Below are 72,089 nucleotides of genomic sequence, written 5' to 3'. Positions count from 1 at the left end.
AATTGTGGGTGTGTGGCAGGGAAGGGCAGTGAAGCAGACATTGGCCTAAAGAACCATATCTTTAGTCGCTGTGGCTTAGGTAATAAGGAAATGCAGACGGACAAGCATATTTGCCTGATACCCGGAGCAGCCAAAGAACGTTTGGTGCAAGTAGTAAAAGGACAACACATTGTCTAGACTCAAAACCCCAATTTCAGCCCGTAATTTAATCTGTTGTCTGCCCTGGTGCAAAGTAAATTGTTTCTTTGCTGTGTGTTATCTCTAATTTCTTAACCTGTAGGCTCCAAACAACAGCCTAGAAGTGGTTAAGGGAATGAAGTTCAGCAGGAACCCCCAGCTTTGCTGCCTTTGGAGCTGTGAGGATATTGGAGCTAATGACTCAGAGCAGTTTTGAACTCTCTGAGGGGTTCCTGTCTCCACGGCTTGCCCTCCATTTGGCACAGATAATCAAACATTGACTGAAGTAACCATTATGATAATATGGTGGCAAAGTTCCGCATCTCTCCTAGTGACTGCCCTTATAGTGGGATGGAGACAGAACATTCAATTCGTGATCATTCTGATGTGGATTTTAATGTTCTATAGATGATTCAATTGGGCATATTCCAAAATTGAAAAGTCATAAACAGAATTTAAGATTTTTTCTCTTCTTTTATGTTTCTCCCTTCCTTTCTCCCTTCCTCTCTCCCTCCCTTTCTCCCTCCCTCCCTCCCTCTCTCCCCCTCCCCCTCCCCCCTCCCCCTCCCCCTCCCCCTCTCCTTTTTCCCCTCCCTCTCCCTCGCTCATCTCTTTCAAGAAAGTACCATAAGGATCTTTCATAATATTGAACTTTAGACCCGGAAGAAATCTTACCAGTTATTTTCTCAAATCTTCCATTTATGGTATAGTCAAAGATCTGGAATATAATGGCCTAGATTTTAGTCTAAATTCCACCACCTACTCGGTGTGTGTCTTTTGGAACCCTGGTTTTCTCATCTGTAGATGAGGCCTGCCTGCCAGGGACAGGACCCAGCCCTCCCGACTCCCAGCACTGTGCTCCTTGTCTTTGCCCCAGGATCCAACTGGCGCCTTCCCATTTGCCTCCATAGTCCTCCTCCAGGGGTCTTCCCTCAGGCCCCAACCTCTCCCCTTGGACTGCCTGCGTCCGCCCCATAGCCATGCCTGTGATGCCTGAGGATAGTAACTCATGCGCCAGAAAATGCACTGGAATTTAGCTCTTCGGAGTTCATACGAATAAGTGTCTTGAGCCCCTAAGAGTCTGACATTAAGCCAGCAGCAGAACACATACCTTTTCCCATATCCTGCTCCCATCTCAGTCCCCACCCTCCAAGGGGTCAACCCTTCTCCTTTCAATCTTAGCAACCATGTTGGTTCCTAGGGAAGACCTCTTGGACTCCCTCGATGATGGGGTTCCCCTGCTCTGTGATCTTACAGAATATTATCCCTTCAGAGTACCTGTCACAATTTGCTCTCAGAAATATGTGGTCCTCTTTGGCTCTGTGATTGACACCCCACACACACACACCATTATACTGTCTAATTCAGGAAGTCGGGACACATATCTGGCTCATCACTGTAGCCTTAGGGCCTTGCTTAGAGTCTGGTACAGGGTATGTCCTCAAAAAATGTGCTGAATAAGTGAATGAATGGATTCAATTTTTTGATGGATGCTCCAACAATGCCTGTCATGTATTGAGAGCATAGTATATGCCAAATGCTATAGATTGATTTTTTGGGTCCCCCCAAAGTCCGTATATTGAAACCTAACCCCCAAAGTGATGGTATTAGGAGATGGGGTCCTTGGGAGGTGGTTAAGTGAAAAAGGCAGAGCCCTCATGAATGGGATTAATGCTCTCAGAAAGATACCCCAAAGAGCTACCTCACCCCCTCCACTGTGCAAGGATACAGCAAAAAGACAGCTTTCTACGAATCAGAAAGCAGGCTCTCACCAGGTACTGAATCTGTTGGTGTCTTGATCTTGGACATCCAAGCCTCCTGAACGGTGAGAAATAAGCGTTTGCTGTTTATAAGCCACTGGTCTACCATGCTTTGTTATATTACTGGCAGCCCAAACGGACTAAGACACCTGGTTCTGAACTAACCATTTTACATAACTTAGTTTACTTACTTTTCAAAACAATTTTCTGAGGAAGGTATCACTAACTGTTTTATAGACAAGGACATTGAAGTCAGTGCAAAGCACCAAGAAGGGACATCCAACTCAGCTTCCGGAGTCAGGAAAGTCTTTCCAAAGGTGACAATGATGGCACCCCACTTCATTTTTTCCAAACCCTGCTAAAACCAAGTTTAAGGGTCTGACCTTATCTGTTAACCTAGCATCTCAACAGAGGGAGAGAGAGAGAGAGAGAGGAAGAGAGAGAAAGGGAGAGAGAGATCTCACATATACGGTCACACAATTGATATTTGTCAAGGCTCTATTAGCTATGAGAGACATCAGTAAATATGACACATAACTCTCTGGAATAGATCTGGGCTAAGCTGCTTGACCATGGGAAGTATGGGGACGTTTTTCTATTGCTCTCCCCTCCCCTGCCCCCAAGTAGAGCCCCTTGGAACTGTCCCCTTCTGGCTCTTAAGCTACTGATACCAATGTGTCAAGCACAGGTTGAACTGTGTCACTGCCCCACAGACATGGATCTCCTCATTATCTCCTTTCATACAATAGCATTGTGATAACCTGTTCTTTAATTGAATTGCACACAAAGCCACACTATACCATGATATCAAAAGTCACTTTTATTTTCATTCTGGACACTGGCTCTGTGGGATTATGCAAGTGAATGCTGCTGTCATCCCCACTCAGACTTAGTCAGCTGAGTTGGAAGAGATTTTATGTTTGTTTTTTCAAAGAAAAGAGATTAGTGAATACATGTCTGTTTGAAAGCAGATTCCTTTTCGAGCAGAACACCAGCTCTCATCATCCCATGTGCCCTGACCTACCGGTGAGAATATTAGATAATAAAAGGTTTATTTAAAGGAGAATCAGAGATAAAACTCTACAATTCCCTCATCTCACAAATGCACATTTTTCTTTCCCTTTTATGCCTCTTGTGTTACATCTTTTTGGAAGCTGTTTTCTCATTCCAACCACCCCTACTGGGCAAGCATGTCTGGAAGAGCTGCAGGTGTCCCTTGGCTGCTGCTTACAAAGCCTACTTGTTAATCAGCCCCATCACGTGTCTTTTGACCCCCTTCCTACCCTGCTCTCTCCACATCTCTCCCAGCCAACCACCACTGCTACTTCTAAAAGGGAAAAAACTGAACAGCCAGTCAAAAGAGCTATTATCCTAAAGACTCCTTAACAAGGCCTGAGGCTTTCCAGTAAATTAGTTCAAGCTTTGCTCCCCTCCCCCTTTCTAGACATGGTGCCCCCTTCTCCCATTCATTGGTCACAACAAAGCTTGTTGACTCTGCTACATTCTGTGGCCACTGGACACTCTACCAAGTGACCCTCTGGGAGCCTCTCAGCCACCATCACTCTATGTCAAGACCAGTTAGGAATGTAAATCCATAGCAGATAACCCCTGTTCCAATAAACGAGGCAATGGTAACATTGTGTGCAATGCTATCTGGGAGTTTATACCAGAGATCTGGAACACAAATGAATCGCTTTTTCCCCCTCCAGTCTTCTCTATTTGATTATTGACTGGTCTGACTGTGCAAGTCTGCCTCACCCCACTTTATTGAGATTCAAAATGAGAATATTAATTCTATGATATTATGACTTGGGGAGAAATCATTTGCTAATTAAGTCAGTGTTTGTAGAAGGCTCTGGTGTTGGCATGGATAAGTTATAGATAATCTATGCCAATTACCTACTGTGGACCTGAAATTGAAAGAAGGCTGCCGCAAGCTGCAGGTCTTACACGGGAAGGTTTATTTGCTGCTCCCAGGTCACGCTATTCCACCCTATTCAGATGTCTGGCAACATCTGTCATGGGACTAAGTTCAAGCTCTGAAACCTGAAAGGAGGAAGTAGGTTAAAGTCTTTTTGTTGTTGTTTGTTTCACCATGTGGTGTACCTTGGGAAGAATTAGGACATTCCTCAGAGTTACTTGTGCTGTGTCAAAACGGGATTTTACTCCTGCCAAGGGCCAATGCTGGTTATTGGTAAAATACTTTTAAGTGTCTAAAAAATTGTCTTAAGATCCTTTTATGGTACATTTCCTTTGAGAACCTTAAGAAAAAAAAGAAGGGAAGAAGGAAAGGCCACCTCACTTCAAAGGTGAATAAGCAAAGGAAACACTTTGTTTTTCAACAGGTTTATAAAACTTTACAACAGATGGCAAATGACAAGTTCTTTTTAGATAAATACAAAGCTTTTATTCCCCCTACCACTGAACAATCCTGGGGGAAACTAAATTTAGAACACTGGCTTACCTTTGTGAGGAAAATCCACTAAGATATGGTCCATGTAATGACATTCACACGGCTGGGTGTTGGCAAATGATAACTAAGTCTCAGAGGTAACATTACACAGAAAGCTTCCAGGAGAAGTCAACAAAAACAACGCAGAGGTCAGGACATTTGAAAGCCTACTGACCTAGTAAAAGAGAAGCCACAGCTGCCTTGGAGAAGACAGGAGGAAGTGATGAGACTATTGGGCCACAACAAAGCATGTGATGTTTTCTCGTCCATGATTTATCAGGCAGCAATAGACTTGGGGTCTCTGTGATTTTATAGAATTATGGATCTATTGAGAAATCTATCTATAGAGAAATATAGATCAATTTCCTACAAGAGTTTAAAAACAGATGGCCTTTTGATTGACTAAGGCTCATTGACCTAAAGTTAACATGAGATTTCTCAGACCTATTCCGTCTCTCAGAAAGAGGCACTTCACCTACAGAAACATTGGTGATTTCTCTCTCTCTCTCTCTCTCTCTCTCTCTCTCTCTCTCTCGCTCTCTCTCGCTCTCTCTCTCTCTCTCGCTCTCTCTCTCGCTCTTTCAATTGTGATACAATATATATAACATAAAATTTTATCATTTTAACTTATTTTAAGTGTATGGCTCCATGCCATTAAGCATATTCTCATTGTTGTGCAACCACCATCACCATTCATCTCCAGAAATATTTCTTCCCAAACTGAATTTCTACCCATTAAACAGTAATTCCCCACTCCCTCCTTCCCCAGGCTCTGGCAACCATCATTCTACTTTCTGTGTCTATGAAGTTGACTACTTCCGGTACCTTGCATAAGTGGAATCACACAGCAATTGTCTTTTTATGACTGTCTTATTTCACTTGACATAATGTCCTGCAGGTTCCTTCATGTTGTAGCATGTGCCAGCATTTCCTTGCATTTTAAGGCTGAATAATATTCTATTCTTTCTTTACTGAGGTATAATTTGCATACCAAAAGTTCAACTATTTTAAGTGTACAATTCAATAACTTTTAGTAAATTTGTCAAGTTGTTCCGTCATCACAGTCCAGTTTCAGAACAGTTTCATCATCTCAATAAGATTTTTGATGCCCGTTTACAGGCATCCTGGTTCCCGTACCCCTTTCCCACCTCAGGCCCAGGCAACCACTCGTCTACTTTGTATTTCTAATAGAGTTGTCTTTTCTGGATAGTTCACATAAATGGAATCAATACATTAAGTAGTCTTTTATGTCTGGCTTCTTTCATTTAGCATAACATTTTTGAGTTTCGTCCACGTTGCCACGTGTGTCAGTGTATCAGTATTTCATTCTTTTTTGTTACTCATAAAATGTTCTATTATATGGATATATCACAGATTGTTTATTCATTCACCAGTTGATGGACATGTGGGTTGTTGACACTCTTTACCTATTAAGAGTAATGCTCTATGAACATTTGTGTGCAAGTTTTGTGTGGACATATTTTCATTTCTCTTAAATGGATGACTAGGGGTCAAATTGCTGGACCATATAACACTTATGGTAACTATTTAAGAAACTAACACATTGTTTTCCGAAGTGGCTGTATACCATTAGGAGATGTTCTTTAGGGTAACTAAACAGATCTTTCCAGTGGGTGTGTATTTTCTTTGTGATCCATCCTAATGTAAAATATTCTGTTTCTTTCCAACTCTGACCCCAGCTCAGTCACAAAGCCAAGCAGTGGGAGTCGTGAATTAATTCCTCAAATAGTTGTCATTTTCACATTTTTAACTCACAGCTGAGTTCACTTTAAAACCAAACAACCTTGAAAGCTCAAACAGTGTTATGAATGTCTTATGAGACCTTGGGCAAGTCACATTGGTGAGTTAGGGCCTCAGTGTCCCCACTTGTCAGTGAAAGACTAGACCTAGATGATCTTTAATGTTCGTTAATGACATCTCTGGAAATGTATGTGGATGATCCCTTGATGGGCTTTGAGATACATCTTAGTTGACCCTGCCTGCGTGTGGAGGCAAAGAGTTTCTCAACTGTGCAAGCGCCAGGACTTTCCACTAACCAACCGTAGACCCTAAAACTGGAGAAAGAGGAAGCTATAGATGAAAGAATGAGCATCCTTTTCCTAGGGCAGGTTGAATAAAGGGGCACTCTGACCTTCCTATTACAGTGAACTCTCTGGCGTTACATCCATAGTGGGCATTTAATTAACATGTCTCCTGTATGTCATGTTCTTGGTGAGTTGAGTTTTGAAAAATTTTTATCATCTGTCTAGAAGCAATGTACCATTTATTGAAACATTTTCATTTTAGTAACTCTATCAGTTTCCTAGGGCTGCCATAACAAAGTACCAAAAACTGGGTGGCTTAAAACAACAGAAATGTACTGTCTCAGTTCTGGAGGCTAGAAGACCGAAATCAAGGTGTTGGCAAGGGCTAGGCTCTCTCTGACAGTTCTAAGGAAGAATCCTTCCTCGTCTCTTCTTGTTTCTGGTGTATTCTGGCAATTTCGGCACTCCTTGGCTAGTAGATGCATCACTTCAGTCACATGGCCTCTTCTATTGTGTCTTCATTCTGTCTTCCCTTTGTGTATGTGCCTGTCTTTGGGTCAAAAATGTCCCCTTTTTATAAGGACACCAGTCAATTGGGTTAAGGACCACCATAATGACCTTAATTTTAATTTGGTTACTTCTGTAAAGGCCCTACTTCCAAATAAGGTCACATTCTGTGGTACTGGGGTCTAGGATTTTAATATATCTTTTTTGGGAGGTGGGGGGAGCACAATTCAACCCATAACAGTAACATTTTGAAAAAAATGAGGTTTGCAATCAGCTATCTGTTACTGAATACACATCTAACTGTAATAATATTATAAAGGGGAAAAAAAGTGTTTTCCTTCTTCAACACCTGATATCTGAGCTCTGTGGCACTTGGGCCCAAAGAAGGATCATAACAATCTTGAACCCTTTGCCCTTAGTCCCACGCAGTTTGAGATTCTAATATCCTGCAGTTGTTGAAATAATAACTTTCAGTTTAGGGGGAAAATCTGTTCAGTGCCTGGAATGTGATACTGTAAATTATTTAGAATGTTTTATCCTGTGGAGAACTGCCTAGGACTAAAGTCAGGGAGAATGGGATGTTAAAAAAGGTTAAAAAAGAAAATTAAAAAAAAAAAAAAAAAAAAAAAAAAGGGTGGGACACAAAGATGTGATGCCATAATCATAGGATGAGGATTAACCAATAAGATTGCTTGAATTTCCACACCTCGGAGAATGAAAAGATAACTCTGGGTTGGCAACTGAAAGAGCTAATTATCACTTGGGAGGAAAGAAAGAGGGGAATGGGGCTGTGTATGCTTGCTACACCAAACTTTCATGGCTTGTTGAGAAGAACGTCTTCTAGCAGGACAGAAGGGACCCAGAAGGGCTTCTCAGAGCAAATTTCAGAAGACTTTTTTCCTTCCCTTATTACTCTCCCACCCCCCTCCATGGTGGTTTTGGAACCCCAGATGCCACCACGGCAGGCCCAGCACATACCCATGGCTTCCAAGTGTTCCATTCCTTCTCAGCTGCAGTTACCCCGCCCCTTGTTAATGCTCTTTTTTCCTACTTGCATCCCTATCAAGCCCAACTTTCCCATCCCATTTGTCTTCTCATCTGATTTACTTCTTCCATGGAGTCCTTTGGAACCCCTGCTGTTATAAACAAAGTAACTAAGAGTTTAAGCTTATCTCAAACACCCCCACCTCATGCAATTAACTGAAGCCTGGACTTGCCTTGACAATGCCTCCTCCCTGGCTATCCTCTCCAAGAGACTTCTCTTCACGCTGCTATGGACTTAAAATGCCTAGAAGAGAGTTCCATACTCCTTTCCTCCATGGCTTCCTCTAGATTCCTGTGTCCCCAATCCTTCACCTTTTCATATTATCCTTGCTCCTTCTTTACCATATTCCTCCAACGTCTTTCATTTTTTCTGTGGCTCCAAACACCACATCTGACAGGATAACTTCATTTACCAGAAGGCTACCACATACTTCAGACTCAGGAGACCACAAACGAAATCCTATTTGTAGTAATAAAATCATCATTAATGTTACCAGTGTCTGATGCTAAAGTTCTGCTGGTCCCCTTTGACCAACGTCCTTTCTCTCCTTCAGTACCGGCACCTACCTCAGAGTTTCTGTGAGGTTTCAATGAAAGAGGGCATGTAAATCACTTAGCTCTGTAATGTAAGCTATTATTAGTGAATATCATATTGCTCATAGTGAATCAGTAAGTAGCCAGTCCCCATATCTCTGTCTTTCAGAATCATCCATTCAACATGTGTATTTTTCCATTCCCCCTGCCGTCTCTCTTATTAAGGCCCGTTGCCTCCCATCTAGACCAGACATAGAAACTCTAAGCCAGACTCCTTGTCTCTGGTCTCTCTTCCCACTTCCTAATCCATCTGAGATGTAAGATCTAGATAGAACTAATGAAAAAACAACTGGTATAACATCCGTCATTCTGCTGCTCAGAAATGTCAGTGTTCTCCTGTTGGCTCGCTTGGAAACCAAGCCTTTTAAATGTCCAGTGTCACACTGAATTCCCAGCCTTGTCTCCAATAACCATGGTCCAGCCAGACTGGATAGCAAATCTCTGAAAAAGTCTCCTGCCTCTCCCACATCCATTCCTTGGTGGATGCCATTCTCTCTGTCAGGAAAGTCCCAATTTTCCACAAATTAAAATCCTTGCATGGCTTCCTAAGCCCCCTTGCTTCATGAAACCATTTTTTTGTGTGTGTTTCTGTCTTCTAACTCCCGCTCATTGAGCTTCTGGGTGGTCTCTTATTCATCTTTCTTTTTTCTCCCTATAGTAACTCATCTAGTGCTACATAAGTAGAAGACACTTAATAAATGCTTGTTGACTAAAATTGAACAACTTTCTTACTTTAAGGTGAGAGACCCCTCTCTATTTTTTGAGATCCATTCTCCATCTGGGGACATATCACGTATGGGCTAACTTTGGTCCAATTTTCATGCTATCCAACCCCTCAAATACCCCCGCTAGCATTTTCTCAGTACAGGCATGAGCCACGTAACAGTGGAAATACGTTCTGAGAAATGCACTATTAGGCAATTTCATCCTTGTGCAAACACCATAGAGTGCACTTACACAAACCTAAACCTAAACGGCAGAGCCCACTACACACCTAGGCCATATGGTATAGCCTATTGCTCCTGGGCTACAAACCTATACAGCATGTTACTGTACAAAACAACATGAGATTAAATCAAGCCCAAGAGAAAATAATGCAACCAGACACAGTAGGGTAAACACAAGATGTATGAGGGATAACACAGCCTAGTGTTTTACAGCAAACTTTTTTTATCAGTAGAAAAAGTGCACTAGAAATAATGATACAAACTATAATATTATAAATACATAAAGCATTAACAGTTATTTACCATCACTGTCAAGTATCATGTGCATAATTGTATGTACTATACTGTTCTACAACTGGCAACACCATAAGTTTGTTTACACCAGCATCACCACAAACACATGAGTAATGCGTTGCCCTACATTATAACAGCTCCAATATAGGAATTTTTTAGTTCCTTTTTTTTTTTTTTTTTTTTTCAGACGGTGGGGGAATCATACGAGCCTGAGAGTGGCTAATTTATTATAACCTCTTTTTCTAGTACATGCACAGAAAGCCTGACAGCTAATTGCTCTCTCTCTCTCTCTCTCCTTCACACACACACACACACACACACACACACACACATACACACACAGCTCCATTTCCAATGATGACAGGCTTCGCAGAAGAATATGGGATCACGATCATATAGGCAGTCCATCGTTGGCCGAAATGTGATTGTTATGCGGCACATGACTGAACAATGTTGTGCACTTCCTTATTCTGCCTTTTTGCCTTTATAATTCTAAACTACTTTACCTTATCCACCTCCAAGCACCACCTGTCCCAGCCTTTGTCCTTATTTCCTGATATGTAACTGCTCTCTTGTACCATATGGTGCTCATGGACTAAAACTGTGAGGGGAATCGTTCCTCTTCAAGATCTGATCTGTATCAGGGAACCCAAGCCCTGCAGTTGAAAGTGTCATGAAAATGGACTGATAAGCAGCTAGAAGCAGAATGCTGTGTGTACACAAATTGCACTGCATTGCAGGGTGCAGTTTGGAAGTTCCAGCAAGAATTGTTTATTAAAATGCATGAGCTTACTGTAGCTTTACTGTGGAGATAACATATTTAACGGTTACTGATGGGGCACTGCATAAGAAAATGGGCATTTTATGTGGATCTAAGTGAGTCTTTTGAAGTATTTTTTTATTCTTTTCATTAGGCAAGATGAAGCCATCCTTAAGGACATGTCTCTGGCATAAAAAGATGCACATTACGTGTCAGCAACTACAGTGTAATAATGCATTTATTTTGTGTGAGCACAGCAAAACACTTCAGAACACAGTTTATTTTGCAGAAAGACTGACTTAACTCTTCAATTGCCACAGAACCACCAATCTTGTCACACTAGCAAGACTTTGCTTCTTATAATTACGTTCTTTGGTCTGTTTGTGTATTAAGGATAAATTAGGTAAAGAGAAGAAAATGAAGTGGGAAAGTGCATGCCTCCTATGTGCCCAATCCTGTGAGGTGGGGATCCTCATAGAGGAAGAAGTGAAATAGCTAACCTAAATCGTAGGAACCAGGAACTTCTCAAAGCACCTAGCTTTGCCCTCTCCCATTGTAACTAAACTGCATGCACCTTCTGATGGCCTTTTCTTTTTTTGTAATTTCTCCAGCACACATCGCTTTCTACTTATCTGCTTCCTGGGTATTGGTAAATGAGTGAGCTGGACGCTTCAACATTATTGGATGAAGAGGGAGCCAAACCAGGGTTTTCCTCCCATGTTTGTTCAAATGGTTTCCTCCTTACTTTGGAAAGAAAGAAAAATAGGGCTGGACACTTACGGTAGTACTTGGAGAGGGCAGTAAGGCACAGTGGAATTGCCCATCAGTGGAGCTAAACAGCTCTGGGTTCCAATCCTGGTTACTACCACTGTTCAGCTGATGGGCCCTGGCAAATTATGTGACCTTCTGCACCTCCGTTTACTTCTTTATAAAATGGGGATGATGTCCCTCTCATGGGTTGCTTGGCCCAGGGTAGGTATTTAAGGAATGTTGTTAGTTGCAGTTCCATCAGTCTACATCTTCCCCCAAATTCTATTCATACTCAGGAGAAATTGCTGACATTAGAGCATGAGGAAGTATTCTTTCTGTCCCTTCTACTTTTCTCCTTTTCTCACACTGAAGCTAAACCTCAATAACATGTCTTCTCCTCTCCCCTCCACCTCCCTCCTCAACCCCTCAGTCCTGCTATATCATGCCAGGTCACAAGGAGAGAGCAGAAATCCAGAGGAAACCGACCTTCCTCCTCTCAGCGGGGTGGAAGATGACCGCTCATCCCGAAGGCTGAGAACTCTAATTGGAATTACAATACAGTACCTCCCTGGGGAGGGCAAGGTGGTGAAGGGGGAGGGGAGCGGCAGAGAGGAGGCAGCAGGTGTTTTCCCGGATCTTCCTCCTGTTCCATCCTCACCACACTGCCCCAACCCAGGCAGGCACACGTTGGTGACCCTGGCGCTGGCTCTGAGGACACACCCAGGTCAAGGTGTGAGCCTGTTTTAGGTAGCAAGAGGAAGGCAGGGCACTGACTGGGTCGTACGCAGGCTGCCATATTCTCGGTGAAAAAGATTTTTAGCCCTAGAACTATGTCGAATTCTTTCTACGTAGCTCAGTGAATGTGTCACTTAATGGAAACGGTGTAAACACAGGTGTAATATTGGCCTGGGAAGACCAGCGTCGTGGAAGATCAACTCTCTCCAGTCCAACCCTTGCATTCCACATCCAGAAAACCAAAATTCAAAGAGATTAAGTAATTTGCCCGAGGCCTCGAGTCAGACCAGGGACTGAGCAGGACCTGGAACACGCCGTCGGGATTCCCAGGCGGTCTCCGTCTGGCGCCACCCTCCTCCCAAGGGCAATAGTAATTGACGATCATGGTGCCCACGCAGCTTTTGGATCCTGTCTCGGATCCTGACCTCATCATTCCACTCCCGACCCCTTGCTTTCTGGTTCCTCCACCCCACCACTGGCGCTTTAGCTCCCCGCCCCCCACCCCCACCCCCCAGGGTTTCGCCGAGCTGGCTGGATGAAAGGACACCTATGCATACATCGTAGAAGGCTGCAAACACCGAAACTCGCCCCAGCAGACCCACGCAGAGCCATCGTTAGGGAGGGGTGCAAATAGGGGCTCCGCTCCCGGTGAGACGCTTCAAGTCTCGGGCTGGGGCGGAGCTTCACGGTCGGGAGCCCGAGGGGGGACAGGGAGGAGGTGTGGGGAGTGGAGAGTTTGGAGGAATCCAGGCTGGTGAGCCGGAGACCGCCGGGGAGGGGAGCTGGCGGCGCGCGGGGCTGGGGGCGCGGGGTGGCGGGGACTGCGGTGGTGCGGCGGGTGTCCGGCGCGCGGCGTCACCGGAGGCGGAGGGGGCGGAGCCGCGCTCGCAGCTGCCACCCGGCCGCGGAGCTCCCAGACGACACCCGCCCGCGGCCGGGCAAGCACCGTGCGCACACACTCTCCAAACAATGCTCGGTGGCGCCCAGCGGAACGGCTGGCGGCTCGGCGACCGACGGCGAGGCCGGGGGAGCGCGACCCCGAGGTGAGCCCGAGACTCTTTCTCCAAATTTGGCCTCTTTTTGTCTGGCAAACGTGGCTGCAGAGGGGAGCTTTGGAGGAGCGCTGCGGTCGCCCGGCGGGTGATCTTCCGTCGGCGTCCCCTGGGGTGACAGGCGGCCAGCTTGGGGAGGGTGGAGGTTAGGGACCGCGTGCACCCAGGGTTGTGCCTGAGGGGAGGCGCCGATCCTGATGGACACGCTTGCCGGAGGGGTGTTTTCGATTCATTCGAGAATCGCGCTCTTGAAAACAGGGAAACTTTCCTTGGAGTTCCGGGAGGGGAAACCGACTCCTCTGCTCATCTTGCTGGTCCCTCTGCGCTGTTTGGGGCAAGAGTGAAGCGCTTTGGGGTTGCTAGCTGGGAGACTTCCTTTCCGCCGCGCAGCATTGTCAAAGGAGCGGAGAGAGAGGCCGCCCGGCTGTCCAGACTAGGACCCTGGGGTCGTAGCTACCTCTTCTGTGGCACCGGGTTAGATGCCAACCTCGAAGTCTCCATAGGGATTGATATGATGCCTTTTCCCTGAACCATGGCCGAGCCCTTTGAAAGGCGTGCCATGAGCATGTCCCTATCTTTGCTTCTGCTGCCCCCTCCCCAGCCGGCGGGACACAGACACGCAGAGAGAGAGACAGAGAGAGAGAGAGAGAAAGGAAGAGAGAGAGAGAGAGACAGACAGACAGACAGACAGACAGAGAGACAGAGAGAATAGAACCTCTCCACTTAGGTCGTGTGAATGGGAATGCAGGCAGGGCTGGCTATCTGTGTATTTCTCTCAGGTAAAGCCTAGTAGCAAGCACATGGCTTTGCAGAGCTGATAGCAAAGCCTAAAGGTCTAAGGGCCACGAAGTTTTGCAATGTCCTGTCCAGATGTTAGGTTTGGAAGGCTTTATTGATCACTGGCCTGACGGATCAGTTAACATCCCCTTCCCTTTTTGAGACAGAAATTTGACAGGAAGCCCTGGGGAGTTCTGCAGTTATTTTCTTATCATGGGGTCTTGTGGAACGCAGTAGCCTTTTTATTGGTTAGACTATAGTGGGTCTAACCCAGAAAACCACATTCCTACTGCTGAGATTAGATTACATAGCATTGGAGAAGAGAAAAAAAAATAAAAAGTTGGGTAAATATCATGACTTACCCTCTGTGTGTGTTTTGCAGGTGCGTGTGTGTTGTTAAGGTTGTCACTTTCTCCTCTCTGCCTGAGCAACTCCTGACAATGGATTGTTGAAATCCAGACCCTTTCCATACATACTTTTCTTTCCCGGTGTTGCATTCATTTAGTTGTATATATATAAATTTTGTAGGTGAGTGTTTTCTGGTATTCTGTCACTTCAGGGTAAGACATAGCAACTTTGGATGCAAGTATGAGGGGCAATATTCTGAACCAAAATAAATTTTATGGATCTGGTCAGCATTCTTCGTATTCTTTTAAAAAGGAGGTGGGAGTGTATCTGACAGCTTCAGTTTTGCAAATTGTAGCCACAAATCTGGTGCAGAAGTTTGCAGAGGCAAAAATATTTTATCATGACTTGGATCAGAAAGAATGCTGAGATCTTTTTCTAATCTCACACTGCTGCCTCCCACAGAAATGGGGAAATTTGCATAATTCTGGGGGCCACCTTCCCTCATTGGTAAGGAATGTGGGCTGGGAAGGTGCCATTTGCAGGTTGGTGGTAGGCAAGGCGAGAAGAGGCTCCCGATTTGTGAATGTCACTTGAGTTTCTCACCATCTTTTACTTAAAACAAACGGGGGATTGTCCCAGGCCCAGAACCTCTCTAGACAGATGGGACTGGAAAAGAATCTTTTCTAGCTTGACATGGTGGTAAATTCAGTTTGCTGCCACTAAGAAACCAGTTTTAAGAGGATGCAGTGAGTCAATGATGGTGAGAAGCCCAGCGCTTCATTCTGTTCCTTATTAAAGATTTTCCCTTAAAAACCTTTGTGATTCTGAGCGGTCATGTTGATGAACTGGTGCCCACTGTCAGAGGTTCAGAACCTCGGAGAGGAGGGAAGAGTGCATATAAACTGGTGAGGGGTTCTGAAAGGAGCTGCTTGCATATTAGTGATCCAGGCTACCAAAAGTCCAGCGCTGGAGTGGGTCCTCTGCTACAAAGGAGGGGACCTCTGGCACCAAGCAACCATGGCAGGTATGTGCTGTTAGCCTGTTGAGGAAATGACATGTGATCCCCCAAAACTGCTTCTTTTGTAAATCTGTGGTAGCCTTGAGGAAGCGGTTGGATGCCCACGTCCCCCAATAGCCCAGCCTTGTATGACGAGCTGCAGGAATGTGAGGTGCCCACACAGACCTGGTTTCCAGGCTCTCCTCCTGCAGCCCACCGAGGGGCACCAGAGCCTCTGCCTGCAGTTGGGAGGAGTGGGGACGGGGGCTGTTTAGTTCTGTGACAGAAGGCAGCCTTCATTGGCTCCCTGGGAAAGAACCTACTCTCCACCTCCAGGGAGGGATGTGGAAACTTGCCCTAGTGAACACCAAAATACTTCCTCACTTTTCCCCCTTTCAGAATTTAGCAGTAGAACTTAAGCTCTTTGTGGCCTAAGATTGTAGGAAAAAGAAAAAAGCATTGCTATCCTCCTCTGCTTGTTAAAGCTTAGCAACTTCTTCTGGGGAAGTTGGCAAGGGATGAACCCGCTACTTGGGTATATTTAGGAAAAGAACCTAACCTGCAGTCATCTTAAAAAGAGGGATGTATACAGTCCTAACAACAGCTGCTGAAAGGCAAATTTTTTTTTTAAAATGTCAGTGTTCATTTTCCTTAAAGATGCAGTAAGCTTCAGGGTTAACTTTGGAGGGAAAGGAGGCAAATTTAGCTTCAGCACTTGTTGAATAACCACCCCTGTATGTGAGTGTGGGAGATCAGAAAGATAGCACTTCCCACAAAGATTCTGGAATGATCTTTGGAGCACCTGGCTCATTCTACCTGGTTAGTCCTGTTGGATAGTTTAGAGAGTATCAAAGTAAATTCTCACGGGAAGAAAGTGGAGCGCAAACCCTAGGGCAAAACCCTCCCTATTTAATGAGAATATATTCATCTTAGGTTCTTAAGAACCATTTTCTTGAGAACATTCTGCTGATGAGGAAGTCAGTTTATTTAAATGAGGAAAGAAGAGCAAAGAGCAGAAAACAGATAGTGGCAAGGGACTCAGTATAACGAATGGCATGGTGAGGTGAGCAGCTGCCAGCAAAATTGGCTTCTCTTTCCAAATCACCAAACTCTGTATCTATGCACAGGTCTTAGTGTATGTGGTTGCCATTGTTTTCCCATCTATAGAGGGATGAAGCTACCTGACAAGGTATTATTCAGGTTAATTGGTTAATATCTGTAATCCTCTGAGCTCCTCAATGGTGAATCACTAAGTTCTGTGATGAACACTCTGCTTTCAGTTTTACTCTCAGAGGCAACTAACTTTCCGCCAGCTGACGGCCTTACCTCCAGGGTTATCATAGGGAAAAGAACTATGCTCCTCTCTTCTCTCTCGGACCCTGGCCTGCCACCCTTAGACCACAGCATGGTGGTGCTCATACATTTTTCTTTCTGTTTTCCCCTTGGCCTGAAGCTCCAGCTTTCTTGACCTCACTGAGCACTTTCTGGGTTGAATGATGTATATGAAACAGGGGGAGGAGGGAGGCAAATTCCCAGGATGTCAGACCTGCCTACCAGGGTCCCCTGGGGAGCAAGCCAGCACCACATCTCTACCCTTTCTCGCCCCTTCCATCTCTGCCTGGTCACAAGTAGGGATTACAGTGCTGATTTCAAGGCCCAGCCTTGCCTCCCCCCTCACATAGTTCTTGGTTAAAAATTGCGGCTTATCCCCCAGAAGCCACCATTTTTATTCGTTGTGCTACTTCCTAGTTCTTATTTCTCTGGGGCAGAGTCCCAGGCTCTAAACGCCTAGCGTCAGGGAAGGCACGGATATGATACAGTCTCCTTATCTATGTGATTTCTTCCTGTTAACTGTCCCCAAGCCTCCAAGAGCTCAGGATTGTCGGGGACTGGGATGTCTTTTGTGCTCTGTACTCACGGGACAGAGTTGTGTTTAGTTTTTACAGCTTATGATAAGGCCACACACTCCATGAGAGAGTGACTAAGAGGCTTATGTCACAGAAATGGGTGAGGGCCTTGGAATAAATGGAATATTAATCTTCACCTTTTTCCTCCCTTTTTCCTCCTTCCTCCCCCTTCTCCTCCCCAATCAAATGATCAGACTCTGATTGATCACATGCCCGCCCGCCGGCAGGGAGATCTCTGATCAGTCAAGTGTTCTGCCTTTTCAGGAAGCTGCTCTGTGACCCTCATCTGCCTCCCTCAAGACCACACCTAAGAGCTGGGTGCAAGATGAACCAGTGCCCTGTTCGCCCAAGATGCACCAGGCCGTCCGACTGAACCCCGAGAGCCTGAAAATGTCTGCGTGCAGTGACTTTGTGGAACACATCTGGAAGCCCGGGTCCTGTAAGAACTGTTTCTGCCTGAGGAGCGACCACCAGCTGTTGCCCAGAGCAGGCAGCCTTCCCCCTCCTCCTCGCCTACCCCCCAGGCCTGAATACTGCCGCCTGGAAGATGAAGGTGTGAACAGCTCTCCCTACTCCAAGCCCACCATCGCTGTGAAGCCCACCATGCTGAGCTCCGACGCCTCTGATGTGTGGACAGAGGCGAACCTGAGTGCCGACGTCTCGAAGGTGAGCCTGACTCACCCCTGTGGTATTTTTGCCGGGGCTGCTCCTGTGGTAACGCTTGGTGGCTGGCTGGCAGCCAGAGAGGGCTGTTAGAGCAGGACGCCCGCAGGACGGCTGCCTGTCAGCTTGCCTGAGGACCGCTCCTTCCTCATCACTGTCCTCCTTTCTATCTGTTCCTTTAGGCGAACAACGATTAATCCAGTCCCTCGAAGTTTATTTGGAGACTCCATTAATTATTTATTTGGATAAATACAAAGGCACACAAAATGAAGCTTTTCCCAAAACCTTTTTAAAGATTTTTAAAAATAATTTTAAGCGTATGCACAAGTAGCAATAGTGCATGACGAATCCCATGCATCCACCACCCTTCAACGTGTCAACAGTCAATTCATGACCAATCTTGTTTCATCTCTCCCCCGACCCTCTCTTCCCCGTGATTTTAAAGCCAACCTTGACATCGTATCATTTCAGTATTACATCTTTAAAACATAAAGTCTTTAAAAACATATAACCACGATACCATTAGCACACATAAAATTATTGGAATTCCTTGATATCATCCAATCCCCAGCCAGTGTTCAGATTTCTAATTGTGAAGCTTGGATTTTACCAGTTTTGACCTAAGATCACCAAAATCAGTTACATCCCCAGAGTGTCGACTATTCTGCTCATCCCACAGGTAATGCTTGCAAAGCCATAATTATTAGAAGGCGTGGAGAGCCTGCTGCCTCCAGACATGCCTATGAAGTCGTATGTCTAAGACATATTCTAAGAACTGTCTGTGACCTGTTGGACCTCTTTTGCCTGTTCTCCCAAACCGTCATAGTGAGTAGATCAGGAAGGGTGTGAGCTTAGGTGACATTAGAGGTCAGTGTTAAGTCAGGGGAGGCTTAATTGAGGAGAGGGGAATCTCCTGTGGGTTGCACTGAGGTCCGTATCCCCTCAGGGCTGCTCCATTTTTGGTAAGCTGGTTACATCCATTCACCACGCCATTCTCGCTACCTTCAACCCTCACAGACATAAGTCAGGGACTCTTTTAGTTCACAATCATCTTGGAAAGGAGCCAGGTGCCGGCCCTAATTTGGGGCTGCTTCTAAAAGCGGGGGTAGAGGGAGACTTCGGAGGGGAGGAGGAGAGGACAGTGATCTCAGTGGTGAGAATGAGCAGGTCACATCTCTGTGTCATGGTTCAACTAGTCCAGTCGCTTATGCCGGCTTGGGCTGAGGCCACTGCCTGTAACTGGGAGAAAGAGCAGCTCTTCGGCATGACCCACCTCAGAAACCATCCCTCACCCTCCTGCCCTTACTCCTACATCCACCCACGGTGTTATAAAAAGCCTTACGACTTTGGTTTCTTTGGGAATGGACCATGACACGGTTATCAAGAGACTAACAGACACAAAACACAAAATCCTATTTTCAAAGCCCAGATGAGAACTTATCTCATCCTGCAGTTTTGAGGGAGAAGGCAAAATGTTCTTTTTCGAGTTATTTTCCTCCTACTTCACAAATCTAAACCACAAGCATGACAGGTGAGATGGGAAGGGCAGCTCCGTGTCTGGGGAGACCAGTGGCTCCACGGGGTCCCAGCAAGGATGAGGGCTGTGGAGAGGTCAGAAGGTAGGAGTGCCGCTCAGCTTCTCTGCTGCAGCACAGAAGACAGTTTACAGTGCCATGGCACTTCTCTCTCACGTTGTCTCTCTCCCTTTTTTTTTCTCTGACAAGGTTTAACGTAAGTCTTCTCACCTTGGGTCTGTGTAGGTCATGTGGAGACGGCCCCCCAGCAAGCTCCGTCTCCCAACGCAGGAAGACGTGCCAGTCGTTTACCTAGGCAGCTTCCGTGGCGTTCAGAAGCCTGCGGGGCCCTGTGCTTCCACAGAAGGCCACCCTCACTGCCCACCTGCATATGCCATGGTCGGCCTGCACAGCCTGGAGGCCCGGGGGGAACAGAATACCGCCTTCCACCCAGTGAGCTTCCCCGATGAGAAGGCTGGGCGGGAAGATAAGCCCACGTTTCCCTACCAAGAGCTGACCTCTGCTCAAGAGAGCTTCCGCCAAAAACTGGCTGCCTTTGGCGGGATGACATCTGGCTGTCACAAGAGCCCTGGGCCCTACCCTTCCCCACAGCCTCTACGGGAGTCCCTGCCCTCGGAGGATGACAGTGATCAAAGGTGCTCACCCTCAGGAGACAGCGAAGGGGGAGAATATTGCTCCATTCTGGACTGTTGTCCCGGGAGCCCTGCTGCCAAGGACACCTCACAGGCTGAGGGTCCCCCACGCAGACATGGTGGAGGGGACTGCTCTCCAGTGTGCTGGGAGCAGGGAATGTGTGCAGGGCCAACTAAGGAGGAGAAGCGGGTTTTGAATTTCCCAAGAGAGTGCTGTAACCAGGGCCTCACAGAGAACCCGGCCCACCTGGGCCCCAAGAAGCTGTCCCTTACCTCGGAGGCTGCCAGTTCTTCAGATGGCCTCTCCTGTGGGAGTGCCAGCAGCGGCACCAGCAGCCCCTTCACCCCCCATCTCGAGAGTGATTACTGCTCCCTCATGAAGGAACCTGTGCCAGGGAAGCAGCAGGACACTGGCTGCCAAGTGGTGACCCCTGGCAGGTGCCTTGGGCTGACTGGGGAGCCCCAGCCCCCAGACCACCCCAGAGAAGCTGTGCAGCCTGAACCCATCTATGCTGAGAGCACCAAAAGGAAGAAGGCAGTACCAGTGCCTTCCAGGCCGCAGGCCAACGCAGAACAGGCAACAGCTGCTCAGGGCCAGGTACGGACAGCTAACACCTGGGCTCAGAAAACAGCATCTGGCTGGGGCCGGGACAGGGAAGGCCCAGACATGGCCCCCCAGGTGGCTGCCACCATCACAGTCATGGCAGCACACCCAGAAGAAGACCACCGGACAATCTACCTGAGCAGCCCTGACTCTGCAGTGGGGGTGCAGTGGCCACGCCAGCCTGTGTGCCAGGACTCTGAGGCAGGCGACGAGGAGATGTCAGCTGGTCAGGGGGTGAGCTCCAGGGAAGGCCCCCATCACACAGCCAGTGGGAACATGCCCAAGGGGAGGCCTGCCATTCCTCCTAAGCTGTCCAGGAATAGTCCTGGAGGGTCCCCAGTATCACCATCTGCTTCCCCACTGTCTGACCTCAATGAGGGGAGCCCCAGTGGCAGCACTGGGCCCCAGCCTTCATCAAGGATCCCCGCTGACCCCGCTTCTTCCTGCCAGGCCAACGGTGTCACTGACCGCAACTCTGTTAAGTGTCTTCCACCGGCCACCACTAACTCAGCCTTGGACCAGAGACGTCCCCGGTACCAGACGGGGGCCTGGAGTCGTCAGTGCCGGATAGAGGAAGAGGAGGAGGCAGAGCAGGACTTGAGTCAAGGTTGTGGAAGGGAGATGGAAAATGGCACCACAGACCCCTCAAGCTCCTCTACCTGGCACCGTCTCTGCCCCACAGATGGCTCCTCGGGACACCACAGCAAAAGCGGGACCGGGATGAGCAAATCTGCCTCTTTTGCCTTTGAGTTCCCCAAGGACAGAAGTGGGGTCGATGCCTTCTCACCTCCTCCACCGCCTCCGAAGTCGCGGTGAGTACGAGTGTCTGTGTGTGACTCCGGCTGGCCTGAGGACAAAGGGCTCTTCCAGAAGCCCTGGCCTTTGCCACGTGCACAGAGGGCCTTCAGGCCTGGGCTCTGCGTCCTGCCCCAGGACCACTGTCTGGCCAGAGGCCCTTGTCCTTTGTGTAAATTCTTTATGGAAGTTGTTGCTCGTGTTTGTGCACAGCAAACAAGCCTACAAGCAGCGTCCTGCTTGGGATTGGCTGTTTGGAACCAATCTTTCCAAAAATCCTCTTTTTCTCCCCACCTCTCTGAAGTATCTTCTGTAGGCTTTTTCAAGGAAACCCTGAAATTCTCCATTTATTTACACATGCAAAAGAAGGAGCCTATGCTCCAGAATTTGGAGAGGCAAAGAGTTGGGGAGACAAAGGGGCGATGCCAGAAACTGTTACCACGATGGCAATTAGGCCTTGGGGCCAAAAGCAAAATAGTAGGAAGCTCTGCCCGTAGTTGGTAACTTGGATGTGGATTTTTAAAGAAAAAAAAAATTGTAGTTTGTTTTTAGCATACTGAAACTCACAGCTTTCTCCACCGCTTCACTGCTGTTCTGCTAGTTTAAAGTACCTTTCAAAGGCCCAAGAAAAATAAGTGCCTTTTTTAAGGTATTGAGTTGTGCGTGGAATTTAAATTCTGGAAAAAAGAAATTTCCCTTTATTAGAGCAAAACTGATTCCTGTCGGGGAAAGGACAGGGAAACCTGCTGTTTTTCCAAAAATAATTGCCTTTCTGAACAGACTTTCTGTAGTCATGTCATTTCCAGTGTTTCTGTTTCAGCTCATGGGCCTCTGGGCTGATGTCAGAAGCAGGGACCTGACCACAGACAGCAGCCGCTGTGACACTTGACTTTGAACATCAAGGCATCTGAGGCTGTGAGGCGCTTTAACATGGGCTTTTTTCACGGCCACTACGTTGTTCTGGTATTACATTGGCCACCTGCCATGCAGAGTAGACAGCCTTCAAATCCTCAGGGGATTGCAGACTCTCGTTGGCTACAGTTTTAACTCCCTGAGTAAATGAGGGGTTCAGTAGCTAAGAAGAGCGCCCATGTGTATGGCACTTACTATGGGCCCGGCACAGATCTAAAGGGAGTTACTCGTAGACATATTAACTCATTTGATCCTCAGAACAGCCCTAGGTGGTTGGAATTCCCATCCCCAATTTACAGATGACAAAACAGAGATAGAGAGAGCGGAAGTAACCTGCCGAGGTTATACAGCCTTACCTGGCAGTCTGGCTCCCAAGCCTGTGTCCCTAAACGCATAGGGTACATGCAGGCATAGGAGTAAAGGGACATGAGCAGGGCATGAGAGTAAAAGGTGGGCATTGTATCTATCGGCCCCAGGCCTGGCGAGGGTAGTGAGAAGCACAGGCTTTGGCATTTGAAAATCAAGTAGGTGCATGTTGCCTCTCAGCTACAGGCCAAGTCATCTTGAGCAAGTCACTCGCCGTGACTGAGCCTCCAAGTTACTCTTCTCTAAACCAGATGATAACACAACATGTTATGGAAAGGCTCAAATGAGATGAACAGAATTCAACCCAGAGCTTAGTTAGGATGTGCGCAAAAACTGCTGACTATGGCAGGGATACCCCCACCCTATAGGAATGAGCCTGGCCCAATCCCAGGAATACCACCTGAGTCTTGGAGAAGGAACGAAAACTTTCTTGTTTAAGAATTACAGGGCTTGAGGAAACCCCAGTCGCCATAGCAATGTTTAAATAACAAAATTTCAACCAAGTAAAGTTAAAGATCTAATTGGCTTTATTGAATGATTCATGAATTGGGCAGCATCCCCTCTAGTAAGTAGAAAGGTGCTCGGAGGAGCTGCACAAAATGCAAGGCTTTTATAGGTAGAAACATGGTGGGACAAGGAAATTAAGAGTGGAGGATTGCATGCAAGGTCACCTTCCCTTAGGGGAAAGCAGGGGGTCTTATCAGGCAGATTGCCTCACTAGAGTTGGTCAGGAAATTCCAGACTGATTGGTTTAAAATTCTATTCCTGGGAGCCTGAAACTACAATTAGATTAGGTATTACATCTTGGTGGGGCTTAGCAAAAGTAACTCCATTGTGGGCCTATTGTTTCTTTTTCACAGTTCCCCCATTTTGATCAAACTCTCAGCCTAACTGAAAGATATGATCAAAATTTAAAGCATTTAGCACCACTCTTAGCTACCAGTCTGTAGTTTTGAAATTTTTGTTGGTCCTGTTTTTTTTTTTTTTTGCTGAGTCTCTGTGGTATTCACAGTTTCCCAATTTTTCAGTCTGTCATTCTCTTTGTTTCTTTCTTGACATTCCAGTGTTAGGGAGATCATTTGCTTAGTGTTTAGCGCCTGTGAAAACGTATTCAACGTTTTTGAAAGAATACAGTGAACCAGGAAGATTACCATGATAACTATAAACTGGATTATTCCTAATGTTTAGAGTACACTTTGAAGCCAGCGTTCCCAAGACCTAAAATGATCTAAGAAAGCCTCTGTTGAAGGAGTCACCCTTTTAAGCCAAATGGCTTGCTCTTGTGATCTTTTGTGGCTAAGTTTCAGCTTCCCCAGAAGTGTTAATTCAGGTATAGCAGGCGGTGTTGGCCACAGCACACACACATAGCCTTGCTCAGCTAAAAGATAATCCTGTTATCAAGAACAACTTTGGTCAGAGAGTTTAAGGATTTTTGCTGGGCATCTATAGCTTTACCAGCAGATTCCTGCAATATTTTCAAGAGCTAAGGAGAGATTCCTGATATAGCCACATTTGTACTCATTTCCAACCAGGGAAGTAGAGATCTGTCAAAGGGAGCTAATTGTGAATTAGGAATGCCTCCTGGTAGGTCCTTTCTAGAACAGTAGGGACAGTTAGATAACCTAAGAGGCATTGTCCAGTTATGCTCTAGTCATCTAAGCATTCGTAGGTCCAAGGGGAATGATAACCACCACAGACAAAGGTAAATGCTGTCAGGCACAAACCACTTGCACGAAGGTGGCATTGTTAATGGACTCATTTGCAGGAATTATTGCATCTGCCCATTCAAGTCAGGGGCCAGTTAGGTTTCCTCCTAACCTGAAATAAATTGTTTTCTAAATTTCAAAGGTTACCCCCTTTAGCAATGGCCTGGGAGATACAGGTGATGGCATTATCTTTTACTTTGGCCAGTGCCAGAGTAAAGGAAAGAAAGAAAAGAAGGAAGGTTTTCATGTTGAGCTAAAGTAGGAAGTCTTGATCTGGCATCTTATCAATGGCAGCTACTTCTCTTCCTAGTCCAGCATTTGCATAAAAATTATAGTCATCCTCCTACGTTCATTCAGCCCCATATAATTCGTTCTTGCTCTTTTCGAATCCAGCTTTTTAAAAATATTAGTTCTGGAAATACCCACCCAGCTCTGCTCCATGATCGCAAAAGTCATCAGGAATCTGCCCTTGTCAAAAGTCCCCTCCATGAATCCTGACGATAAAGCACTTTGCAGGAACACTTCGGTAAAAACATCAGAGTAAACCAGTAACTGTAAATGACAAAAGATCTTAAAATGCCCATTGTTAAAGATCTGAAGAAAGTTTATTCTAATGGAATTGACAAGGAAATTTGGTCATTCCTGTAACATACAACATTTTATAACATTATATCAGGGCATTCCAGACTAGGAACTGCATACAATTTCTAGAACACTTATAACATATGCTTACACTAACACAACATAAAGAAAGGTTAGTATTACTTCTTATTTGACAATACTTCCCCATTATTTTAACATATCAGATAAGCCTAAGTTTAACATCTCCCTTTTTATGAGGAGAGAGAACAAATCTTTTGAGATGTTCCAAGACTCCTCTAGAAAACCCCCAAGTTAGTTCGAGGTCAAAAAGACTGCATTTAGAATTTGCTTTGGGGAAATTTGTTAAAAATACCAAGAGGATTTTAAAACATTTAGTCAAATTGGATCATAGGTTACTGTGAAACAATACTAGTTATCCATTCAACCAAAGTGACAATTAAAGATTTCACAGGCAGATATAGAAGGTTACGTAGTTCTAAGCAAAACATAGCTCTTTTAATATCAAGAAGACTAGGTTTATCAAAAACATTCTATTTTCCTTGAATTCAGAGTTGTTGCCCTTATTATTTCCAGTGGCTTTAATTATATGTATTAGAGTTCTTAACCATTAAAAAAACCTTTAACTTCTAGTGAAAACTAAGAAGTAAATAATTATGAACTATCTTTTACATTCACATTCTTTCGATTGGTAGATTTATATACTTTTTATAATTTCTAGAAATGTGCTTTCTCATAAAAAATTTCTTGACATGACATAAAATGTTTACTAATAGACCCAAGTGTCTAGTTCCTCTGTAAGAGGATGCCAAAAGTGGGAAAACCTATGTTCAGTAATTAATGTTTCAGTTATTTTATCTTATTTGGAAGTGAGCTGGATATTTAGTAAGTTTCCATCGTTTAGCTTAATCTTATTAGCAAAACTTTAAGGTTTCAGGTCACTGACAAGATTTGGAGAAACTATTTAAAAAGTTCACCTAAACATTTTTTATACTACTGACATTTATGTAATTTACTTGCCCTTATCAATTAATTATGTTTATTAGGTTACTTATGAACATTTTCCAAAATGGAAAACTATTGGAAGGTCTTTGAGCAACATACAAGGTTAACTTAGTGTCTTCACATGGACCATCTGTTAAATGGGTCCTATTTCCAAGGATTAGCCTCACCTGCAAACAAAAATAAAGGATCTCGTGATGTGTATTATGTTTGCTCAGAACTCCGGAGAAAGGGGTCGTCTCATGCAGGGCAGTGTTACTTTTCCCTTACATTTAGTTAGAGTCTGTTTTCTAAGGCCATGATGGAAGAACAGAGAATGATTTTCTGGTTTGCCTACGGTCCTGTTTTAGAAAACTGACTCTGTCTTGGAGTAAAAAAAATAGATGTTGCGAATGACTGAGCTTTCCTGTGGTCTTGTTTTGAATGTTTGGCAGTCGCTTATCTGTATGTTTGAGATATTGTCCTCTGTAAACTGCCATTAGGGTTCCTGAGAAACCTCCTCTTGCTGTAACGCCATGTAAGACAAAGGCTCCCAGCGCTCATTTAATGTGCTGGCTGAGCTTTTGTGGTGTTTAAGCGTGTGCCCAGCCTCCTCGCTGGCAAGTAAGGCAGAGTCTGGGTCTTTCCTTACCTGATACTGCTGCCAACGCAACCTCCTGCACACTCAAGCTCACACCTCCTTGGACTGACGGACCCCACTGAGTCTCTGGGTCACCCCTGCCTCGGTGTATGGCAGAGTTAGAAGGCAAGGAGCTCCAAGTACTGCTAGTTAGGGAACTAAACACGGCCGGAAAGAAATGTGGACTTCTTAGTTTAAATGTCACGTTCAAGACGTAAGGCCATGTAATGAAAGCAGCAGTGCCGGCGGAAATCATTGAGATGCAAAAGAATAAAATTTATTTTTGCCTTCGCAGATGCAAGCCTGGTTTTAAATGACTTATGGCTTTTGAGTGACAAGGTCAGTTGAGGGAGAGTCATCCGATTAGTACAGACAAACATTTCACAAAGAAACCCCAAATTAGAAGATAAGACTGAACTGGGAGGTGGAATTAAAGCATGACAGGTGAAGGAGAAATAAGACAAGTTTAGATGCTTTTAGTTTCCAAACAGTCTGGCCCCCATGAGACTGATCAGAAAAAGGAAAGTTTCCCCAAGAAAGTGAGAGATGACTTTGTTTTCCAGTTATCACTCATGCTAATTGTAATTTTCACCCACCACTCAACTACATCCTCCCTCTCTGCGGGGATTCTGGGGAGCAGAGACTGAGTTTGGCCTTGGCCTTTTGGTCCTTGTTAATTTTCTTCCCTCCGTCCCTCCCGCCCACGTTGCTTCTCAACAGACATGTGGTGACCATGTCATAGATGCAGCTATTTTCTGTCCACAGAAGTGGCCACTGTGCTAATCAGAGGAATCGAAATGATTTCATTGTGTTGTCTCTCAGTAACATGGTCTCTCAGCATGAGCCCCGAGGATGGGAGCAGCATAGGCAAGATGGGTATTTGCCTCCAGACCCCATATCCAATCCTATTAAAGCTTTATTTTGGAGGCACGTTGTACTGTTCTGGATTACAGGGGGATGATGGCAATTTATTAGGCATTTTGAAAATCATACTTTGTATTAGAAAGCACTTTATGTATTTAGAGAATCTTCTCTGATGATGTTGAGCTTTTTTGGTGAAACTGAAAAAACTCAGAGGAGGTTGAGTCGGTCCAAGGGAAAATGAATACTGGACATACTTCAGGGGGAGAATTCTCCCCCATACACAGAGTTTGGCAAACAGAACAAAGCACATATATCAACAATGAACGTTTATATTCTGCTCCATGCCAGGGGCAAATTAATAGTTGGCCTTTTCCCATGAGCTTGTGGATAGAGCCTGAAAACACTGCACATCCAATGACGACACATTACAGAGAATTAAAATTGATTCTTGTCTTTCTATTCTGGAATTTTTTTTTTAAATTACTGAGTTGAACAACAGTATATATAAAATATTTACGACATTCTCCATTTTTGAGCATGCATCCATGGGTAAGGCTATGGATTAGAGATTCTTTAATTCATCAATATCTACTAATTGCTCACTTTCTGTAACACTCTGTGCAAGGTGTGAAAAATCCAGTGACTGTCCTTAAGGCCCCTGAAGGTTGAGTTATTATGAGTAAATCAGCAGATGTGTAATATGACCAACAAAGGCTCACCTCTGCTTTGATTCCCTTTGATGAGACTGGTTATCGTAGCATCTGGATTCTCACCACATTCTGTGTTCTGTTCAGTAATGCAAAGGTAGCTCAGGAGTCCTTTAACTGTCTTTTGACCCGATCTAAAATCAAGATCAAGTTTAGTAAGGCAAATAGATACCACCATGTTTCCCCCAAAATAAAACCTAGCCAGACCATCAGCTCTAATGCATCTTTTGGAGCAAAAATTAATATAAGACCCGGTCTTATTTTACTATATTATAAGACTGGGTATAATATAATATAATATAATATAATATAATATAATATAATATAATACCAGATCTTACATTAATTTTTGCTCCAAAAGACTTTTGGAGCTGACATTAGAGTTGATGGTCCGACTAGGTCTTATCTTGGGGGAAACACAGCATTTATCAAAGAAAGAAAAAAAGCCAGATGCTCCTTGAAGATAAAGAACATGGCTAGCTATTTGTAATTCTATAATATCCTGTTTGATGCCTGGCACAAAATAGATGCTCAAGAAATATTTGTCAAATAGACACTTTTAGGCGGAGACCACTCCCTGTTTATTTCCGTTTCTCCAAAAGCACCTAACTCTATGCTCTGCACATCAGGAAATGTTGAAGAAAGTAACAGTAGCTTTAAATACTTGTGTCAAAGTTTCTTTCTGAAACCCAAGTCTCCAGATTGCCCCAATGCTCTGTTCACGCCTCTGTTTTGGCGGTTAACACGGGGTGTCTATTGTATTTAACTGGATCCACAGTTGTATCTCCGCAAGAATTTGTAAACTCGTTGGTGAACAGGAACCATGTTTCATACATTTTTCTTTTGACTTTCCCACAGGGTACCTTAGCATACTGCGTGGGATTTAGTAGGTATTCAATAAAGGATTGTTGAATTAGAACCAAAAAAAAGGTCAGCGTGAACTACCGATTTTTCACTGGACACTCCATTACAATTCTGTGGCTAGCCTTGCTGAATAGAACATTGTCACCTTGAGTTAAAGAAGCTGAGGTTGATAATTATTAATGCTTCAGGTGGGCAAACTCTATGTGGGCACAATGCATCCTTTCATGGATTAATTACTCCCCAATGGTTGTACTTTCCCTTTTGCTACTGGGCTCTCTTACTCAGCTCTTTTTTTTTTTTTCTCCCTAACGCTGAGCAGGTGTGTGGAGCCAGCCCTTTCTTGCCACAAAAATGTTCCTTTCAGGTAGTAATCACCTAAGGACTTTTTTCCCCCACCGGTGAGTTGCAAGGAATTCTAGGGTGTGGTTTTGCTTCTCTGAGAATGGATTTTCCATGTTTTCTGAGGCACGTTGGAAAACCCAGGCATGTGATCGAGCCCCTTTGTCAATGAGGTGATCAGAGGGACTTTGTTCCTAGAATGGCCAGCCTGCTCTTTGGGTGTGGAACTCCCGATTGGTGAGAAATTCTATTTGCAGCGCAAGTAATTTGTTGCTGTTTTGGGATTGTTAATGTGCTCATGAAAGGACTTGCATTTCCTTCTATCAGGGTTGAGAGATCAACTACAAAGAATACTGAGCAGCCCTTTCTGCAGCTAGTGACTTCCTGAATTTAAGATCAGAGTCTTCATCCTCTGCGCTGAAATCGCTCATTATTTCTTTACTGACTCGTGAGCAGATCCCTAAAATATCGGGCACTAAGGGTGTTCATGCCATTTCCATACATCTCTGTAAAATTTCCTGCTTCAATTAGTTTTTGTCTAATGCCCTAGACGGCTTATTCTCCATGCTTCACTAACAGGCTGACTTATAGAAACAACTGTTCTTCACTGGGGGAGAAGGGGAACTTTGAGTTCAAAATACTCTAAAAAAAATCCTTCCCTTTTTACTCAGTTATGTTACTCTCCAGCTAATTTTAGTAGCTATCACTATCCAGTGATCTTCCTGACTTCCTGGTAGTTTGGTGTTTAGCCATTTCATGACCACTAATGCATGTGCTATAAAAACTTTAAGAAAGTCTAAAACCTAGGCAGATAATCGATGGTGTTGCCACTGTATGTTCCTGAGTTGTAGAAAGCCCTTGAGAATGTCTTCAGCTCTTCAGGAACTCCACATGACAGCCCAAATGAATGAAAATACGACTACATTGGATAAATACAAAATGGCGAGAAATTGACACTAATAAGTAATAGGAGGACCTTAAAGATCAGGAAGAAATGGAAGAAGAGTCTTTGGAATTTTAAAATCAGTCATAGTAGGGGTGTCACTTAAAGTAATTCTTACTAATATGTGTAGATCAAAAGGAGGACTTTATGACTGCATATTGCTGAACCATGAGGGCAATTCGGTGCCTCCTCCACACTGATTCCCCTCAGTGGAAGTGGCCGCCTGGAGCTCCACATGGAAAACACGGAGTGCGTGTGCCCAAAGCAGGAAAGCTTGCCATGATCCATCAGTACTGTGTGCGGGTCATGTGAGAGGGGAGTGCAGACACCGTGCCAGCTATTTGCCAATCTAGCTTTAGAATCTAAAACTTGCCACCTATAATGCAAAACCATTGGTGGGGGTTTGTAACTGCTCCCTCTACGAATTTAAGAGTTCCATACCTGGGAGGGGATCTCTAGTCTGTCCAGCTCAGGTGGCCCTGAGCAAAGTGTTTGGCAGAAGTTGGTCATCCTCTTTGATTGCAGCTTCGCATTTCAGGCTGTAATGCCAAAATGTGTTGTTTCCTCTTAATGAGTAATTATGACTATTTCATGCATTTGAATGAGCGATTTTGAATATTTCATGAATTTTTGGAACTCAGTATTTTAGTAAATAACAGTTGCCATTAAGTCTACAGAGGGTGCCAAGAAAATGTGTACACATATTAAGAAAGGCAAAAAAATTTTAAAATTGTAATACTCAATATATACCGACAACAAAAGATGAATACAAGTCACGTTTGACTTCTGCGATTACAAGAGGTGCTCAAAGTGGTTACCATCAGCGTCTAGACCCTTCTGATTATGGTGAACACTGTTTGGTAGACTTCTGTGGCGAGCGTGTAAACTGTTCCAACACAGCAGAAGCAGCAGGACTTGTTGCTGAGCGAGGTCTCCTGGATCTTCCCTTGTGCACATCACACACAGCACCATGGGTCTCAGACTTATCACGAATGCGTGCAATTGTGAGGCGTGTTGGAGGTGCTGTTGCATACTCACGCCTCCATTGTCATTGCACTTCCGCAATGTTCTCGAATTTCAAATACCACTTCAAAATGGTTTTGCGTTCCTCAAATGACAACCGTGCTTCCGCCATTTTCTCTGACAGTCCTGCCTGTCACATGGTGATGCTAGCATTCATTTGATTAACGCCATCTTTTGAGTGAACATCATACTACATATTGCTGCCGTAATTCAATTCAACTTCAGAAAGTAATACATAGATAACATCTCTTAAAATGTGTATATATTTTTGGGGGCACCCCCGGTATTTCCCATTATTTAAAGTCTTATGTCTCTTTACGGATCTTAAATTTCTTTTTTCAATCCTTAAATCATGTCCTTAAATGCATGTTTACTTAGTTTTACTCTCATTGGCTTGTAGCACTGCCTGTCTATGCCCCCGCTAGCAGGGTTGGGGGGGATGTTGAGGGGGTAGGGGCAACAGGTATGTCAGAATCGTTTGGAGAAATAGTTTGAAAATAGAAATTAACTATTATAATATAAATTTACATTTGAGAAGTAAAAACAAAACTATTGTGTTCATAATACCGCCTACATATAATTTTTCAGTCTTCTTGGCTAGCGACAAGTTAGGCCATCTGTCTTACAGATATGTTCATCATGGGGACAGAGCGTGTCTCCCCAGGAGAAAGTAGAAGAAACCAGGACAGGAATATTCCTGATCTGTTGTATTTACTTAGTAACATCCCTTCAAATCTCTCAAAATGCCTTCTCTACATCCATGCCCTCTCCAAAACTTGAAACAGGGACGTTGCCTATACATTGAATCCTAAATCCAGCCACTTGATCCTCCGTCTTATTCTACTTTCAATGCTTATTCATGTTTCCTATAAAAGCAGAGAAAGCTAATGAAAGACATTCTTTTTACAGTTCAGAAGCTGAGACTTTCTTGATCTTGACCGTCATTTAATCACTAAATTTGAAGACTTAGAGGAGAGGGAGCTCACATGAATTACCCAGTAAAATTAAGTGTAACACTACATTATGTCCCACAGTCTGTATTCCTGAGTGCATGCCTCAGAGAAACACACCCACACGGGTCCCTTAGGGGACGTGCACAATGCAGGTCATTACAACGTTGTTCACAGCAGCAGGGGCAAACCCAGGCGTTCAACTCTAGGGACACAGAAAAGTGAAATGTCATGAGTATAAAACAAAATGCTTAATAGCAGCCAGAAGCGATGGACTAGATGTATATACAGAAATATGGATAGACCTTGGTATTGAGTGAAATAACTAAGAAACAAGACAAGATCTTTAACACAATGTAATGTATATAAATTTAAAACACACAAAGTAACACTATAGCATCTTAAAAGATAAATCCAAGTTATATATCCAAGGAAGTATAGGGTGAGTACTTGGGAGTGAGAAATGGGGAAAGTTGAGGATTCAAGATGGAGATGAAGGGAAAAACTAAAACAACGTAGATCAGTGTGAAAGTGTATAATTAATTGAGGCATATGATTATCTCACCTCTCTGCACTTTAAATGACTGCACACATGAGGAGAGACTGTGAATCATGGAGAAGTAGAGAGAGGATTCACTTGAGGCAAGAATTAAGAATATCAAGAAAAGGGATGAATGCTTGGAATGGTTGTTTTGGAAAATGCAAGGTCAAGTGTAGGGATTGCCAGGGAGCCCCAAGAGCTACCTGAATGCGGGAAGCATGAATTAACTGTGTTCCCAGTCTGCATTGTTTTGTACTTTCCTAGAGAAGCACTGGGCTGCCTCATGCAAGAGTAAAGATAGAAGATGTTTGGAGTTACCTAGTGTGACATTGTGATTTATAATAAGAAATATATATTTGGTTTTCCCAGTTCTGTCACAGAGCTCCTAAAACCCTTGGCCTTTCCTAAGTGCATAAAGGTGTCTTTTATTATGTTAATGAGGTGACTTTTGGAACCCACCTAAGGATGGAACTGGTTGCCAGGGGGAACCAACCATTGTGATTAGAGGGTTGGAACGTTCAATCCCACCTTTCAACCTTCCAGGAGGGTAGAAGGACTAAAGATTGAATCAGTGGCCAATGACCAATGATTTAATCAATCATGTCAATGTAATGAAGCCTCTGTGAAAACCCAAAAGGACATGGTTCAGAGAGCTTCCAGATTGGTGAACACATGGAGATGTGGGAGAATGTCGCACTCAGAGAAGGGCATGGAAGCTCCGTGCCCTTTCCCAGTACCTCATCCTATGCCTCTCTTCCATCTGACTGTTCCTGAGTTATATCTTTTGAAGTAAAATGTTTCTCTGAATTTGGTGAGCTTCTCTAGCATATTAATCGACCCCAAAGAGGGGGTCTGTGGAACATCCTATCTGTGGCCAGTCAGTCAGAAGCACAGGTGACCACTTGGACTTGAGATTGGCATCTACAACAAAGGGCAATCTTTTGGGACGGAGCCCTTAACCTATGAAATCTAATGCCCTCCCCAGTAGACTGTCAGAACTGAGTTGAAAGATAAGACACCCAGCTGGTGTCTGCGAACTGGTGGTGTGGGGAACCCCCAGCCCACATTGGAATTGGGTGACCAGAACCCTAACCTAGGGTGGGAAGGTTTTGGCTAAGGCTGAGGGCTGAAGAACTGACCTGGGAGTGGGAAACCTCATCCTTACTGGGCAACAGGCTGGACCAGAGTGGGAGGACAGAAGCAGATCAACCTAGTGGCTTTGTTACAAATAGCCTGAATTTCCCAATCCAGGAACGAAGTCTAATAAATGCACAGAGATTTCTTAAGCCAAATAGTTAGGCTCAAGATCTGGGTCTACAAAGTGGACTTGAAGCATTTGCTGAATCCAGAGAAGGAGAGAGAAATAATTCTGAAATTGGGGTTACCAAAGCCAGTAGTTTAGAAACCAAAAGATTCTGGTCAGGCACAGATCACCTGGGTGGATAGATTCCAAGGAGAATAGGCCAGTACTAGAACAGCAGCAATTCCCAACTTGGTGAATAACAACTCGCCGCTGCTTTGGTTTAGTCAATCACCAGCGTCCTCTGTGGGTTGGTTGAGAGGATGGAAAGGGGGTATGAAGAGGGAAAGAACCATGGGAGGGTCCTTTTTGTAGAGGGAGGGAGAATAATACAATAAAAGAGGTTCTTTTCCTTTTAATTTGTTTCATGTTGGAACTAAGCAACGTGGTCATCTGAGGAGTATGGCAGTTCCTGAACCTGGGGTTACACTGAAAATTATCAGAATGAGGTCTGGTTGATGGACAAATCAACACTTCCTAGTTATTTAGAATAATGCATGCCATAAAAGCATCACCTTGATTGACTTTCTTCTTTGAGTCTCTTTAAAGTACCGTAATAAACATGGATGCATCAAGAGAGAATGAAATCTCTAGCCAATCTGCTGTTTTCTGCTTCTGTCCTGGTAGCAAGAAGAATTACTGGATTTACTGGAGGCTGCTGAAGTGCTCTCTCTGTCTCTGTCTTTTCTGTGTCTCTGTTTTTCTCCATCCATCCATCCACATTCACCTTCCTATATAGCTAACACTTCCTATGCACCTGGTGCTGTTTTTAGCACTAATTAAATAAGTAACTCATTGAATCTTCCTAACAGGACCATGAAGGAAATACTATTATTATCCCCAGTTTATAGGTAGGAAGCTGAAGCACAAAGAGCGTTTTCCAAGGCACACAGCCAGTAAGCAGTGGAGCCAGGACCCAAACCCAGACAGCAGAGCCCGTGTTCACTCCGTTAACCTTGCCATCCTGGGTGGCTCTGCAATCCATCTGGGTAGCCATTCAAATGCTTGCATGACTGTTTTTCCCACAGACGCCTCCCACACAGCACTGGCCTATACGCTGGGCAGCTGGTGGGAGATGCTCCTCTGTGGATTGCAGTTGCTCAAGCTTTACTTCAACGTATAATTCATCTCTCTTTTCATCTTCTCTTCCCATCCGCCCCTTGTGTGAACAGATGTAAAAGCTTCCTCCTTGACTTTCCAGGCCAGGTGTTGGTGACTGGTGGTTCTTAAGGGATTGTATTGGAGATGAAAGTGTCGTGGACCGGGAGATGGGGTCAAGTTGTTGGGTTCTCAGCACTCTCTTACCCGCTCCTCAATAGCTGTCTCTCCCTGTCCTCAGCTTTAGCTGAAACCTCTCCATGCTTCGTAATCTGCCATCCTCACTCCTTCCCTAGGCAGCCCAGAGTGGCTGTTAAAGTATACAACCAGGCAGACTCTGGCCACAAATAAAGGACTCATTTTCTGAGACCTGACAGGTTATTTTTAAAAATATTGGTATCTCTCAATGCCTAAGTATAGATCTGTATACTTAGCCAGCAAATTTCCATTTGACCAATTTAAGCATTTTTATCCTTGACCAAAACCAACTAGTAACCTAAACTGTGTGTGTCTTTTTTTTAAAAAATAAGTATGGCTTTATTCCTGTTTTTAAATGCTTTCCACTGAATGCAAAGTGCATTCATCGTCGGGCTGAACCAGAGGGCTTTTTAGCTTGTAGAGCCCCACAGTCACTAGTGCATGAACTGCAAATGCAAATTAACAGGGCTGCACCATAAAGGTCATTTGACCAAAAATGAAACCGACTTTCTCTCTTTGTACCTGCTAATAGGTCAGCGGGGGAAACATGCTCCCAGAGCAGACTGGACTCATTAGTCCTTTCAGGTGGCACTTAGACACTTGCCAAATGATCCCGTGGCATCTTCATCTAAGAGCACCAAAGATAAAAGCAATAAAACCTTTCCAGTTTAGTTATCTGCCTTTCTCCTCTCGTGTCCCAGAAAACAAAAACAACAATGTAAAAACTGGAAGATTTGTGCAAATTCATGATATTTTGCGACCGTTGTATTTTATAGATATGAGAAAGTTTCAGCTTTCGAATCCAGCTGTCCTGAGGGTGGTTATTTACTCAGTGTTCCTTTCTTTAGCAAGTTTTGCTCAGCAAGTGTAATTCTTTTTTTAAAGGAAACATTTATCCTCCCAGATGCCACTGAGTTATTGAAACAGAGGCAGATAAGCTTAATCAAGAGCATTTAATAATTACTCTGTGTTCCAGCATGCCGTGATTATGACACAGCCCCTCAAACAGTTTATAATTTGGGGGTAGTAACAAGCCTATTTCACGTGAGAAAATTAGAATAATCTAACCAAGATTATAATCAAATGCTCAGCGATGTAAATCAGACTCAGTTCTGCGTGAGTTCCAGAGGGGATAGACAAGTCAGAGAAGACTGAAATGGTTTGGGAGGGATTTGTAGGTAAGTGATACTGAGGCTGGCTCTTGAGGATGGAAAAGGTTTGAAGGGGAGAGAGACTTGTTTCCTCTGAGTCAAGGTTGGTAGGGGTGAGCAACACTGGGTGCTTTAGGGGCAATGTGAGACGAGCCCAATTCAAGAGAAGGGTGTATGAGGGGAAGTGGTGAGGTAGGATGTTAACCAAAATGCTGATAATTTTTTTCCAGACGACAAACCTAAGCATGTGTTCTCATATATAGACAGTGGGAGAAAATATTTGCAATCGAGATTGGCAAAGGGAATTTGGAAATGTGTGTTTCTGTCACCATGGAGGACCTGAGTGGATCCAACATAGTGGCTGAGGTTGAGAATCCTTGCAGGGGCTCTAGGTAAGACCCTTCAGAGTTAGCCGTCATCATGACAGCAGTATTTTAGAAAGATTTTGAGTCAGGATGAACATTTTTTCTGAAGGTGTATCCCTTTTTCGGAGGAGCTTGACGAATTAGAAGGGATGGTGGTGGCTCTATCCACTGTTGTGTCCCCAACAGTTAACACAGTGCTCGGCATACAGTAGCTAGTTAATATTTGTTGGTTGAAAAACCTGGGAATGGTATTTTGGACCGACAGGACGGGGGACCTACTGCAAGTAATACCGGCATAAGATAAAGTAAAAATGGGGTGCTCTTAGTCACCAAGCAGAGCTGGTGTTTCAGCTTGAATCATTTAAGGATTTTGACGTTAGGGTCTGGCTAACTAGTACAGAATAAATGGGGTGAAACGTCATGTACGTTAGAGTGTATTTGAATTCCTTCTAATGATGGAGCGCAATAGGACAATTGGAGATTGAAAGCTGCAGGTCACAGAGGCAGATCCGTCCCTACTTTCCTGTGCTTTTGCAGGAAGTGCATTTTATAGAAAAGTCAGAGAGGAACTGCGGGGAAAGGGAGAGCTCTTAGCTGGCGATTCACAGCAGGCTGACAAGGTACTCTCATCGCCCCGACGCTGGCCCTGCAACCTCAGGGCTGCTCCAAAGGACCCTGCACTCACTGGCCCAGGCTGTCCCGGCCCTGGGAGGCCATGCTGATGAGGATGGCACCACAGGCTGGAGTCTAGGATGGTAAGAGGTTCTCGTTCTTTGATTTAGGTGTGACTTAATTTATTTGCATCTAAAACCATTCTGTTTTCACTTCTTCTTCTTGGTCATTTTTTTAAATGTGTATAAAATGTTCTAACTTGTTTGTGCTTTGAGAGCTACCTCAAAGGTCTTCTGTGCGTCATCCCTAAGCTTAGCAGTGAATCTGGCCAATCCAGAGACTTGGTGGTCTGGGGAGCGAGTCTAAAACTGCATGCTAGCGTGATCTGAATGTTCATATATTTTGCTCCAGTAGCAAATAAGCACTCAACCAGATGTATGTGAACTACACAAAAGTGAGGGCAGCTGCAAATGAAAATTTGCCTCAGTCACACTTGAAACTGTGCTGTCGTGTGAGGTCTCTAGCAGCCATATAAAGTTTGACATACAGTCTCTGCCACACACTGGGGCCGGTATCCATTAAGGATTTCGGACATTGTGAAATCTCAGAGGTATTTTTAGAAGAGGCTTGTTCCTATGAATGAGGAAGTCTGGCAGATGGCTCTTCCGCCTGGATTATTTTTTCTAGCTTTCTACCGATACAGTATAGAGAAAACGCTGGCAAGGCTTCTTTCTCTAAGGACAATGGGGGGAAAAGCCATTCTCAAAACACTGGGCAGCAGCCACAGGACTGCTAGTCTCTAAGGACGCTGTGCCCCTTGACGTGTATATCACCCAACTCTCCTGTGACTGTGACTAATCCACGGGGGAGGCAGGAACGGAAGTCTGAGCAAGAACGACCCGTTTATCACACTGCGAGAGCAAAGACATCTGCGCAGGTTGAGCTCTCGCTGCAGCTGATAAGAATGTTATTCACCACCCAAAGAGGAAAGACTAGAGTGTGTGGTTTTGGCCCATTGGAGCCACTTCCTTAAATGACGTGACATCAGATTGCAGCTTATAGCTGGTTTGCACTGGTCTTATGAAAGACAAATCACACTATCATCCATGAAGGAAAAGTGCCTTTAAAAAAAGAAGTATAGTCTTGTTATGCCTTGTTGTGTGCATTCGGATTGTCATTTGGCCTTAGGTCTGACAGAATAATCTATGAGGGCCCAGAAGAGGCACCTTTGGAATAGTAAGCCCTTTCCAGGAATTTTAAAGAAATCTATTGCACACACAAACTGAAGACGCAAAAACAACTTGTCAGTCTCTGTTTTGATGACAAACTTCCCCATTCATTTGTAAATCTGATATGGTTTTGCTCATTCCCTAATTAAAGTTGCGGTTCTCTAGGAGTGCAGATCACACAGGTTTCCAGAGTGGAAGATTTTTGATGCAACTCAGGAAAGAGGCATCACTTCTAAGGTTTTGCTGTTAAGAGAAAGTGTCACCCTTTCCTTCCCCATTTATACCTGAGCATTCCAAATGCCCATTGGGGTTTAGTTACCTGCCGGGAACCTAGGTTTCTTGTGCCTATTTAGTAGAGAAACAGCAATAGTGTCCCTGGAAGCCATGGAAACATGAAATTGGCTTAGATACTAAGATTTACCAGGATCTGCTCCAGGAGGCTCCCCATTTACACACACAGTGGAGAATTTATCCTACAATCCCAGGAATACTGATTTTGTTTGCTTTCATTTGGTGAGTTTTCAAAGCTGTGACTTCTCCCTTATAGTGACTAGATGCAGAAGAATTAACCCCCCCAGAGTCTCAGAAGAGTTGTTAGGTCTGAGAAATAAGTTTTTCCATCTATAAGGCTATGCTGTGGTGGAACCAACCCTCACTGAGCTGGCGTGTCTGCTGTGGGCCCTGATGGAAATCTCGCTGGGTCTTCCCCTATATTCGGTGCCTTTCAGAGTCTCAATAATGGGTCAACAGGAGTGGCTATCGCGGGGCTCATTCAGGCCTTAGTGGTTTTCTCTCCTTCTAGAAATGTTCATTTTTAGTTTATCAAATATTTTAAGCATACAATGAATTTTGAAAATAATTTTAACTGACATTCATGTATCTCCCTAAGATTTTTCAACTGTTAACATTTTGCCATTTTTTTAGACTTTTAAAAATAAAATATTACAGGTACAGTGGAAGATCCCACCTTATCTAATTTCCATTTCAATTTCTCACTGCTGCCCATAGTGATCACTGTCTTGAAGTTGATGAGTATTATTTCCATTTTACTGCATATATGTGATATACAAAAATCTATATAGCATTGTTATGTTTTAAAAATGTATATAAATGGTACCTGCACCATTGGACAAGGCTGTTCAAGATCAGGAATTGGTAGTCTACCACCCACAGGCCAGCCATCTGGATTTACAAATAAAGTTTTATTGGAAAACATGCCCTCTCATTTACATGTATCTATGGCTGCTTCCTGCTTCAACAGCAGAGTTGAATAGTTGCAGCAGAGATTATATGACCCGTGACCCTAAAATATTTACCATCTGGCCCTTGAAAGAAAACTTTGCTGACCCCTATCAAGAGCAATGATTTTTAACCTTTTTTAAAGTCAGGACCCACAAAAACTATACAGTTAATATCATGATCACACACACTCCTAGAATAAGTTTTACAAAACAAAGTTTCACAAATCCTTACTATATATTTTCTTATCTGTTCTGTTTTGTTAAACTGCTGGTCAGTAAACTACGATGACTCACTAATTGAATTAGGCATTCATTCACTGCTAGTCATTTGAATATCTTTGCTCAAGAATATGTACCTAAAAATAGAATATAAAATGAATAACTTCATTTTAGGGATATGCATATTCAATTTTACAAGATTCATCAATGTGTTATTGTGTGTGTGTGTGTGTGTGTGTGTGTGTGTGTGTGTACACCAATCTTCAGTCCCACAAACAGTGCTAGAAACTTCCCATTGCCAGACTGATCTGACAGGTGTGAAATGGAATCTTCCTTTATTTATAATCTGATCACTAAAAAGTTTGATCATCTTTTCATGTGTCAATTGACTTTTCGTGTTTTTTCTTTTTGTGACTTGCCTTCACACCCATCACCCTTTTTTTAATGGGGCCATTTGTCTCTCTGTTGTATTCTTTTTGTATTCTGGATACTAATACTTTATATAGATTACAAATAGGTGGGTTGCCCACCCCCAATGTTTGTTTTTTTTTTCACTTTTTTTTAAGATTTTTATTGGGGAAGGGGAACAGGGCTTTTTATTGGGGAACAGTGTGTACTTCCAGGACTTTTTTCCAAGTCAAGTTGTTGTCCTTTCGATCTTGGTTGTGGAGGGTGCCGTTCATCTTCAAGTTGTTGTCCTTTCAGTCTTAGTTGTGGAGGGCACAGCTCAGCTCCAGGTCCAGTTGCCGTTTTCTAGTTGCAGGGGGCACAGCCCACCATCCCTTGCAGGAGTCGAACCGGCAACCTTGTGGTTGAGAGCCCACTGGCCCATTTGGGAATCGAACTGGCAACCTTCGGAGTTAGGAGCATGGAGCTCCAACTGCCTGAGCCACTGGGCCTGCTGTCACTTTCTTTATAGTGTCTTTTATCATACAGAAATTTTCAGTTTTAAAGCAATCAAATTTATCTATCATTTTTATGGTTTTATTATTATTTTTTTAAATCTCATTTAAAAGTTACTTCCCTTACCCAAGATCAAGATTTTCTCTGATATTTTCTTCTAACAAATTTTAAACCTTGGGGTTTTTTTCCATCAAAAATTCATGTTTGTACATGGTGTGAAACATAGCTCTGCCTTCTTTTTTTCTTTTGTCCTATTATTTGTAGCTGGCGTATGTGTACCATGATGAACTGACTTGTTCATTCTTCCATGACTGAACCATCACAACGTTTGTCACATAGCAAGTTCCTATAGACAGAGATCTGTTTCCTGGATCTCTGTCCGCAAAATAATGAACCCAGATGTATCAGAAACAAATCTTTATTTATCTCACTTATACTATAACCAGGTCTAGATGGTTTTACAGGCAAGTTTTAGCAATTTTTCAAGGAACATATGTTCCCTGTTTTCGACAAACTGCATAAGATCAGTTATAAAGAGAAAAAGTTACCCAATTCATTTTATGCTTCTAATATAACGTTTATACCCAAACTAGACAAGAGCAGTACAAGAAAGAAAAATTATGGGCTAACCTCACATTTGAGTATATATTTTAAAATCCTAAATTAAATATTAGTAAAATTGAATCCAGCCATGTGTAGTAAATTAAGTGTATGCAAAGTGTGCAAGCATAGGTTAATTTTAGAAAAGCTATTAATGTAACTCATCACATCAACAGAGTAAAGTAGGAAAATGATATGATTTTTGTACAGATGTAGAAAAAGCATTTGATAAAGTCCAGTAACTATAAATGATTTAAAAATATAAAACACTTAGAAAACTTGAAATAGAAGCACTTCCTTAACCTGACAAAGAGCATCTACCAAAACCTGTAGCAAACATGGACTTGGTGTTAAAGCATCCCTTGTAGTGCTCTGGCATCGCATTCCCTCTTTGCACCTGGCACCTGAGAGCTTTTCTTTCTTTCAATGCTTTCTGTTACTTTAAATAAGTGTGTGTGTGTGTGTGTGTGTGTGTGTGTGTGTGTGTGTACAGGCGCGCGTGCGCACTTTTACATACATTTGTGTATTTTTCAGTTTTATCTATTTATATACATGTCATGGCGTGTTTTCCTAAGTGTGTGGAATGGGGCACAGTGCCAACTCAGCAGCTATGGTGCTGGAATTTCTCCTTTGGCAATTTTCTGGGCTTGCAGACCGAGAGACTGCAGAGACCCCTCTGGAGGGGGCGGAGTAGTTGGATTGCCATAAAGCTGGCTTCTCTCCTAGACTGAGGAGCTGTCGTTATTCACAACTTCAGATCTTGGCTTCATCTGGAGAACATTTACTGATGGATCTGATGAGGATAAAACTCTTCTATGAAACTTTCTGTGATTGTATTTTTTAAGAGGATAAAACAAAGAAAAGTAATCTACAGCTATCATAGCACTTCCTAAGGATTTGATAGTTCCAAGATCTTTACAGGGACATTGAAATATAAAGAATACTATTGTAATATTGTCATTGCTGTCACACTACATGTAACAGCTTTACAGCATTTTTCATGGTGATTCTAAGGGTTGGAGATGGAGAGAGAGAGGTTTCTAGAGAGGACATCTCATGGTAGCAAACAAACTTTCTCTAAACTTCTGTTAGTAAACAAGGGATTCCAGTGACTGTGAAGGCCAATACAGGGCTTGGCCATGTTGAATACAAAGGACAATCAATCCATTCTTGACTATAAGGTCATATGCATTAAATAGGGCAGTGCCAATGCCAAATCAATACTGTATTGTACAATTCCTACAGCAAATACTGAGATATAGATCTGCTGTCGTGGGAACAGGAATGTCGTCAGGAAATAGCAGTTCTGACAAATCTGGGTTACCACCAACAGGGAAAGAGCTGGATTGATTGTGGTCTCTCTGACTTTGTGCTGAAAATGTCAGGTCAGAGTGAGTGTTCATGGAGTCCTTGGAAAGGGGAAGGAGAAATCAATAAGCTAAACATTCTGCCTAATGAGGGAACTGTTTTCTCCAAGGTGAAGTTCTCTGTTCTTGAACTTGGTATTCCTGTCCCTGATATATTGGCAATGCTGCCTTAGAAGTGTGACAGAAGATTCCATAGAAAGCTTACGGGCAGATTTATCCTGTAGTTCTGGAATAAGGGTTATGTGAACATGGTTCTCTCTCAGCATTGCACTTGAAGTCTGGTTAAAATTTCAATAAAGTTTCCCTTAATTCCAAGGAACAACATAGACTCTTTGAAGTTAGGTCAAGAGAGGACCAGGCAAAAAAGAAATCCCATGTTTTCAGTCCTGATTTGCAATTCACTTGTTCTGTGATCTTGCAAACGCTACCCAATCTTTGTATATCTCTATATATGGGCTTGTATGATAATAGTCCATTTTTCTTTGCAGAGATGTTACATAGGATATAATAGGTGACATAAATGTTTTGGCAGACGGGGTCAGACTACGAAGGCAGTTTCCCCCAAATCATGATTTTGGCATTTGTCTAAATTTAATAGACTCACTTCTCTTAACCACACCCGAGAGAACGCCTACCATTTAAGTGCACTAGGTTTCAAAAGAGCACCTGTTATCTCTTCCCAGAATATTGTTTTCAAAACTTGCTGGCGTTGGTCAGTTTCAAGAGCATGGTAGATTCATGGTCCATTGGCTTGGTTTTTGACTAGGAACCAAATTAAGCACTTTTATTGTTTGTTCCTATATTTTCCAGGCACCTTTTAAAAATGAACAAAAGCAGCTCTGATTTGGAAAAAGTGAGCCAGGGCTCCGCGGAGAGCCTCAGCCCATCCTTCAGGGGTGTTCACGTCAGCTTCACCACGGGCTCCACGGACAGCCTGGCCTCGGACTCCAGGACCTGCAGCGATGGAGGTAACAGACTTGATCTTCACAGGGAGGCTGAAATTCTCCCGAGTCTGGAAGGCCTGGCCTGGGGTAACTGCCGGGATTTGGAAGGGCTGAGCTAGACCTACTGTTTTGGGCCTGCTTTCCGCATGAAATAGACTCTACCAAGGAGCAGTTGACGTTAATTCCCCGTTGAATATCTGGCAAGGTGCCTCATCCCATATTGTGCCTCCCAATTATACACAATGCAGCCACATGGCAACAAGGCGGGAGGAGGCAGAAGTTGATAGCATGTCGAAAGACTCCTGATTCCTTGGGTAATGAGCCATCTATGTGGAGGTCTGCCCTCCACTTCTGTCCGCTGGGTTAGTTCTCAGGGGATTGGGTACATGCCAACCACAGGTTTTCTCTCTTTTGTCAACCTTCTGTGTTTCTCTCTCCCTCCCTCCTTCCCCCTCCCTCTTTTCCCCTCCCTCCTTCCCCACCCCACTCCCCCAAACTCAGGCTCTCTCATGTGCATATGTGCACATACACACGTATATACATGCACACTGTTGGACACAACAGGTGTTTCATAAATGTTTGTTGGGTTAAAATCATGGAAGCTTCAGTAGGCAACCATCCATCCCACTTTCTGGATAAAGTTCTAAGGCATTGTATGTGGGTGTGTCCTGATTGGGCACATTCCTGAAAAGGAACTCTCATTTTTCTGTAGTTGTGATGGATAGTGTTAAAACCTCTCAGCCTTTCATTCTTTGTGTGTGTGTCCTCTCCTGCATTTTTCTTACACTTGCTGTAGCATGTTAGGTTTCGACAGGTGCTAGCATGACTTCCTCTCTCACTCCTATAGAAGTATTTCTTCTCAGTAGGCAATTTTGGAGTAGAGGCTTCCATTGGAAATTTACTGTCGCCAACATGTTTCTAGCTAAAAGATGAATATCACTAAGACAAAAACATATGTTGTAAGTCAGACTGTGGTGGGTTCTGATGGGAAAGTTCTGATAGCTCTAACTTAAAAACAGGAACTATCTTAGCCTTGATTCGGGTGGGATGTGACAAAAGAGGATTTTCATTTTCTGCAGGTTTTCCTGGGCTTCTATCATTTTCCTTTACTCATCCCATTGTGCAAAAATTCCACGAAACAGATTATGCCATAGAGGGCTGAGCCGGGCATGTGAACCATCAGACCCTGTGCTGGTCAGCCCTGACCCACTCTTTTGGGATTGTGCCCAATTCTGAGGGAGCAGTCTGCAGTGGAGCTCTCCATCGGCCACCAGCCAGCTGGTATTGATGAAAACTGGACTTAACTGCATCAGCACATTGTTTCTCAGAACCAACAAATTATGATGATTGCTTTCAGGGCTCTTACAGTCTATCCAGGCAAATAAGATTAAAACACGTGACACATTCCAACCCATGGGTGGATGCAACAAGCTAAGAAATTGAGCTCCCCAGGACATGGGTGCTTATAAAGGCTGATGGAAGAGAAAGAAATCAATGAGAGCTAATGCAGGGTTCAGGGAAGGCTTTTCAAGTAGATGGGACTTCAGCTCATGTCTGAAGTGTGGTTAGAATTGAGGAGGAGAGAGCTTTGCAGGTAAAGGAAACAATAAGAGAGGAGCAAAGGCTCAGGATTAGCAGTGCACATTGGGAAGAGGGTCAGACCAGCCTGACACTTCAGTGGAAGCAGATGAGGGGGAAATGGGTTGGTGGCAAGCAGGAAGCTGGATTGTATACTGCTCTCAAAACCAATTTATGGAGGTAGGAAAAAGAGAGCCACGAGGGCTTGATGAGTACAATGGTGACACCTAACTCAGACATTTTTTAATTAACATGAATACATTTTCATGGTTATTCTTTTATCATGAGCCAGTTAGTCAATGAAAATGCATCTCAAAATTTGGATTCCTGGATCCAAGGTTACCAGACGCTGGCTCCTTAGAATGAACCGTTTCTATCTGCTGCTCCTATGTGTGACTTTGTACCCGGAAATTGGCTAAAAACCAAAGACAATCTCTCTCTCTCCCCCCACTCCCCTCTTTTTTTTTTAACATCTCTTAAACATTAATTTGGAGAATATCCAGAACCACTGGTCATGAAATGTAAGACACCCTTCATTGAGCTTTGGATCATTAACAAAGGCCACTTGCTTTAGATCTGTTACTGAACAATTATTTTTCAGCCCCATGAGTCCTGACTTTTACCACACAGCCGAAATAGTCACCTATTACTGTTTGGCATCTAGTGCTGAAGCTGAGAGAGTGGATCAGAATTGGAAAGGTAGAATTAGTTCAAGCTAAAGTTGCTTGAAACCAGAATGTAGTGTCTACCTCTCTAATATTATATAGTAAGTCATAATATATGTTTAGACTATATATGTATTTTGTCAGTAGGAATTCACTGATGAAAATGATAGCTGTCATTGACTTTTTGCATCCGCAATGGAGTGAGGTGAGGACAAAGTCATCCCAGTGCATAATAGTAGCTTATGTAAACTTGGAACAGCATCAGGTTTTTATTATTCAGGTTTTGTGGCAAAAAAAAAAAAAAAAGTTTTAAATTTTATAAGAAAAACAAACAATTGAAATCAACAACTGTGTTGCATCTTTAAAATGAGTTTGTCTAAATTTTATGTTTTGAAATATCATTTGTGTATCAATGTTAATTTTGTAGCTTTATGCTTGTATCGCATTTCATACTCCTCAAAGCACATCTGTTATCCCATTTGTCCATGTGAGCAGTTCAATTGAACAGTGAGTCAATTCAGTGGAAGGAAAAATCCATCTATGCAGTTGTTTAGTTTATGCTTGGTGTGGGAGGACCAAAGTGCATGTGTCAGGACAGACCTATGAATGCTGGCAAGGGGAGGCTTGTCTGCAGTGAATGGGTGGATGGATGTGAGGGGAAACTGTCGGCTAAATGAAATTGTCATCAGAAGACTCTTGTGCTTTAATTGGTTACGTTTAAATATGCAAACCTCATGTCCCATTAAGATCATTTCCCTTTTTGATTTAGGGTAAAATTCAGTTCAGCCCTTGGACAAACATCTGTGGATGCCAGGCTCCCAGGGTACAGGAGATTAGAGAGTGTTCTGTTGAACTGAAACTGTTGGTACAAACACGAGATAAGAGGTCTAACTGTACAATGAACGTAGGTATAAACCCACATGAAGTTATGCAGCAGGGCAGTGTCGGTATTATTTTTATAGCCAGCAAACCAGAGATACAGAAAGTTAAGTAAATATCTTGACAGTAGCCGCTTGTTTTTCTCAATAATAATGCCAAGTAGGTTTTTTAAATATATACATGAATTCAGTCGTTGGTTTGGTAGATATTTGTTGAATATAAACTATGTACTGGGTATAATTCTAGATGTTGAAGATACAGCAGTCGCACACAAAAAAATGCCCCCCCCCCCCCCAAATGCCCCATCCCTTCTTTAATGTGGGGAGAGACGGACAATAAGGAAGATAAAGGAGTAAAGTAGCCATGGGTCAGATGGCAGTAGGTGCTATGGGGAAAATTGAGCCAGGAATGTGGCAGGGAGGGGTGGGGGACCTGTGAAGGGCAGAGACAGTCAGTCACAAAGATCAGACATCAGTCAGAATAAATGACAGCCTGACTTTCATTGAGCATTTGCTCCCCCACTCAGGCTGTCACCTGAGACTGTATAAGAAGAAAGAGTATGTTTTTAAGGGTGGTCTTGAAAAAGGCATCTAACACTCTCTACTTAAAAATAGTGTATTTTCTGACTATTAAATTGACGTGTTAAAGCACTTGATCCTAAATGGATGGGTCTGGTCTAATATATTACACTGGAGTTTGCCCCACCCTCCCACCTACATGGAGACGGACGGAGTCATGGGTTCTGTTCTGGGAGATGCATTACTGAAGGAGGAAGAAGATATCCCAGAGGAAGAGGTACTCGTTTTTAAGGTTGTAAGGCCTGAGCCCTTACAGTATCACTAAAATGAACCTTCATCTTTGTTTCAAATATTTCCCTTCAAACTGAATTTTAAATATATATATACTACTTCAGTAAAGCCAATGCTTGTCTGTGGTAAAAATTCAAACGGTAGAGAAAGGTATGAAATGAAGTCAAAGACTTCAGATAACCTGCATCGTAGCTCAAACTACCACTTTGAGCAGTTTTTTCTGTATCACCTCAGAAATTTTTATCTATATCATAGATCTCATTTCCATGCATTTTTGTACTTATATCTTGAAGTCTTTATCTCAGAATCTCTAGATCTACCTCACTTTTTTAAAAAAATTTTATTGGGGAATTCTGGAGGACAGTGTGTTTCTCCAGGGCCCATCAGCTCCAAGTCATTGTCCCTCAATCTAGTTGTGGAGGGCGCAGCTCAGCTCCAAGTCCAGTCACTGTTTTCAATCTTTAGTTGTGGGGGGCACAGCCCACCATCCTCTGTGGGAATTGAACTGGCAACCCTGTTGTTGGGAGCTCGCGCTCTAACCAACTGAGCCATCTGGCCGCCCTCTACCTCACTTTTTTTAATGCTGCATAATTTTTCATTGAATTGGTGAAACCCTTTTCTTATCAATGCATGTTTAGGTTATTTTCATACATATATTTTCAAGTGTACAGTAAGATCCTGTAACATACACTGAAATAATTTGATGAGCATATCTGAAAGATAAATTCTTAGAAATGGAATTGATGTGTCAAAATATATGTGTTTTAAATAGACGTTACCAAATTATCCTACCAAAATGTCAATTTCTACTTCCATCAACAGCGTGTGAAAGTGCTTTGAACTAACTTTTACTATTAATTTGGAAGAAAACCTTTAATGATTGTGTTGTAACAGGGGATTGAAAGGTCATGATTCCGGAAGCACCCTTGGGCTGTAGGCATGGAATGCTTTCCATGAGCCTTTTTTCCAAACTTGAGACCAGGCTTCTCCTCTTTTGCATGTAAATCACATTCATGTCTTGAAGATTGTTTCTTGGGATGATTAAGTGGTCTGGAGAGACTCCTCACAAATGCCATATTTTCCATCCAGTTGTAAAACGCTAATAATAATGCTTCCATGTTCAGACCACATTTACCTTTTTTAAAAAGGAGTGATTCCTTTTGAAGGAATGCTTTGTTGCTTTTCTTTTTTTTTTTTTTTTTTTTTTAAGCACTTAGAGTTGAGCCTATTCTGATTGTGGGACCAAACAAGAGATTGCACAATTTTCCTTTAGAGGAAAAAGTTACATGTGAGAGTAGAACATTCCCTCCCCCCACCATTCACGTCTTCTGGGGGTGGGGAGAAGAGGTTTGACAGAAATCTGTAAGACTACCACTTCCTGTGTAACACAAGCGAGGTCCCTACACAGATGGCTTTAGTTTTCTTACCTTTAACGTGAGAAGATTGAACGAGCCACAGGGCATGGGCAAGGTTCCCTCCATCTGCTTTGTTCCCTATGCCTTTCATTTAGTAGGTGCTCAAGAAAAACTGACTGAACGAATGGATAAATCTGATGCAGCCATTTCCAGCTATGTACTCTACTATCTTCATTTTTAAAAATGCTACTCTTAAGTTTTTTGAATAAAGGAAAATTCCATTTGCTTTACCTTCCTGGAAACTGGAGAATAGTCAGACACCAAAGCTAAAGTTTGGAGCTTGGGGACTCTTAGCTGGGACTCTACCCTTTGCCTCCACACTTGCTCGGGCCCAGCTGCTGCCAGGAGGCAGAGCTGTGCACTGAGGGAGCCAAACGGTGCTCATTCATACAGCTCAAAACTGGACTGACCACTTCCTCCCTCAGCTCAGCTCTCATTTTGGCTGTGGAGAACAATGAAAGTGCCTATTAAAACCCAGCAAGAAGAGAAGACTCTATAATAAGGAAAACCTTATAGCACTACATTTGAACTTTTGGCCTGCATTACTGCATAGGGCTTAAGCTTTTTTTTTCCTGACTAGTGAAAGACTGATTTCTCTTTCTTTTTAAATATAATGGCACCAAACTGGTATACTTTCCCCTTGGTCCTTTTAAGATCCCACCCTGTACACCATGTGTGATGTGTAGTTTCCCACTAGAAACTCTCTCCCTGAAGCACGTGCACTAAAGGGATGCAGAGGTGTTCTCCGTCGTTGGCTACTGGCTATATATGCAGAATTAGAAATTGAGAGGAAAACTTAGGCACTGAGATTTGGAGCTCCATGGCCCAATTAGCATGCAAAATCATTTTACAAACCTACAGTGAGGTAACTAATGATGTAGGCAAACTTCCCAGAAAAGTATTTTCCATTCTCACTCCTTTTATACCCTAATTGTAAGCCAGAATTTGGGAACTGATTTAACGCCAGCATAAAACCAGGACATACAGGCATACCTCGTTTTACTGCACTTTTCTTTATTGTGCTTCAGAGATGTGGCATTTTTTACAAATTGAAGGCAAGACCCTCCACCAGCCCAAACTCGCTTAACTGTGATACTTGCTATATTGGCGGTGGTCTGGAACTGAACCCGCAATCTCTCTGAGGTCTGCCTGTATTTGAATTTGTCTCATGTGCCTTTAGAGCTGAGTCCTGAGGATATGGGCTGTTGGCCAGTTTTTCAGGATGTTTTTAGGCACAATTTTCTGAACCAGTGGTTTGCCTGTGAATTCTGAAACTATTTTAGGTATCAAGGCATATGTGTTCCCTCTTCTTTTTGGCTCTTCTAAATGCAGAGTGTGGCAGCTGCTGCAAATAGTCACAGTCGAGCTGCCCTGTTGCCTATGGCCGTGTTTAGGAGAAAATTCCCCATGGAAGAGTCAAGAAAAGGACAGTCAGAATGGGTCCTTAGGGGTGGCCCCAAGGCTGCAGAAGAAAATAGGTACTGTTTGTCTCATAGGGGAGAAATCAGTTTAAAAAAGGGCCACGTGTTGGCATCTATTTCAAAGTAGCCCTAAGAATATTAACAGCTGAGATGTTGTATGGTCCTGAGGTTGCTGGGAGTTATGGTCTTCTCACCATCTGTGGTTCCACATCTGGAGAACAGCTTCAAGGACCCATAAATTCAGAAAGATGGCTCAGGCCGAAAGGATATATATATATATATATATATATATATATATATATATATATATATACATTTTTTCCCCAAATACAAAAAGCACAATATGCCTATATAGTGCCCCTTTATATGGTTTAAGTGCACATTTCAGATGAGCCTCACTTCACCGGGTGAGGTTCCGGTAAGTACAGTTCTTTACGTCTTTGGGGAACTGCATGGTTGAGGAGCGTTCTGCAGTGCATCCTCTGATTAGGACGTGCTTTACGCAGGGGCTGGGTGACCAGCACATAGCATCTAAACCCGGGGTGTCCAAACTGCAGCCCACGGGCCAACTGCGGCCCATGATCCATTGTTAATTGGCCTGCAGCAAATTCCAAAAATATATTTAGTTTACTTAAATAAACCAGGTGAGGCAATACGTACTTCACCTCGAGTGAGTGGCCCGGCTGTTTGTGTATTTTACTGCATATGGCCCTTGGTGAAAAACGTTGAAAAAAGTTTGGACACCTCTGCTCTCAACAATAAAGGAAAATGAACCAGCCCACTCTCTACTCCCTGAAGCCACGCCTCTTCCTAATACCCAGTACTTCTTGCCTAAGTAGTTACAGGATACAGATCTGATGAAAGCCACGGTCAAGCACAGTCCCCACCATCCCCAGGAAAAGCCAGAGAACACAGAGGGTCCGGAGAAAGTTGTTTCCTTCCACTGCCTCAAAACATGACTTATTTTTTGTACTAAAGCAGAGCCTCTTAATTCTCTTTGGTAATCTACAGAATAAGAGTGTACAGATTATTTTTTTTAAAAACCAATTCCTGCTATCCTTACAGATTCAAAAGTTCACCTTTGGAAGCTGTGGGAACTAGAGATAGAGGAAGGGTTGAAGCGAGATAACCATCTGCCTAGAGGTATTTTATTTCAGAGGCAGCTTTGAGACAAAATGCATGTTAGAAGAGGTTGAAAATGGAGAGAGTGGCCGAAATTATAGACTATTAGCGCTGGAAGGGGCCTTCACAGTGATGCCATCCCGGCAGTTTTTAAATGAGGAAAGTCGGGGTGGGGTGGGGTAGGTCAACCGCTAGTTACAGGTTCATCCCACTGTCTGCCCTCAGCTCAGAGCAAAGGCAGAAAGGGATGCATTGGAGGCATCAAGGCGAGCTTTACAAGGAAAGCAAGGGGGACAAACCAGTAAGGATTGGGAAATAAGCACAAGGCTTACAGAGGGGCCTTAGCTAAGTACCTGATTTGTCACGACCTCCCTGGCTGCGGGACTGGGGACCAGGAGTCCTGGTCATAGGCAGGCTGTCCCTGTGGCTGGAGGCTCTGATTAAAGCACTGACCAGGGATTCTCATCACACTCCACTTTCTCCCCTCATCCCCTATCTTCTGTGTATTGATAATACATTGAGAATGCAACAGTTAGATGGGATTGGGCTTTGGCTTTCGAGAACGCAGAAAGGCCAGGAAATGCACGTGGTTCCGCCCAGCCACCCTCTTGCTCATCACCTGGGGGATTGGTGGCTGAGGCTTGGTGTCCTGTGACAGCCCCATACATGAGGGGTCTTGCTATTCCTCCCTTTTGTAGCCTAGGATCTAGTGACTGAATCTCCTCCTCTCAGCCTGTGCTGCTAGAGGAAGGAGGGGAGGAAGTGTCACCACCCTAGCCTTTATCTGTCCCCATGTTGGACCCGCCCTTGGGAGGCATAAAGCTTCTTCCTGGGGAGCATGGAGTGGTGGACCTATGGACTCCGGAATTTCAGAACCTGGTGATGTCACCTGCAGTTAGGATCTCCCCTCTGGCTGGCTGTTTCTTGCGTGCCCCCATTTGGACTGTTGGGAGGAGAATACATGGGCGTGAAGCTGACTGGTCCCAACTGCACCACTGCTGCCTGATTTATAATTAACCCGGGCCTCCTGGAAGGGATATAAATCACTCATTCAGCCTTGCTGGCAGGCACCCTGCCTGTCATTAGCCAGGGGGGTAAGGTGGAAAGGAAAACTTGTTCTGATCTTGATAAACCACTGGAAGGCTTGAGTGACTGCCTACTGCAGACGTGGGAGCATGCAATGCATCCTGCTTCCTCCTGGGTCTGGTGAGAGATGGTGGAGCCTGGAAAGGTGTTGATGTGGGATGGGGTGAGGAGGGCTAACAGCCTCCCTCTGCTGCACAGCGTTTTTGTTTGCATGAACCTATTGGTTCCCAGCTCCTATGTTCAACAATCTGTGTGTACTAGCTTTGTCCTTCTGTGAGCTTTGCGTTCAGGGATGTACTAGGCAGGAGGTGCCGTGCTGCCACATGCTGTCGGGTTGTGTCTGAGTGTCAGTGAGGCCGGGGCATGGATGTCTGTGCTTGCCCTGCCTGGGGCAAGGCGAGCCCTGAGGACACGGTCATTCACCTTGCTGCCGAGAGGGTCCCTCCTCCCTATGGAGCATCCTAAGTGAGGAGACCCACGGTTGATCTAAGGGGCTTGGTGCCAGTGTTTGTCCTTAGCGGCCATTCTGTCCTCACTTTGGTTGCAGAAAACAGAGAGGGACTCAGTGTGGGTATGAAAGGTTATTAACTGGTCAGGAGCAGTCCTAGAAAGGTCAGGTGCATCTGAGTGAGGTGACGCAAAACTAATAATTTGCTTCCTTTGTGGCCTTTCACTACTTGCCTCAGGCCTATGTGTTTGCTGTATCTCTTTCAGTCTAGCCTTTCTGCTAAGGTGGGGAGGGATACAGGCACCACATACCTTACCCTTAAGATGACATGGCACCGTGAGCTAAATGAGGGGTGCACGTCATAAGTACCTATTCCCTTGACTCTAAGACCCATTTTTCTGTCACATTTTAACCTTCAGGATTCTAGGGTGCATTTTACAACCTACGAATACAGTTAGTGTTTTCTGTTATGCCTTTAAAAGCTGTTTTTAAAATAGTGTGTACATCTTCCAGTCACTTGTTAGAATGAAAGAAATGAGTATTATTTCAATTTGCCCTTTCCTGTTTCCAATGTCCACAACTTTTTCTTACATATTTTTTTTTTTACCTGAACTCTTGTTTCATTGTGAAACCTCAATTGTATACACTGATACAAAGAGTAAAGTGCAGTCCTCACCCTGTCTACATGAGCCCTGCATTTCACCATCTGAGATGTTTCTGAATTTCCCCATGCTCTGTGGTGACCTGTGCCATGTGGAACCTTGCCATCAGATTCACTGTCCATGGGCACCCCTCTGGGTCTGCAGAGCTCAGGAAAGGCTCTCTTTCCCTTAAGATCCGTTTCTTTAATAAAAATCATGTTCCTCTGCCTTCCAAATTATCTGTGGGCCAGCCCTGCTCCCCGAAGCCATTAGGGTGTTTGTCAAAACTCACAGAACTACACACTAAAAGGAGGGATTTTACTGTAGGTAAATTGTGCCCTCTGTAAACCTGACTTTTAAAAAAAATCCAGCCAAACCACACACGTTGAGGTTCGTAGTTGCTCTTGCAGCATTGTTTGCAAAATATTCGAAGCAACCTAAGTGTCTATCAAGAGGGAAGTGGCTAAATAAATTATGATACCTTCATACGATAATATGAGATCGCTATTAAAAAGAACTAGATAGATCTGTAAAAAGAACGAGACACATCTGCTCTGAACTATCTCCAAGATGTAGCATTACTTGAAGAAAAGCAATATTCCAAGAAAGTTTGCTCTCCTTGTATAAATGTGTTGGGTCGTTCGGCGTATCTTCAGAGGAATATGCTGGGGTGGTTTCCTCTAATGAGAGGGCCTGAGTGCTGAAGGCCAGGGTTGGAGGAAAACTTTGTTGGCACTGTCCACCTTTTTTGGCATTTAAAATTTTTTGCATTGTACATAGGTCGTCACTTCAAGAGATAAATAAAAATAGACTGCTTTGAGATAAATAAATAAACAAAAACAAACAAGTCAAGCCACAGGGCCCTGGAACTGAGTGGCATTGGCCTCCAGCCTCATTGTTCTTGTTTCTTGTTTTCAGGCCCATCATCTGAACCGAATCACTCACCCACCAACAGTGGGAAGAAGCTCTTTGCTCCTGTTCCATTCCCTTCGGGCTCCGCTGAGGATGTGTCCCCCAGTGGCCCCCTGCAGCCTCCGCCTCTCCCCCAGAAGAAGTTAGTGAGCCGGGCGGCCTCTTCACCGGATGGCTTCTTCTGGACGCAGGGCGGCCCCAAGCCGAGAACGGCAAGTCCCAAACTGAATCTCAGCCACTCAGAAACCAACGTCAGTGCCCATGAGGAATCCCACTTCAGCTTCTCCTCAAGCCCCGGGAACCGCCACCACCATACCTTCTCCTCCTCTGAGCCTCTGGAGAAAACTTTCAAAGGCAGTGGCCACTGGGTCCCAGCCGCAGGGCTGGCAGGCAGCAGAAGCAGCAGTGGCAGCCCCAGCCTCCAGTGCAAAGGGGTCCAGTCGTCCTCCCAGCTGAGCATGGCCAGCCAGGCCTCCAGCAGCAGCACCCAGCTTCAGCTCCACAGCCTCCTGAGCAGCATCAGCAGCAAGGAGGGCACCTATGCCAAGCTGGTGGGGCTCTACGCCCAGTCCCTGGCCCGCCTCGTGGCCAAGTGTGAGGACTTCTTCATGGGCGGGCAGAAAAAGGAGCTGCACTTCAATGAGAATAACTGGTCACTCTTCAAGCTGACCTGCAACAAGCCCTGTTGTGACTCAGGAGATGCCATTTATTACTGTGCCACCTGCTCGGAGGACCCCGGCAGCACCTACGCTGTGAAGGTAGGTGCCACCTTTCCTTCCATTCTGCAGTACAACCAGCTGCTCCTGCCTCGCCAGAATGGCGGCTTGAGCAAATCATTTCACCTTTCCCGGCTACAGGAAAAGGGTTGGGTCCTAAGCGTCCTTTTAACATTTCATGCTCAATGATTTCACACTCTGCCTGGCCCAGGACATGGGGCAACGAGATTTGTGCTATGAATAGAAGATGCAGTGCTTTCAGGCGTGAATTTATGTGAAATGGAGCTGGAAGGAGAGTTAGGCTTAGGCATCGTATTGAACAATCAATTGATCATTCAATGTACAGCTAGACTTCTGGCTGAGTATGTAAGTATAACTATTTGACCTTGAATCCTCACAGGGTAGGTAGGTTTTACAGATGGGGAATCTGAGGCTTCAAATTATTAAGTAATCTGCCCACAGCTCGTTGGGGGCAAAGATGGATCTGAACCCGAGTTTGTCTCCAAAGGCTACATTCCTATCTGTTAGGAAAAATGAAGTTCAGTGGCTGCGTGCGATGTCGGAGGGGTGGTCGGTTGGGGAAGAGGGTTGTCACGTTGTGAGGGGTGTAAATGTCTAGCTATTGCATTGTTTTGTACACCTGAAACTAAAAAAGAAAGAAAAATGAAGTTCAGAGAAGTGATTAATCCCAGGTAACCCAGCTCTTTAATCTTTGACCCTAGATCAGAGCCATTGCTGCCACACCCCACTGCTCTCTCAGGGTGAAGCTCTGAGCAAGCAGGTGGCGCGTCTGCACCCACCTGGCCACGCTGCGCTCTGCCATTGACTCGAGTCTTTTCATGTGGCCCCCTTTCTTGTCTTCTTTGGTGTCCTTTGAATATCTATGGGTCTGTGGCCCTTCTATAAATGCAGACTTTTGTAGGAGTAAGGAGGGGAACTCGGAGCTGTCTTCTGCCATCACCTGTCCCATGCTATTCTTTTATTTCTAGTTAGAAAAAAAATGTAAACAGTAAACTAACGTGAAATGACCTTGGTGGGGTAGCTTCATGCTTAACAGCGATATTTTTTTAAAAATGTGATGATTATCAGCCAAGGAAAATTGCAATGAATTTTACTTTGAAGCTTTTCTTTTGAGAAATTGGTGATACCACCATAAAATATAGATTCGTCACCCATGATTTCTATGTTTAAGGGTTTGTATATAATTACTTGCTGCCTTCCTATGGGAGAAAAAAAAAAAAAGAAGTAGGGAAGGGGATAGCTACTAGGAGGCTTCAGTTTACTATACGGAAATCAAGGCCCTGAAGAACTAGGAAGTGTGGCCAAGGTGGAAGAAAACACAAATGTCTGGAATGAGATTCTGTGGATTTCCTGAATTTCATTGCCTCCTTAATCTACACCCAGCAGCTTCTCTCTGGGTACCCTGTCCTTCCCTGCCACTTCCCCAGCCATGATTAGAAGAACAAAAGAAGCAATCACAGCATTTCCCTTCCTATTAGGATGGTGCTGTATCCAGTCAGGAGGGAGGGAGCAGATCCTTCAGTGAGCTGAGCACAGTTAGCCTGTTATCACTGTCAGCCCAGAGCCAGAGGACTGTATGCATCCAACAAAAGGGTCGTGGATTTGAAATCCTTGAAAGCCCAGGGGATGGAGGTGCCTGTAGGACGTTCGTCATTTTTGCTGGCGCACTGAACCTGAGAAGGTGAGCTGTGCATCTCTTCTCTGCGTTCACCTACCTGTGTTCAAGTGCATCGGTCACTCTCACTGGTCTCCTGGGCTGGACCTGGGGGTTCATTCAGTGCCAAGAGACAGCTGACCTCTCCATTGTGAGGGGGAAAGAGCCTGATGGAAGAGGCTTACTCCCTCTTGCCCATGGGGTGAAAGTGATGTGGCCCTCCTGCAAAGAACGAAAGGGCCACCTGGGGTTTTTATATCCCTAAGTGACTGTGGTGTGCAGCTTGCATTCTAGGACCTCCTAGCATTCGCCGCAGTCTCTGAAGAACAATGCAGAGAATTCAGCTTTCCCAGAGGATGGTAAAAAGAAGCCTTGCTCCTCATTTCATTAGAAACGTAAACCATAAAGAAACTGGAAGACAGGCCTCGGCCCTCTAAGGAAGACAGGCCCAGGGGTCTCCTATCTGACTTTGCCAGACACTTGGCAGCTGAAGGACTATCTCTGTACCGTGTGAAAAGGAAATTTGGAGACGAGCTTGAAATACTCAAGAGTCTGGGGAACAACAATATCAATTTGCAAGTGTGCCTGGCCTGGTAATGGGGGGCGGGGGCGGTGTGGGATGGGGAGCATCATTTCGCACGTGCAGCTGTTCCACTTCATTAACTGTGCAGTCTAGACGGAGTACAGTCATCTGGATTCCGCAGCGGGGGAGCCGGTCCCCCTTCCCACTGCCTGTCTGTTGCTGAGCTCATTTCATCTGTGCCTGGTAAGCGGGCACCATGGTTGCAAGTCCCCATTAATAAAAGCATGTTCCCACCTGCTCCCCCTAATGCCGGGTCCTGGTCTGTGGACTCAGCACCCTGCAGCAGTGAAGAGAGGAAGCCGGCTCTGCAGCCCTACACCGTGAATATGTGGCAGTGAAAATCATTAGCTGTGTGCAAGGTTTGGAAGCTGTTTCATTCCTTAGTCAACTAGAATTCCAGTTGGGTAATTAGGGAGCTGTGTGAAGGCGGCTGGGCCTTTTATTTAACAGACGTGACTTAGCCCAGCTTCTCAACCACAAATGAGGCCATAACTGTAAAGTTTAAAAAGACTCGGCTCAACAAAACATTTGACATGTGAGCAGAACCAAAGGTTTACGTGAAGGTCTTGAGCCAAAACCTAAGCACAGACACCCTGAAAATGAAATGGGGAGAGGGGGTGGTGGTGAGGGGAGACAGGGACCGAGAGGAAGCCTCCTGCTCCCTGTCCCTGTCGTCTGTCCCTCCACCCTGCTCTGCATGCAGGTGGTGAGGAAGCTACAGTCCAGCAGAGGACAAGCTCACTGGTGTTGGACCAGCTCACGTACAGTCCAGGTGCCATTTACTCTGCTCCTTCATTTACATCTCTGTGCAAATTGTCAACAGCTCCGCTGGAGCTCTGCTGGGAGTGTGCTGGGCCCAGGCCTTTCATGCCCTTGAGAAAAGGGATCCTTGGAAACACTTCCCAAGCCCCGGGCATCTGTGCAGTAACGGTTGGTACAAGGGTTGGTACAAGAACCTGCAAGCCGGCAGCACCAAGCCTGGCTGCAGCCCAACCTGCCTGAACAGTCACCATAGCAACCTTTCCTGGTGACTGCTCACCTGGGCTAGGCGCTGTGCTGAAAGCCACACCTATGTGGTGTCATCTAAGGCTGACCATGGCCCAGGGAGGAAGGAGCTGTCACTGCCCCTGATACACAGAAGAGAAAACAGACTGAGATAAATATAGTCCGTCCTCATTCATGGGTTCTGTATTTATGAATTTGCTGCTAAAATGTATGTGTAACCTCAAATCAATACTTGTGGCATTTTTGTGGTTATTCCTGGACGTTCACAGAGTGGGGGGAAATCTGAGTCACCATTACATGTAAATTCCGAGCTGAGGTAGAACAAGGTGGCATTCCACCTTCTCGTTTCAGCACTGTCAACCCCGTCCTTTCCGCCATTGATTTAGTGCCTCGTGCTTCACATTTTTGTGCTTTTTGTTGGTGATTTTGCAGCTTACAATGGCCTAGCTGAGTGCTGAAGTCCCGTCTGATGTTCTTAAGTGCGAGAAGGCTGTGATGTGCCTTCAGGAGAGTATTGGATAGGTTTCATTCCGGCATGAGTTAGAGTGCTGTTGGCCATGAGTTCGAGTGTTAATGAATCAACAACATCTATTAAAGAGGTGTCTTTAAACAGAACAGAAACAAACACATATAAGACAAGGTTATATATTGGCCAGTGGATAAAAATATTGTAACCAGAGGCTTGCAAGAACTTCACATTGTATTTCTCCTTAGGACAGTGGTTCAGGATTCACTAATTCAGTGTTTGTGGCTACTTAATAAATAGAACATAACTACTGCAAACAATGGGATTCGGTTGTAACCTGCTAGTATTTGCCGAGTTTATATTGAAGCCAATGCCTTTTGCATTCCAAAGCCCACTTTGACCTCTAGACTACTTTTCAGTTGTATAGTCATGGGCAAATAATTGAACCACGTGAAGCCTCAGTTTCCTCCTCTGTGATAGCATCTACCTCACTGGTTTGTTTGAGATTTAATAAGACACTGCGGGGGAGTATTGACGAGGCACAGTGACTCACATACGAGAGTTCCGTTGGTATCTTGTGATTGAAAAGCTCTCACTGGACGGGGGTGACCCCGACATCAGTAATGCTTTTCCCACATAGCCACAGATGGCAGCGCAGACAAGTCCATACACAGTGGGGGATATTTATACGCAAGACTATTTTTTGAGGACCCCACTCCCAACCCCCACCCCAAATTTCCTTTAGTTAAATAGTATTCCAGAAGCCTACCATATAAAAGCAGAAGGCAGTTGGGTGGACTAGAATAAGAAAGAGCCTACAATAATGCCCTTTCCATATGTATTCCAGGATCGGTTTTTTTTTTTTTGTTAGTGTGATTGGAACCAATGTCTGGGATAAATGCACTTCCCTTTTATTTCTATTCTACTTCTATAATAGAGAGATTACTAGATTAATGTGTTACCTCCCCTGCCCCCCCAATTATCTTGATAAAAGTTTCCTCAGAGGCTGAACTCTTTTATCCCAGGTTTCATGCTGAGAAGGTTTGTATAGCTGCAATATAAATAGACCTCTGTGAAAAGGTGCTGCCGTGGAACTTTTAAAAACAGCCCCTGTGAGCATTGTGGTGCTTCAGGAACACCGCTGTAATCATCTGAGTGGCAATGCAGCAGCCCGAAGGGTTGTTTTGGGATTGTTTGCAGGATGATGTTTTCTAGGTAGATGCGAGAGGCCTTTCTTCTCAGGATTACATGCTGATCCTTACATTTCTATAACGCATGGCTGAGGTTGCACAGTATCCTTCTGAGAGAGGAGACCATCTTCAGTCCCTTCCAGTGTAATTACAGGGAAATGGAGGCCTATTGGTGTGTGGCTGTCCAGCTGCGCGGCAGCTAGATGAGGACTGGTGCTGCTCAAGATGCTTGGGCGGCTGGCACTGTTGTCAGGACAAGGAGATGGTGAAGAGGCGGGAAAGAGACGCTTGTGGGATTCTGGGGATCAGCTGCTTGTTTATTCGGACCTTTGGTTCAGAGCGTGCCTTTGGCCCTCTGGGTTCTCTGTCCCTGGAGAGCTTTCTGTTTTCTTTCAGCTGCTCTGATTCACCCTTGGAGGAGATGTGTGTGGCCTCCACATAGCAGTTCCACCAAAATCAGCCCTGCAGGTCATGCCAGCTAGTAGGCATTGCGTATTTACCTGGATCTAGAAACTAGGGCAGCCTAAGAGAACGTGGCCAAGGCCTAGAGGTTTAAAGCCGGCATCTGCCCCTCAAGTTCCCCAGGAAGGGAGCGCTCCAGCCGTCAAGCACGTCTGCTGTCTGCCAGCTGCTGACTCAGGTGTGAGGAGTGCAGAGCAAAGCGGACTGCCTGTGTCAGCTCTGACTTGGCTTCCTGAGAATTTGCCCAGCCCAAACTGGGGGCAGCATGATGTCTTCCCACCAATACCAGAGGGCCACACTACATGTTGTTCTGTAGGGACCCCAGTCTTGCTGGGTTGTGTGATAATTCTATGTTTTAACTTTGTAGGAAATTGCCAGACTGTGTTCCAAACTGCACCATTTTACATTTCACCAGCAATACACGAGTTCCCATCTCTCTGCTCACTCAAAGACGTGTGTTATTGTCTACCATTTTTCCTATAGCCGTTCTAGTGGGTGTCAGCTGGTACCTTTTTGGAGTTTCGATTTGCATTTTCCTAATGAGTCATGATGTTGAACATCTTTTCATGTGCTTATGTTCATTTACATATTTCTTGGGTGAAATGCCTATTAATATCTTTAGCCTACTTTTTGATTGGCAAGTTTATCTTATTACTGAGTTGTAAAAGATTTTTGGAAATTCTGAATACAAATCATTTATCAGATATGTGTTTTGCACATATTTTTTCCCTCAGTCTATTACTTGCCTTTCTGTTTTCTTAAAAGTATCTTTTGAAGCACGAAAGTTTTGAATTTTGATGGTGTCAAGTTTATCGATTCTTTCTTTTATGGACCATGCCTTGGTTGTGAGATCTGAGAAACCTTTGCTCAACCCAAGGTCTCAAAGACTCTCTCCTATGTTTTCTTCTGAAATGTGTATATTTGGGCTCTTGCACCTAAGTCTGTGTGATCCGTTTTGAGTTCATTTGTAAGGGTTTACGTTCGCCTTTTCGAATGGGGGTTTCCAAATGTCCGAACACCACTTGTTGAACAGAATGATGGACCCCACTTCTGACGTCACTTTTCCTTTCCCCCACAGATCTGCAAAAGCCCTGAGCCCAAAACGGCCTCATACTGCAGCCCGTCTGTGCCTGTGCACTTCAACATCCAGCAGGACTGCGGCCACTTTGTAGCCTCAGTGCCCTCCAGCATGCTCGCCGCTCCGGACATGCCCAAGGACCCTCTGCCTGCCCTGCCCTCTCACCCCCCTGCCCAGGAGCAGGACTGCGTGGTGGTCATCACGCGAGAGGTGCCCCACCAGACTGCCTCTGACTTTGTGCGGGACTCGGCCACCCACCATCGGTGTGAGCCGGAAGTGTACGAGCGGCGCGTGTGCTTCCTGCTTCTGCAGCTCTGCAACGGGCTGGAGCACCTGAAGGAGCACAGGGTCATTCACCGTGACCTGTGCCTGGAGAACCTGCTGCTGGTGCGCTGCACCCCGCAGGCCACTCCCGCCCCCGCCCCTGCCACCCCCACGCCCCCTGTGTCCTCGGCTTCCTCCAGCACCCCTCCCACCGCCACCTCCCATTCCCCTGCTGCTGCTGCCTCCCCTTGCCCCTCGGCTGCCCTCCCAGCCAGTGTCACCCCGAGCCCCGCGGCTCCTCCCGCCTGTCAGGGAGTGCCCAGTGAGAAGCACTTGCCCCGGCTCATCATCAGCAATTTCCTGAAGGCCAAGCAGAAGCCAGGCGGCACCACCAACCTGCAGCAGAAGAAGAACCAGGCCCGGCTGGCCCCCGAGATCGTGTCTGCCTCCCAGTACAGCAAGTTTGATGAGTTCCAAACAGGCATCCTCATCTACGAGCTGCTCCACCAGCCCAACCCGTTCGAGGTGCGGGCCCAGCTGCGAGAGCAGGACTACCGGCAGGAAGACCTGCCCCCGCTGCCCACCCTGTCCCTCTACTCGCCCGGCCTGCAGCAGCTCGCCCATCTGCTGCTGGAGGCCGACCCCATCAAGCGCATCCGCATCGGCGAGGCCAAGCGGGTGCTGCAGTGCCTGCTGTGGGGGCCGCGGAGGGAGCTGGTGGAGCAGCGCGGCACCTCGGAGGACGCGCTGTGCAGCACGTTGCACAACTGGATCGACATGAAGCGGGCACTGATGATGATGAAGTTTGCAGAGAAGGCGGTGGACCGCAGGCGCGGAGTCGAGCTAGAGGACTGGCTGTGCTGCCAGTACCTGGCGTCCGCGGAGCCCAGAGCCCTCTTGCAGTCCCTGAAGCTCCTGCAGCTTCTGTGAACGCTGGCAGCCCCCAGCCCTGCACTTTAGCTGCCCCTTTCCGTGCCTGGCCCCGTCCTGACCCCCATACCCCACCTTGCCTGGGAAACACTTGCGTGTTCCTGGGAGATGGTACAAATGACTTTATACTGGATGTAATATATATACATATATATAATATATAAATAAGAAGGACTGGATGCCATTGCCCGCTCAGGCCTTCTGTCCTCCCTTCCCAGTTTTTTCCCACAATTATGTACATTTCTAGCGCAGTGCAAGGTCCTGAGGATACTTCTGCCACAAAATGAAGCCTGGACTCTGCCTCACTACCCGATTATGTGATCGCTTCACCCTTCTGTCAAATGCCTATTGAAAAAAACAAAAAAAAAAACAAATTTTTTTTTAATTTTGATTGAGTCATGAGCAAAACTTTTTATCCCCAAGCGTCCAAGTATGTTAGCATCGTTGGTGGGTAAAATTGAACATAAGCCTCTGAAGCAGTCACCAGGCTACTTGCAGTGTCCTTGATCTTACACTTCTCGTGAGGTAGAGCAGCAGGCCAGTAGGGCCTGGCCTGCTCAGCACCAACTAATCTTCCCTGCTTTTTTTCCCACCTGGCAGTCTCTTAGGAAGAATGCAGACAGAGCTGTGGTGATCCCACAGATTTGGAATTCAACCCTACTGCTCTAAACCATTTCCAGTTTGCTAAACCTGGTTACTATTTGTATCAATCAGAGGCCTGGCTGAAAACAGAATCCTCCTCAGATGGTTCAAATGCCAAAACCTTAACGTGGGACCATTTAGAAAGATGTGGCAGGGTTAAGAGGAAAAACGAAGCTGAGGCAAAAGCAAGTGCTGGCATGGGAGAGTCACCTACTCACTCTCCCTGTTTTCCACCTGTCATTGCCAGGAAAAGACCGATGGGACACCAGACAGCCAGGGGGGCTTGGGTGATACAGTGGGCAGGATCAGCCTCCCTGGGCAGGGAAAGGGGGAGAATGCATGGGGTGCCAGTTGGCACACAGCCCACTGTTCCTACTGTACTAGATAATGGCAGTACAAGAATAGGACTCGGGTGTTTCCACTCCCAGACCAGTACTTTCTGCTGTTCTAAGCTCTTTCCCATTTCCCTTTCTAAAAACTCATACATTTAACACACTTACTGGCACCTACTACCTACCGTGTTTCCCTGAAAATAAGACCGGGTCTTATATTAAGTGTTGCTCCAAAAGACGCATTAGGGCTTATGTTCAGGGGATGTCCTGAAAAATCATGCTAGGGCTTATTTTCTGGTTAGGTCTTATTTTCAGGGAAACACAGTACTGTAGTCAGTATTTGTCACCATGCCTTTAAAAGTGCACAGAATTAGGAAGCCACAGAGCTTTCTTCATAAGGACACACAAAAATTCAATGATGACTCATGTGAAAAGAAACAGCCCCCAGACCCTTGTAATTTTATCTAAAGGCTAATCTTCCAATTTGTGAACTAATTTCTGAAACCTTGTTAATAATTATGGATGATTTAAAATAAATACAGAGATTTTAATGGATGTCTTAGAAACCTAGGAATGTGGCTAGCAACCAGGATGGGGGAAATCTCCCAGGTCCCCTTCTTCATGTTAATATCAGTCCTTTTGCAAGCTCCACCTTCCTGCCATGGACTACAGGTATAAACACATCCATATTTCCACATATCAGCAGTGAAGATAACACTTGTGGAGCACATTTCTTATTTCAATTGTTGCTTGAGCACTCAGGAAAGAACTGGTTAAAACCAGCTTCCAACTATGTTTGTAGAAGAGAAAGAAAGAATCTTTGAACATGGAAATCATAATTCTCCATAGGACCTGTCACGCTGGTTGTCTTTGTTTCAGAGAGTATTATTTTGACTATTGTTTGTTCCTGGGAATTTTCCAGGCAAACCCTCCACCCTGGATTTTGCTGTCTTTTGCTTTCTTGTCCTTTCTCACTTCATGTAAATAAACAATGGAGAGGGAGGAAACAAATATTCTGCCAGGGGAATGCAGTGCCATTTGGAAGCACATGTCTCAAGAGGCACATTTTAAATCTCTGAATTAATTGTACCTTTTTTATATGCCACCCACTTCAGAAAAAAAAAAAAAAAAATTGAGGTTGTAAAAAAAGTTTTTAAGAACCAAAAGGAACCAAAAAGTAAAAGTGGAAAGAGAAGAAACTATGACAATAAATCCTGATTGAGAAGAATGATAGCAATCAAACATAAAACTTAACTTCTGAGCTTTCCGCCAACCTAGAAAAAGTAGAAGACAGCTGGTTGCAGAATTCTTTGTGTAATTTTAGGAAACAGTTCAGTTCATCAGGAGGAAGAAATCTTTTCCCAGTGGTTGGTTCTAAAGGGAATTTGTCAAGGATTTTCTTATTTAAAGACATTGAGTAATGTCCTTGATATTAGTTTTTAAAAAAAGAAAAAGAAAGAAAAAGATTTTTCCAGATAGGGCAATTCCTTTTTTTTTCCTCCCCCTTTCTTCCGCCTCCCCCCCACACTCTGGTTCAAGCTGTTGTTTCTCAGTCTAGTTGTGTAGGACACAGCTCCCTGGCCCATGCTGGTATTATGAGCCTTGCGCTCCCCCTGGCTGAGGCAGGCGGCCGCTCACAGCAGCTCTCGCTGGCTGCGGGCCACTCACACTGGCCACCGGCCACTCATGGCAGCACGTGGTAGCCCACAGCAGCCCACGGCAGTTCACGCTGGCCATCGGCCACTCACGGTAGCCCACAGCAGCTCACGCCAACTTCCAGCTGCTCACAGCAGCCCTGCTGCAGGGAGAGCTGTTGTTCACAATCTTAGCTATAGAGGGCGCAGCTCACTGGCCCACGTGGGAATTGAACCAGCAACCTAGGCGTTAGGAGCATGGTGGTGCTCCAACCACCTGAGCCACCGGGCTGATTCCAGGGCAATTTTTTATATCCACCATTGGTGAAATCCAAGTGGGTAGCATTCAAGCCTAACTCCATCAAGGAGGTTTTATAGGGTAATTGCCACCCATTCATCTCCATGGGTTGGCTTTTTCCATAAATGGTAAGTGTGGCTACAAATACTAGGTTTGGCAAACAGCTTCAGTCACACTAAATTCAGAGGCTTAATATAACTCTTTTTGTGTTACTTCAAAATACACCTGGGATGCATGGCTTTATCTCACAGAAAGCTCAGCACTAAATAGATTAAGTCCAGAAACAACAGCTAATTCCATAGGACTGAGGTTCAGAAATAAGCAGTGACCTTTGTATGATGACAGTCTCATAACATCTGGTTATTTAATACTCCTGGTATCTGTGAGTTCATCTTTTTTTTTGGCTTTAGATCCAACTACTGGTATTTAAATCTCCAGTTTTTTATTTTCTCTCCAGCTCTGAGTCAGGCCCCCATGTCCTCTCCACATTTGTAACTTCTGTTGTTAATGTGCCTTTCCCTTTTTCATGCCAAGATGTGGATTCTTTTTTCTTCTCCTAAATTCTTTCCTGTGGGCGTTATGGAGCTGTACATCTAAATTGTTACATCCTTGCCAGAAGCAAGTAATTCAGGGATTATTTATTTATCATAACACATGGCTCAGATCTAAAAAGACAGGGCTCTAGGGGAGCTGCAGTGACTACTCCCCGTAACACTTCCTGGTTTTCGAGAGCTTAGGACTGGAGAAAGCTCTTTTGTGATATCCACATGTACTCAAAACAATTATGAGGGTTTTGAAGAGGGAAGACACATGTTACTTTAATGACTTCTCTGAAATTTGTTTTTCAAATACATAGCAGTAAGTGAGGCAGCCGTTTCCCACTCTGCTGACTATCTACAAATCCTTGAATATCTAAGGATAAGCTTTATTAAATCTCATTAAAAATAGTCGATTTGTAATGTAAAATCTGCTTGGCATATTTAAAAGAGGGCAATGTGAATGGAATTGATTCATTAGAAACCAAACTCTAACCCAACTGATGTCATTGCTAAAAATAAAAGACAAGAATAAAATGTTTAGGGGAAGTTCCATGGGGTGACTGTCTTGACAAATCACTCTTTCTTTTCTCTTTTCAGATGCTAATTAATGAGGGTAAGGGATAGCCAGGGAGACCTACTCCGGGCAGGAGATATCCTAGGAGGATTCATGCCCTGGGAAGGAGGTTATGAGGCAGCCTGATGAGCCTGAGGAAAGAAGTCTAAATTAACCCAAACATGATATTGATTTAGGGGGAACTGGGCTTGGGTTAGAACTTCCATGATCAATTTGGATCCTTACTGGATCCTGGTACTCAGTCTTCTCGGATCTGCATCTTTCTTCCCAGGACTTGACTATATCCATTCCAAGTTTCTGAAGTGGTGGAAGCAAAGTCACATTTGCTCAGGAGCTTTCTGCATGCCATCACGCCCACTTGGTACTGGACTATCCCAGTGGGGACCTATATTTGTCACATATTCTGAATTCTGGATTCAGATCTTTCTGGATCCTTTCCCAGATGTAATTACAGTTATTTCCTACAAAAACACTGTCCTGAACACTGGATGTGCGTAGACTATGAAAACTTGTATGCATGGTATTAGGACTTCAAGGTTATTTTACATGTTACTGACTTAATGCCCTATTGGGGATAATCAGGCATGAAGACAGTTTGGGGGAACTGAGCGTGGAAGTCTAAGGAGAGAAGAGAAGATAGGAGAAGAGAAAGCAAGATTCAGAGAAAAACCACCTGCCTTACCAGTTGCCTGGATCCAGCCCTGATGACTCCCCATGACCCCCAAAAGATTATTCACTAGTCGTGTTGCGGTAACAAAATACCATAGACTGGGTGTCATGCAGGGTGCTCGCTACAGGCTCTCTGGTCCCGCTCCCCACACAAGAACACAGGATATGGTGAGGCCAAAAAGGAACACCCACAGAGCCATAGATAGGGGAGTCATATCACTATACTCTCCTGGCGTCTGGGTTGGAGACACAGGAAGCCGGAGCCATACTATCCACAACCTGCTGTCCACTTCTCTGCCAACCAACCTCACTTGCTAGCTGCAATCCACTGTGCTAACTGCAATCTGTGCTTGCTAGCTCAGCCACCATCTTCTTGCTAGCCACCATTTGCTGCTAGTGTAGCCACAGCAGTTGTATTAGTGGCCAATGGCTCACTGGTTACAGCTGACAGCCAACTAGCCACATCTGATGGCCATCCAATCATAGTTGATGACCATTTACTACCCAAGTGAGCACCTTTCCAGGTGAGGGCGAGAGCCTGGAAACTGCACTCCTGGCTCTGTCTCCACACTGGGTGACATAAACAACAGAAATTTATTTCTCACCGTTCTGGAAGCTGGGAAGTGCAAGATCAACGTACCAACAGATTCGGTTCTGGTGAGAGCTCACTTCCTGGTTCATCGACAGCCATAGTCGTGCTGTTTCCTCACATGGCAAAAGGGGCAAGGGAGCTCTCAGTGGTCTCTTATGACACTAATCCCATTCATGAGGGCTTCATCCTCATGACCTAATGACCTCTCAAATGCCCCACTACCTAATACCATCATTTTGGGAATTAGGTTTCAACATAGGAATTTGGGGGGGACACAAACATTCAGTCTGGAGTGTCATGCTTGTCAGCCCTTTACTGGGATCATACAAACACTTGTATGTCTATTTTATTCTCAAAGATTTCCAGGGATGCGGAAGCTATAGAACTCTAGATTGTGTAGATTTCGACTTCAGAGTTTATAGTAGATGCCTTAAAATGTCAGAAAGACTTATATCCTTTATTTACTGACCGTTCTCATCATCACAATGATGGAGACGATGTTCAGTTTTCCTAAAGCAGTAACAGAGATTTCTTCTCCCTTATCCCTCAACCTTACTGTTTATTTATTCTGAGTAAGTAAAACATAACATGACACTAGAAGCCAAAACTATTGAAAACAAAAATACTCAGAGAAGTATCATTCCCCCACACTCTGTCTCCATTCCTCCATCCTTTCCACCGTGCTCCCGCCCCACCCCTGTAGTATCCAAAACTCACTAATTTATTAACTCATTAATAAATTAATTCATCCAACTTTTAATGATCTCTCACTGATACTGTTCCTTGGTTCTTAGGACAACCCATTTTATTTCCATTAGGAGATATGAACTGTTTTTCTTCTCAGATGTAAATCCTGAGGCTTGCCCCAAACCACAGCCAGCGTTGGCAGCAGATCCCTGAATTACACGATGAAATTCATCTTCAGGCCCTTCCTCATCTCTGGAGTGATGCTGCTCGTCCTTGTATTTGGAACCCAACACTTCTTGGACAAACTATACACCAATCCCTCACAGCAAACCCAACCTGGTGACGATGGCCAGGTCGCAAAGGAAAGTACTTCCAGATGATCTTCCAGAAAGAGTGTTTAAGAAAGAAAGAGATTGTGCTACTCTGTGACTTGGCTTTTCTGTGGCTCCAGTGTGGTCGTTTCTTTCCCTGACTTTAGAGAGCTGCCATGTAAGCAACAAGGAGTCCACTCATTGAAATCATTTATGGAACTTACAGTTAACGCTTAAACAAAAGGAGCCTGATGCTGTTGGTCTTGGCTGAGTCCAACATGAGTCATGCACTGTTTCAAGTACCTGATTGAATACGGATAGAATGAAGGGTTTCACTGGATGTTTAGTCCAGTGGAACAGTTCCACACAGAGACAAGGGTTGGGGCAGAGAAGAGGGGGTGGGAGCTATGCATCCAGCACAGAAGACACACAGGGCCACAGAGCAGAGACTGCTCTCTCAGCCAGTGGACGCCTGCAGCTGGGGTTGGCAGCCTCCTCCCAGCTATGAGTCACACATTTGATTGCAGCCCGCATCCTGTAGACAGGCCCGGCCAGTGCCAGCTGCTGGTCCTTCACTTATCACTGGACAGCCCCCTTTGCTTCAACTCTGAAAAGGCAACAGCCCATCACAGAAAGTTTTAGAAAGAAGAAAACCAAAGGCATTGTTACAGGGGGATTGCAGCTATGCTGTCCTTTGGGTAGGCTAGCCATTTCTAAACAGTACCCAGCTCGCAAGTGCTCCTACAAAAGGGTTTTCGCTAGGGCACATGCAGACCTCTGGGAGCTGCTCTCCAAGCGGGGAACTAAAGCCGTGGGATTATCACCTTCCCAGGCCCAGGCCCTGGAAGGTCTGAAATTTCGCCTTTGTGGTACCTCTAAAATTACCATGAAGGGAGAGAAAGGACTTACGAGAGAGGCGCTTAATATTCCTGGAGCGATGTTGTTAAGAGACTGCCACACGCCTTGGGAATGGCTGCAATTTGGCTGTTTCATGTCTGTGTGTCTGTAAATGGACCACAGTGTTTAGCAAACAGAAACTGGCCATATAACCCAGGTCCCTTGTCTAATTTTTCACTCACATACCCCGTGTTCTGAGAACCAAAAAAGAAACTCCTTAATATGAGCAACCCTTTCATTCACAGACTCCCTGCGTTGCATAAACAGAAGTTTTTAGTTTGGTGTCTAATGAAAACACTGAAAAACTATGTATGACATAATAATAGTCTCCTTGTTTACCTGACTTCCCTGTTCCAAAAGACTTAAAGTCCTGGTATTTGAAATATCATTTTACCCTCTTACAACATTTCTCTGACATGTAGGAATCAGGGTAGGTGATCTACATTTTAGGAGAAAATTGAGGACTGCAAAGGTGAATGGATAGATGAAGTATAAACCCAGCACTAGTGTTTGGCTGCAATGCCTTCCATTCTCCAGTAAGCACCCTGGTACCACATGTGCTCAACTGTTTCCTGGGGACCCAGCCCCATCCTGGCTGTCTTAGCCCGCTTGTGAGAGCTAGTGTTCCTTTCTCCTCTGCGCTCGCTCAGCCCTGGGTCATCTTTGACCAAGGCCTCTTGACTCATTACTGGGTCACTCTTGGGGAAGCAGGTACTATTGTTTACCTTACTATATAATAAGAGTGGTGATGCAATATAGTCTTTCTCACTAAGTAGCCTGAGCCACTTGAGGGCAGCGACCATGTCTGAAACTACTTTGTTTTTGATTCCCTAGCCCTTTGTATTTTATACAGAATGTGCTTAATAAAAGTGTTGATGCCATTTATGAAGATGCGTGAGTTACAGTTGGTGACTGCAACCACTGCTTAGGAAAATGATGCCCCACAAATCAATCAGAGCTTTACAGTTGGCAAAACATTCTCAGATGCCTTATCTCACATCGGTTCTCTAAGGTCATACAACATCCCCAAGTACAGAGCATGACAATGAGCCTCAGAGACTAAGTGACTTGCCAGGTAGTCCTTACGACTGGTGAGAATGACAGGATTCAGACTGGAACCACGTCGTCTGTATTCAAAGCCAGCGTTCTCTCCTCCACAGCACAACCACAACCATTGTTTCTGAAGAAGGGTGCTGCTGCTTTCACACAGATTCCCAAGGCCTCTGTCTTATACACCAAAGCTATTGTGTAGTTTCCTATACTATTGAGTGGCTTCCACTGGAATAGAGACTGCACGGGGCTCAATTATTAACCTCAGAAGTTAAATTTGAACGAACATTTTACGTTTTCTTAGGCATGTCACACAAACACTATCTGTCTCTCTGAAATGTGTAGCGATGAGGTAGGTAGTAACAGAAGCACACAAATTGTATTGGATCCATTTTCAATTGCATTGCCCTAAATGCATTTCCAGAGAGAGAGTGCACCCTGCGGTACCCCAGAGAAAGAACAGTCTCTCTTGGATCATCTG

At 44.6% G+C, this 72,089-nt stretch overlaps 1 protein-coding gene across 2 annotated transcripts; it reads left to right on the top strand.

The window, feature by feature from the left end:
• The first annotated feature begins 12,969 nt into the window (after positions 1–12,969).
• On the top strand, positions 12,970–67,378 carry PRAG1 (PEAK1 related, kinase-activating pseudokinase 1). Of its 2 annotated transcripts, XM_019750557.3 has the most exons (6): positions 12,970–13,108; positions 17,411–17,812; positions 19,570–21,392; positions 43,905–44,062; positions 55,021–55,772; positions 62,190–67,378. In XM_019750557.3, exons 2-6 carry the CDS (start codon positions 17,498–17,500, stop codon positions 63,381–63,383), a joined length of 4,242 nt encoding a protein of 1,413 aa, XP_019606116.3. In that variant the 5' UTR covers positions 12,970–13,108; positions 17,411–17,497; the 3' UTR covers positions 63,384–67,378. The 2 variants fall into 2 exon arrangements, with proteins under 2 accessions (XP_019606116.3, XP_074185805.2); XM_074329704.2 differs by lacking the exon at positions 12,970–13,108 and having other exon boundaries at positions 17,677–17,812; positions 19,534–21,392.
• The last annotated feature ends 4,711 nt before the right edge of the window (positions 67,379–72,089 follow it).

The sequence above is a fragment of the Rhinolophus sinicus genome, chromosome 16 (genome assembly GCF_057876585.1).
Source record: "Rhinolophus sinicus isolate RSI-liver-muscle chromosome 16, RSI-T2T, whole genome shotgun sequence".
Taxonomy (NCBI): domain Eukaryota; kingdom Metazoa; phylum Chordata; class Mammalia; order Chiroptera; family Rhinolophidae; genus Rhinolophus; species Rhinolophus sinicus.
Note: the sequence above shows the minus strand (reverse complement) of the source record. Positions and strands in the feature narration are given on the sequence as shown.

Coding starts and splice junctions, on each gene's coding strand:
- PRAG1 (XM_019750557.3), top strand. CDS start 17,498: ATGCACCAGGCCGTCCGACTGAACCCCGAGAGCCTGAAAATGTCTGCG. Junction 17,813..19,569: donor TGAGTGCCGACGTCTCGAAG/GTGAGCCTGACT, acceptor GGGTCTGTGTAG/GTCATGTGGAGACGGCCCCC. Junction 44,063..55,020: donor CAGGACCTGCAGCGATGGAG/GTAACAGACTTG, acceptor TCTTGTTTTCAG/GCCCATCATCTGAACCGAAT.